The 72,089-nt window shown below is 38.5% G+C and overlaps 1 protein-coding gene across 1 annotated transcript; it reads right to left on the bottom strand.

The window, feature by feature from the left end:
* Positions 1 to 42,992: 42,992 nt before the first annotated feature.
* ANXA1 (annexin A1) lies at positions 42,993 to 63,263 on the bottom strand. The gene is made up of 13 exons (XM_049647399.1): positions 63,071 to 63,263; positions 56,188 to 56,267; positions 55,986 to 56,094; positions 55,364 to 55,458; positions 54,172 to 54,285; positions 53,627 to 53,717; positions 51,660 to 51,739; positions 51,145 to 51,201; positions 49,485 to 49,578; positions 48,524 to 48,619; positions 47,386 to 47,444; positions 45,854 to 45,976; positions 42,993 to 44,944 (listed from the first exon to the last, which is right to left on the bottom strand). Exons 2-13 carry the CDS (start codon positions 56,251 to 56,253, stop codon positions 44,891 to 44,893), a joined length of 1,038 nt encoding a protein of 345 aa, XP_049503356.1. The 5' UTR covers positions 56,254 to 56,267; positions 63,071 to 63,263; the 3' UTR covers positions 42,993 to 44,890.
* Positions 63,264 to 72,089: the final 8,826 nt, after the last annotated feature.

The raw sequence follows: 72,089 nt of genomic DNA, 5'->3' as shown, positions 1-72,089 counted from the left end.
AACGATGCATTTATTCTATGTAATGACTTGGGTTGTTTTGTTTTGTTTTCGTCTTTGTTTTTGCTTTGGTATATGAGAGGCGTCATAATGATCTTTGGAGGCAACACAACTCTTCCTGTTTGAAATTCAAAATAAGAAGTGGTCTTCCGTTATAGCCGTGTCATGACACTTTCTGAGTGACACCATGCATGTTCTCCAGGCAATAGGACCTTGGTGTCTTGCTTAATATAGCATAGGTAATGTGTGTGAAGGTATAAAAGGTGAAGTCAATTCAATTCAGCAAATACATGTTGAACGTTTAGTAGAAGCCACGCTTATGTAAGCCGGTTTCTCAACATCAAAATAATTCATAAACTCGTCCACCAAGGACTCATCTCCATGATGACTCAGGCTATAGGAAAATTCTGAAAACAGTATTTTCAACATAAGAGTTACAACCATCCTCCCACACATGTTCTAAGAGAAGAGAGAGAGGCACATTGCTCTTCTGATAATAATTTTACCTCTTCAAATGTTACACTTTGCATAGTCAGAACAAATAAAATCTAATCAACATTTTGTATCTTTACTGAGTTACCTTCACTATTGAGTAGCATGATACTTCACTGCTCTCTGCCAAAAGGGACTACGTAAGTGGTTCTCAGCTGATGTTCAAAAGGGGAGAGTTACCAGTGGCCAGTAAGGGGACTCATTAGGGCCGAGTCTTTTACAAGGGCAGAATGAAGGGGAGAAATCATGCCTTTTGTTTTGCCTCAGTGCTCCCTCAACCTAAGAACACACTATGCACTGATGCCATGAAAGCGGTAGGGGTATAGATGGCAACAAAGGGCCAGATCAAGGCGTATCTGCCTCTCTTGGGCCAGCGCCATACATGTGAGATGGAATCTGGGCAGTTCCTGGCTCCTTTTATAACCCAGTAGTGTAGTGCCCAATCTAAATACTCAAGAAAATAGGAATTAAATATGCTTGAAATTGTCCAACTCTATGACAGATGGATTTCTAAATTCACAGAGACAATGGAATTGTTACATTTTAATATACCTTCCATTTGAACATTGACTATGGTATTCTTTTCTGGTCCTATATTATGCATTGTTTCTTTAAAATTGGTTATTTTTAATGTGCGACATTATGCACATGGATGTTAATTAATTAATTTGTTAAAAAAGTTCTGCTTCTAGCCTGGAACTTCTTCCTTCATATTTCCCCAAATCAGAATGGCAGATACTTCCTATGTATGCTGATTATCTGCCTTCCCAAACCATGGCAGGTATGACAAGTTAATTTTTGCATACATTTCTGTTGAGTCTCAGAATCTTTCTCCACACAGCTCCACTCCAGCACCACGATCAATCAGAGTTGTCCTGGGAAATTAAACAACTGTCCTTGACATAGATAGTTGCAGAAACTGTAATTTGAAGTTCATCCCTTACATTCTTGTTGGTGTTGTGTACTCAGGGGCTTGTGGCTGGATCTGTGTGAAATAGTTTCTTCTTTAATGATGCTCTTTTGCCTTTGACCTTATGTCTTTTGTTGTTTTTCTTTATATTTTTTGTTTTGTTCTGCTTTAACCAGAGTATGAGTCAAATGTATCTCAGTATTCATAACTTCCCATTGCTCTGCCCTCATTCATTTCAGAATAAGTCTTTACCTCTGCTACTACGATACCAAGAATCAGTCACTTCAATTTTCATTGTGTAGAGTATGGGGCCTGGAGCCAGACAGCCTGTTTTATATGGCCTTCCATTGTTTTTTGTATCTGAAAATGTGGATACTTAGAGTATTGGCCTCCTATAGCTGCTATGAGGATTCAGTGAGTTAACACAAGCAAAGCACTTAGAACAGTGCCTACCACATGGTACGTGTCTAATACATGTTAGTTGCGGGCAGTTCAGTATTACTGGCCATCACTGTCGATCCTGGCTAGATGGGTTTACTCTTTTTTGCCCGCACATTCTCAGTATATGAGATCTGATCTCTTATTTAATCGACTTTTACTCACAGAGGTTCACAGTTATATAAGAGGGGACACATTAACAACCATAACAGCAACAGCATCAAGTTCACTGTGTCTTTAACTCACCTGCTTCCTCGGAGCTTCTCTTTGAAGGTGCTCTCAAGTGGTCCTAGGAGTCTTCAAGGGGGATCTTTCCAGGCTTCCTTGCCACACTGTCATGTCCAGTCTCCCACCAAGCATTGCAGCCTTTGCTGTTGCTCTCTTCAGCCCTGCAGTCAAATTCTATTGCTGTCCAATCGATCTTTCTGTGATTTTAGGAATGTTCTATGTGTACGCTCCCCAGTACGGGAGCCACTAGCTGAAAGCGGCTACAGAGTACAAATGTGGCTAGTATGACTGAGGAGCTACATGTCTTATATTATTTACTTTTAATCACTTTAAATGTAAATAGCCACGTATTGCTAATGGTCACTGAATTGGACAGCAGGCGAGCCTGTACCCATCAGAGTCACGTCATGCCCTGCATGGATGGGAGGAGGACATCCATGTTCCTATATTGTGATCACGTAGTCACTTGGATGCTGAAACAATCCTGTGTGTGCTCCGTGCCTCTCAGAGCCTTATTTCAGAAGATCTTCAGTTCTGTCTGCCGCTCCTCATTCTCTAGGTCCTAGATACTAGCCAGGTTGGGGAAGGACACAAAGGAGACATTTAAATTATGTCTGTGGGTCCACCCGTCTACCTTCCCACCTCCAACCCAGTGTCCTCTTTCTAATTTCTTCTCTTCCACATTCCGTGATTCAAATCAATTTATGCACATTGACTTCCCCGAGAGTACACAACAATTTGATAGCTGTTGCACACATGAATTAATCCAGATATTATGCACATGGCATAACAAAAATTTAGTAAGTACTGCGTTCAAAGCTATTAGCATCAAGAAGTAGTGAAATAGAAACTTCTCTATTTGTTCTCCCCTCTTCTCTAATCTCATCTCCATTGTCTACCAATATCCAGGAAATTCTCCCAACATGTAAGGATTCCACAAGCCCATGATGCATTTCTTTTTTCTTTATGCTTCCAATCATCCTCAGTATCTGAATTACTTGAAAAGCACCAATTTATAACCCTGAAATTTTCTAGCTACACAGTTCCTCAGTGTTAACAAACTTCCTTCCGTTCCCCCTTTTTATACACCTCGGCGTGGCCGTATCCTGCCTCCTGCATATATGGGAGCTAATCCACCTACAAGCTCTCAAACCCAGAGACAGTCTTTCCTGAGCAGCTGTTAGCCTTCACCTCCCCTCACTTTGTTTTATGACATGAAAACCTGGATTGTAATTACTTGTATTTCTTGCTTCTCTGCTTTAATATATTGTAAATTTCTTGAGAGAAAAATAACCCATTTGTTTTCTATTTACCTTCAATGCCTTATGCATGCGAAGTGACATTTTACTGTGCATGGAATAAATCACTGTGTTGGATAAATGTATAAAGATATCTTCCCGTATTCTTTGGATGCTATCCTGGGGCTCATTTGCATGATTTGTCCCTAACAAAACATACTGCACCTAGTTTTCATAAAATAGATCTATGCCATTTGATCACAGACCTGCACTTTACCAGTGGTGGGTTTTTTTTTGTTTGTTTGTTTTGTTTTGTTTGCTAGGAAAGTTATTTAATCTCCTAGACCCTCATTTCTCATTTATATAGAAGATAGACTCTTTCCAGTATTGTTGTGAAGTGATAATAATGAAAAGCACCCAGTACAGAGGTACAGCTGTTATTCAACTTATCCCTCCTCAAAAATTTGAATACATTGAATACATTTTAATACACAAGAGAGTACTTTTCCCTTCACATATTGAGAAAGAGTAAACTTTTTTTTATAATGCCTAGTTTTTCTGAGAATGTAAGGAAATAGGCATGTTCTTATAAATGCTGGTATGAGTGTAAATTTGTGTCAATTTGGGGAAAAGTCATTTGGTAATAGAGAAAGGAAGAGAAGGAAGAGGGAAAGAGCAGAGCAGGGAGATGAGGAAGGAAAGGGTCAATCCCAGGGTGACAAGGAAGTGAGAAATGAAAAGAGATTAGTGGTGTGGGGGGAGGCAGGTAGACGGGAAGGAAAAGACGGGAAGGAAAAGACGTGTTGGGGCAGATAATAGGAGTAGCCAGAGGAAACAGAAGGGTGAAGGAGACTTAATGCCACACGTAAGCAGAACAATTCTGAATGCAGAAGTGAGGGAGCCTGGGAGGACTGAGCCCGTACCAGCTACCGGTCAACATGACTTCTCCCTTCCCCACCCTCCTGTGGGCTTTCTCTCGCTCTGCTCTGCTCTTTTCCCTGTGGTCACCATCTGGCCCTGATCCCGAAGAGGGGAGCACATGCAGCCACTCCAACAAAACCTCTTGGGCTTTGTTTTCCCTGGCCACACTGAATATTTCTCATATTCTTTTGATCGTTGCATGTGAATGTAGGATCAATAGGAATTTGATAGCCAACTTCACAAACATCAGGAAAAAAAAAAAAAACCCAGAAATAATGTATAGTATTTTCTCATCCATTCGACCTAGCAACTCCCAATGTCCGGGTGTGATGTGATTAAAAGAAATATGCATTTTGTCTTTGTCCCAGTTTCTGGCACAGCGCTCCTGAAACCCTAATTTCCTAAGTGATGGGGGAACAGGGGAGAAGGAATCTTTTGTTATTGTAACGAGGTGACTTTTGCAGCCCACCTAAGGATGGGGGCTGGTTGCCAGTGGAGCCAACCATAGGATTAGAGGGTCGGCTTTCAGTCCTACCCCCGACCTCCGGGCAGGGGCTAGGAGATGGAGGTTGAATCAGTGGCCAAAAGCCAGTGATTTAACCAGCCATGCCTATGCTACGAAGACCCCCCCAAAAAAACAAAAGGACAAGATTTTTAGGGCTTCCAAGTTGGTGAATGTGGAGCGATTTGGGGAGAATGGTATGCTCAGAGGGCACAGAAACTCGCCCCCCATTTCCCCATACCTCCTCTGTGCCTGTCTTCCATCTGGATATTCCTAAGTTAATATCTTTTTTCCTAAAAAAAATATCTGGTAATCTAATAAGGAAAATGTTTCTCTAAGTTCTGGGAGCTGCTCCAGCAAATTACTCAAACCCAAAGAGGAGGTCATGAGTTCTCATGACTTACAGTCAGTTGGTCAGAAGCCCAGGTGACCAGCTGGACTTGTGAATTGTGTCTGAAGTCCAAGGAGGGAGCTGTGGGAACTTCTAGTCCCAGCCAGTCAGTCAGGCAGAGGCACAGGTGGGCTCACACTGGCATCTGAAGGGTGTGCGGTGGGGGCAGTCTTACGGCATTGAACCGTTAACCTGTGGAACATGCAGCTATCTCCAGGTGGATAGTATCAGAATTGATTGAATTGTTGGAGACATCCTACTGTTGTCCAAGAATTGCTCATTGCTGGTGTGGAGAATCCCCCCTCCTTACACACACACACACACACGCATACACACACATCAGTATTGGTACCAGAACCTGTTTAATAGGAAATGCTGGCTGACGCCATTTCTGCCACTATCTAAATATGTCACTTCAGCTCACTTTGCCCTCTGTGCCTCAGTTTCCTTTCTTGTAGGTGAAGGAATCAGTAGTTTTAGTTTGATATCTGAGTTTCCCAGAACCTGGTGAGTTCTACGGCTCTTCAGTTAGAGACTGACATCAGTGTCTCTCACAGGTCAGGAAGCATCCAGTAGACAGGGCTCAGCACAGTGACTCTGCTTTTTTACATTCCACATATGACTTCCCCTGAAGAAGCATTTGCATTCTCTAAACCTCCGTATACTTAGTGGTCACATGACTCTGTCCTATCGGCCAGAGGACACACTCATAATCCTGCCCATCTCCTCTCACCAGCTATATATCTCTAGCCTATCCTTCACTGGCATCCAGAGTTTGCCCAGCTCTCCAGCTCATGGGCAGTAACAGGTTCACATTGACTAAACAATTCTAAGCCTCACTGGTGGATGAACTTACCCCCTTAAGGACATCCTCCAGCCCCTACATTTCCCCCTTCCCAGCCTTGTTCTTTGCATTCTCACTAATTAAGCGCTGGGGGTGGGGGGAGGGGTTGCCCAGGCTGCTCAGCTCCTTCTTCATCAGTTGTTTCTATGGCCATCTGAGGTCATCCTTCAGACCTGCCTTCGAGAATGTGGCACTCTCAGTGCTTGAGAAGCTAACCCTGGAGGAACCAAAGTGGAATCATATCCCCCACAAAACTGAGCGCGTAGAGTCCTAAGACATTTCTTGCAGAAGAGAAGTTATTACTCTGTCCCATCCTGTGATACCTTTTGTCCTCTGTAACTAAAACTGTATTTCTTGTAATTCCCAGGCCTTTCCTTCCTAGGATTACTATGTTCATTCTATTTCTGCCTTTGTCCCCTTCTCTTCAGACTCAGACACAAATTATATGACGGTGATGGCATGTTACCAACTTCTGACTAAGTGCTGATTTTCCCACTCACTCCATCTTTCATCAGGAGGGCAGTGCAGACCTTTGCTGCATAACCCTTTCTTCCCAGGGGATTCATCATGTGAGAAGAGTGGCCTTGGACATCAGACTTTTCAAATATTTCCAAGCTCACATGAATACCAGAAATGCCTAAATCTAATTATATCCTGGGGATGAGCTCACAGACTCCCATTCCTTCGAGATCATGCTCTTTATAAGTTGGCAAAGGGTGAGTTTGACAGTGAGTTTAAGATATGACTCAATACATAAACTTTAAAACTTAATTTATTATGTTTTTTTGAGAGAGAGAGAGAGAGAGAGAGAGAGAAAGCATGAGCAGGGGAGAGAGACATTCTTAACCAGGCTCCACGCTTAGCACAGAGCCCGACGCAGGGCTCAATCCCACAACCCTGGGATCATGACCTGAGCTGAAACCAAGAGTTGGACATTCAGCCAACTGAGCCACCCAGGCACCCCAAAATGTAAAATTTTTATAGAAGAAATAGACAAAGTGAATATAGGTTGGTGAAGTAGGCAAAGGATGGAGGAGTTTGGGAGAGTATGTATGTGTATATCCATATATATTATATATATCTATATCTATACATATATATATATATATATACAGAATATATAAAATCCTGTGTGTGTGTGTGTATGTGTGTGTGTATAAAGTCAGTGACCTATGTCCTGTGTGAATATTTCTTCTTACTGATCCACCAAGGAGATGAATTTAGAGCACCAAAATAAGAAAGTATAAGAAAGCAAGAGCTTACTATAACAGGAAAGTTAGAGTCTGAACCAAGGCCCCCAAAGAATCATAAGAAAGAAAAACAAGCAAGTTAATCATGTCCCTAGCTTCCCATTGGCTATTAAAAAGGCTTTAGACACACTTTTGTTGTTTCCCTGAAGCAAACATACTGATGTACACTTTGTGCATATTAAACCATTTCCTGGGTTTATTGTTTCTCCCAGGATGATCTCATTTTTAATATTGCATGTGTTTTTGAAAACTGAATTAATTATGTTAATTTGTTAAATTGTATTGTGAAATACATAAGAAACATGGATACATACATATACACACAATTTATGTGTGTGTAAGTATGTGCAGATCAACACTCTGAAAGTATTTTTAGGATTGGGTAAACAAAGCATGTTAACTTAGCAGAGGAATATATATCAAAACCAAAATAACTTTTACTGAATGCTTACCGATATCATCAAAACTGCCTAGGTGCTTAGAATTGTGCTCTGCAAAACAACAAAAATGATTTGACATCGTCTAAAAATAAAAAGTATATTTTCAGGAATGAAGTGCATATGAGAAGGTATGAGAATGGAAAAACAAAACATGAAAGGAAGGAGGTACATTTCTTGAAACACTGATGCTTACCACATCCACATGTAAATTTATTATAATATTTTAAAAACGCAAGCATAAGGAGAACCCAAAGAATTCCAGCTTCTGTCCTCCAGGTACCATTGGTCAAACACAGCTTTCTGGGATGTTCTAGAAGGCAGTCGGGTAAGCATGTCTACATCAACGTTTTGGGAAATAGGAGGCAAGACTCTCACTGAGTCATGAAATCAATGCAGTATATTAGAAGCATTTTTTCATGGAACAGAACAAAGCAAAATAGAAAAGAATAGAAACATGAAAGAGAAAAGGTAATGTCAGTGTATTATCCAAGACAAGCCCGCTATTTCAGGAAACTTTGTTTTCGATATGTACACGCATGGAGATGGATAGAAGATGCATTTTTTTACTGTGGCTACCTGCCAAATGTTCTGGTAGCTCCCACCTTTCACAGTATTAGTGAAAAGCCATTTGCATGACACCAATAAGGGGATGTTCTACTTTGGAAGCGCTGCAAATGGTGACCTTTCTGCCAGTACAAATGACAAAGCACTCCACAAATAAAACCCTGCGGTCGCGATAATCAACATGAAGTGATGATGTGGGAGAAGAAAAGGAGGGGAGGCAAGAGCCGTGGGGGGTGGTTGGCCGTGATAAAGAGCCTCTTCAATCTATTGAAGAAAAAAAAATGTAGCTATCCGATTAGCTCCTGCCCACAACCAGTGGTTTATTCTCCATTTCCGCACCCCATACAACCCCCCCCCTCCTTTTTGTTCAAATATGTGAGTTCTTGGACAATACGGATTTTGACATTTCTCATAATATAGAATGGCTCAAAAATCATCATTACAATCAATGGGGTGAAATGGCTGGAAGATGTTTAAATGCCTTTAGCGCCAGCTTCTCACTCACTGAAGCAGACCTCAGACCATCTCTCATCACTGATTAGGCCATCACTTAATGCACTGCTAGCAATGCAGCTGGGCCTCTGATTTCCCAGGAAAAGGGGGAAAAGGGTGGGGGGTGGAGGAAAAAGTTCAATGTTTTCATAGGGGCTGAGAGGTGTCCCTCCATCTTTCTCTAGTCTGTACCATCAGTATTTCCCTTCTAATTATGCTGACAAGAAATTATTTTGGATGCTACTTTAGGGTGAGTTTCTTTTGACTTGTGTTTGGCTTCCCAGTCACAAGGGAGCATTAAGTGCGAGGTTTCCCACACATTGTAGTATTTAGACCCCTTATTGTGGCAATGAGCTGTATGCTCATCTCAAAGAAGGTCAGGAGAGACCATGCCATATAATGGAGGGAATCCTAAACTGTGAGTCAGTTCACAGGAGATTCTCCCCCAGTCACTAAATGGCAAAATACAATAGAAACATTCCTGTACCTCTCTGGATTTAGTTCTCTTGTCAATAAAAGAAGTAAGTACTTAGACTAAATGTTATCAGAGCTTCTTTACAGCATAAAATTCTTATAATTTCTCCCCAAAGCCATGGAACAAATGCAAAACTGCTCACCAAACAATCCATTTCTCCAAATTTCCCAGCCTCCTTTGGGTTTGGTTTGGGATCACATATCAGTTCTAGCCAATGTGTTGTGAGCAGAAAATAGGTATGTCACCTTTAGGCTTAGTTACTTAAAAAACAGGTTTGATTTAATATTGCCATATTTAAGGAGGTTCCTGGGTGGTTCAATCAGTCAAGCGTCCAATTCTTGATCTCGGCTCAGGTCATGATCTCACGGTTCATGAGTTCGAGACCCCCATCCAGCTCTGCCTGACAGTGTAGAGCCTATTTAAGATTCTTTCTCCCTCTCTCTCTGCCCCTCCCCTGCTTGCACTCTCTTTCTCTCTCTCAAAAAAAATAAACTTAAAAAAAAGATTGCCAGATTTAGCAAATAAAAATACAAGACACCCAGTTAAATCTGAATTTTTGGTAAACGAAAACATTTTTTGGTAAGTATGTGCCATACATTATTTGGGACAAACTGATACTGAAAAAGTTATTCATTGGTAATCTGAAATTGAGAATTAACTGGGTGCCCTATTTTGTCTGATAATTCTAGTTTAACTTTTAAGAATCTCTCATTGTCTACTGAAACTGTACTACCCTTGTTGGCCTAGAAGCATCACTAATTGTAGGAATATGGGATTCCTGAAAAGCTAGGTGGAAGTTAATTGCCTTGGAGAGTCCTACAGAAGCATCAGAATTTGCAGGAAAGAAAAAGACTTTTTTGGGTTCACTAAGTCCTTGCAATTTCAAGATGTATTTCTTTACAGCTTTATTGACATTTAATTGACATATAGCATTGTATCAGTTTTATGCATACAACATGTTGATCTGAGAAACTTACATATTAGACAATGATTACCACCATAGCATTAGCTAACAGTTCCACCACATCACATAATATCATTTTTTTTTTGGTGAAAATATTTAAGATCTACTCTTTTAGAAACTTTCAAGTTTGTAATATAGTATGATTATTATTATTGAGAGAGTGCAAGTAGGGGAGGAGCAGAGAGAGAGAGAGACTATTTTTTAATTTATTTGAGAAAGAGAGAGCATGAACTGGAGAGAAGGTGGGGGGGGGGGAGAGAGAGAGAGAGAGAGAGAGAAGCTCGAGCAGGCTCCACACTTGGCACAGAGCCTGATGGAGGACTTCTTCATCTCATGACTGGGAGATCAGGACCTGAGCCGAAATCAAGGGTCAGATGCTTAACTGACTGAGCCACCCAGGCGCCCCTGTAATATAGTATTATTAAGTATAATCACCAAGCTGTACATTAGATCCCAAGAACTTGTCTTATAACTGGAGGTTTATACTCTTCCACCAACATCTCCCCATTTCCTTCACCCTCCAATCCCTGGTAACACTATTCTACTCTTTGTTTCTATGAGTTCAGTCTTTTTAGATTCCACATGTACGTGATGTCATATAGTATTTCTCTATCTCTGTCTGGCTTATCTCAGTTAGTATAATACCCTTGAGGTCCATGTTCTTACAAATGGCAGGATTTCCTTCTTTCTCATGACTGACGAATATTCCTTTGTATACGTAGGCTTTATCCATTCATGGACAATTAGGTTGTTTCCCTATCGTGGCTATTGTGAATAATGCTAAAACAAACATGGAAATGCAGATATATTTTCAAGATCCTGGTATCGTTTTCTTTGAGTATACAGCCAGAAGTGGATCATACAGTACTTCTATTTTTAATTTCTTGAGGAACCTCCATACTATTTTCTACAGTTGCTACACCAATTTGCACTCCCACCAACAGAGGTCCCTTTTTCTGAACAACCTCACCAATAGCTGTTATGCTGTGTTTTTTTGATAGTAGCCATTCTAACAGGTGTGATGTGATATCTCATTGTAGTGTTGACACTACAGGAGGTTATTTTCCCCCTAGATAATTTTCTGTTCCAATGAAGGGTCTGACATTCCAAACAATCCAAATCGACTTGCCACAGGATGTTCCTATGAATGTTCAAACCATAGAATGTTCCAGTTTATTATGTGAGAGATTCATATTTTAATTTTCTCTGTCTATCTAGAATAGAGTTGGAAAACTCAAATGTCTTTAGGAGAGAATATGTGAATGAGTAAAGCATTCCAGGAGTTAGAGGCAGTAGGAAGAGCTGGACTGGACGGGACATGCTCAGAACAAAGGACAGGCATGTGCTTCTTTTACAATTAAGTAGCCAGTGGGAACATAAGCCCAGTGTTGCAAAAGATTCCTGTTATTCAATGGAAGCCAGAAATTCAAGGGTAATAGTGTGTAAAATCAGCTATATCATATATTGAGAATATATTTGTTTAAGCACTGAGCCGTGATACTAAATAAAATATGCCAATAAACTAATAGTTGCAACCTCTTGTTAGTTGTTAAAAAAATAGAATAATTCTAGGAAAACCATATGATTCAAGAGAGGGGGGAAAATTAAAACAAAACAAAACTATTTAAGATACTGCCAAGGAAGGAATCTCCCAAGACATGGTTTTAAGAAGAAGTAATGATAGTGACAAACTATGTTCGATTTCTCCTTTGGCTGGAGATAATCAACAATGCATTACTTCAACAGTCTGCCCACCCTAATTCTACTTGAAAAAATGACTGAGGAAGCTTGTTGGGTGTCAGTGGGGGTGGGGAGGACAACACCTGATCCTAATGAAGTTAGGTAATCAAGCTCGATTTATAACCTGTCCACATAAGACCAGCAGTGTTCATCTTCTTTACTTTCACCTTCTCCCGTCCCTCACCTCTGTTCCAGATAAACTGACCTGTTTGGTATCTCTTAGACATAGGAAGCCAGGCTCCCATTCAGGGCCTTTCCTCTTGCCTGGAATTGCCTTCCCCAGATATATACATGGTCTTCCTCTATTCCCTCATATTTTTACCTGAAAGCCACCCTGTCAACAGGGTCTCCCCTGGCTACATTATCCACATTTTCAGCTGGCCCCTCTACCTTCAAAGGTCCCCAGCCCTGTCACATGTTCCTTTAACACTCAATTGTAGAGTAATTTAGTAGTCATTAGAGTCACAATAATACAAGTTTCTTATCTCTTCTCCCCTTTCCATCTCTTTTCCCTTTTAGCTAGAGATACAAGTTTCTAACTAGTATCCTCAACTTATTTTCTACCCCTTCTGTTCATTTTTCTTCTCTGCTATTACACCTTTTTAGAATTCCAAGTGTATACTTATTGACTTTAAATATTGCTTTTCTTTTTTTTTAATTTGTTGTTGTTGTTTGTTTATTTATTTATTTATTTATTTAGAGAGAGCGAGCAGGGTAGGGGCAGAGAGAGAGGGGGAGAGAAAATCCCAAGCAGGCTCCACACTGTTAGCACAGAGCCCGATGCAGGGCTCAGTCTCATGAACCACAAGATTATGATCTGAGCCAAAACCAAGAGTCTGAGCCACCCAGGCACCCCTTTCTACTCATATTTAAATGAGGCTCAGGGAAGCGTGATTGGATTCTCTGGTTTTTCAGATTTGACTTGTCACCTTGTGGGCATCATTGCATGGGGGTTTCATTCTAGGCAGCTCATTTGTTGGGATAGTCCATTTCCCACAAAGAAATCTTCCAGTCCCCTGCCTGGGAGGTATAAGCCAAGTCTCCAGGTTCTGAGTCATCCGTGGAAAGGCAGGTGTCTGATGTCTCACCATTTAGTAGGTAGCTCTTCCTTTCATCCTCTGGTTTCAGTTTTGCTTCCTTGGGATTCTTCTGGAATTGGGGTTAGATGTTGCCCAACTCTAGAAAAAGGAGGCAGAGATGTAGGAGTCTCATCCTACATGCATCATCCTAAGTACTGCCTGCTTAGACTCTCATCCAATCCAGTGTTCTAGATCCACCTTTACCAGAACTCTCAATTCCTGAGCCATGCAAATCAGCTTGATTCTCAGCTTCCTTTCTGGCTACCTTATATCTCCATTCATTTGGTGCATTCTACCAGACCATTTTCCACTCACCCCTCTGCCTCACAGCCTTTCTTCCACATCAGTCTTTTGTTTTTATGGGCTTATTTGGTTATTTTAATGACTTTCCTCTTTCTCACTGAAATTTTGAGAAACTGAGATTTGACCCTGAACCTGTAAAACTTATTCACCTATATACTCTACCATGAGAAACTGTTGCCCAGCACAGATTTTAGTGGCAAAAATGAGACCTGTGAAATACATAAGGCTCACCATTATTTTGTTGGGAGCCTTATGCCCACGCATTTCCCAGTAAGTTAAAATTATGTGGCAAATGACATTAAGTGGTACCGAGTCGAATGCTGTTTTGTTTTAATAGCAATATATTTGATGTCATAACTTACATATAAAAACTTATAGATTTTTTTAAAAAAATGTTTACCCATTTATTTGGAAAGAGAAAGAGGGCACATGTGAGCAGGGGGAGGGGCAGAGAGAGAGAGAGAATCCCAAGCAGGCTCTGCACTGCCAGCACAGAGGGACTCAATCCCACGAACTGTGAGATCATGATCACAGATCTTGAGCTGAAATCAAGAGTCAGATACTTAACCAACAGAGCTACCCAAGGACCCCTACAAACTTATAGATTTTAAAGATATTTTTCCTTAGAAGGTTGAAGGAAAATAAACACTTATTTTTTTTTAAGTTTATTTCTTTATTTTGAAAGAGACAGAGACAGCATGAGCCGGGGAGTGGCAGAGAGAAAGGGAGGGAGAGAATCCCAAGCAGGCTCCACACTGCCAGCTGTAGAGCCTGAGGCAGGGCTTGAACTCATGAACCATGAGATCATGACATAAGCTGAAACCAAGAGTTGGACGCTTAACCAATTGAGCCACCCGAAAATAACCAATTAATTTTTTAAAATACAGTAAACTCTGGGCACCTGGCTGGCTCTGCCCATGGAACATGCAACTCTTGATCCTGGGATTGTGAGTTTGAGCCCCATGTACGGCACAGAGATTACTTAGAAATAAAATCTTCAAAAAATAATAATAAATAAATAAGTAGAGTAAATAACAATCTTTGTGGCATACAGATCTGGTAAATATCTTAAAGGTAACTAACCCATGAACAGGCAGTGTGGGAAACACTTGACTTGCTAACTTCCTGTCTCTGCCTGTATGTTTGGATTTCATGCACGGCTTTATTTCTACTTTTCTTTGGAGGGCCTTGTGAGAAGACACATTTTTAAAGTTAAAGAATCAATTCAAAATGCTAACCTCAACTTCTCGTTTGTTTTAAGGGAGATTTTTTCCCCCTCCTTGGACAAGGAAAAGCAAGGCTATGTGCAGTTCATTAAGACCAGGGATCTTAGCATAAATGGTTTCCTGGAGGCACTGTTGAAACAGATTGGTTATAGCACCCATGTCTAATAATACCAAGGAAAGCAAAAATATGACAGGCGTCCAACTTGGCAATACTTTCCCCAATAAGACCATTTAGTTTTTGGCAACCAAAAAATAAAAGCTTCATCAGATATACTTAAGAAATGATTCATAGCATTCAAACTCCAGATCTTAGTCTCTTTCCGAGGGATGGAAGAAAGCCAGTGCTCTTACCTATAGTGATGGCATCACAGAAAGATGTTTTCAAGGCACTCTTCCTGGTGAATGACGCCTATGGATTGAAGTTTTCCTGTTTCCTCCATGATAACAAATAACAGCATTAAGATAGATGTTCTCCTAACTGAATTAGGTAGAGATCAATCAATCATTTGACCCTTAAGTGATTTTAGGTGAAAAATGTAAACTCTTAGGCACACCACTATTATAGCGATTAATCAGTGTGGTACTGCTATGGAAATTACTGCAGATACTATGTTCTTTCTTTTTTTTTTTTTTTTTTTCATTGAAAAATGGCCAATGGCCAATTCATTGAAAAATGGCCAATCTTGAAAGGGACATTAAGTTGCCTCAGAACACTGATTTGGGGGTTGTTTCTAACCTCCAGCCAGTTAGCTGTTTGGCCCTAGGACTGGTACTAAACTTCTCTAGGCTTAAGTTTACCTATCTTCAAAATGAAATAATAAGAAAATCCAACTAAAACAGTATGTGTAACTGTTACATAATATATTAAGTGCCTTGAAAAAGCAATTGGCATATATAAGATTAAAGGCATTATTTTTACATTGATCTAAACAAACGTGCTGCAAGGTCAGTTTGGTACTGTAGTTAAGATCTGGAAATGTCAGATTTTTCCACATAACAATACTTTTATTAATGTCATTCATTAAATTTCCACCTTTTTTTCCTGTTTTGCTCTATTTCATTCCCTATTATTGTCTCTCAAAACCCTGTAGTTGCCTGCATTGTCTCCCTGTATAGTGGAAGGTGTTGGTGGCCTGGGTTTTTTGCTGTATTTTATTTTCAAAGATGTGTTCTCAGACCTTTAAAGGTGGCTCTGCATCTCTTTTCTGTATTGTCAACTTTTTAAAAAGCTTGATTCATTTAGCGGTGCGCGGGCATGTTGTTAGAATGAGGCTCTCACAATCCACTTGGGAGAGCCTCTGCTGATGCATAATCAATAAGGACCTGGCTGCTAGAGATTTTACTTATCTTATAGCTACCTCTGCAGCATAAATGGAGATTAGAACACTCAAGGATTCTGGGGATATTCATAAACTTTGCTAAAGGATTTTGGTTTCAGACTTAATGAACCCACCTTGAATGCTTTTATCATTTTTCATCCACGGGAGATAAATTATCATTCTAAATTCCCTCAAGACATCCGATTTTAGCACCCCGATTTATTCTTAAATTAGTGGCTTCAAATCCTTATCTCATGCCTGTTTCCTAGCATTGCTTCTGAGAGGATGTAAAAGCATGGACGTATCCTGATCTGACAGTAGTGAAGGGAACCACAAGCTTCTCACTATATTATTTTGTCTCTTTCATTTAAGAGAATAGATGGCTCAAATAGTAACTGGATTACTTTCTTAGAGCTGCCATAATGAAGTGCCACAAACTAAGTGACTTAAACAGCAAAAAATTATTGTCCTGTAGTTCTGAAGGCAGAAGTCCAAGATCAATGTGTTCACGGGGCCATGCTCTCCAAAGCCTCCAGGGAAGGATCTGTTCCGGGCCTCTCTTCCAGCTTCTGAGAGTTCCTCGTCTTGTGGCGACTGACTCTGACCTTCACTTGGCTTGCTTCCTCTTTGAATCTCTGTCTCTGTGTCCAAACTTCCTCTTTATGCGGATGCCAATCATTTTGGATTAGGGGCCCACCCTACTCTGATATGAGCTCATCTGAACTAATTACATCCGCAAAGACCCTATTTCCAAATAAGTCACACTCTGAGATACTGGAGATTATGATTTCAGCATGTCAAATTAAGGGACGGGGGGGTGGGGTGGGGGCACAATTCAACCCATAACACAATTGAATGCATAGCTTCATCTATGAATCGATTACTTTATTCAAAACCCTAGTCCATAATAAGAGCTTATTCTTTAGATCAGTCCCTAGTAGATGAATTTTTAGCATAGGACTCCCAGAGATTTCACTCAGGGTGCTGAGTCACAGAAACAGCTAGAAGGACACAGAGATGATATCTGTTCACTGTGAGCTGACTATACGTGGAAATATCTTTTCTATCTTTTCAGTGTTGTGGCTGAGGTTTACAGTACGTAATGTTTCAGCAAATCTAAAACATGCACGAGCAAAGCATCTAAGATTCAGGCATACAGCACTGATTCCCAAAACAATAACACCTCTGAGTCTGTTTAAAAAGTCAGGCTAGGCCATTTCATGAACGAAGGCTTACATTGAGGTATACAACTGTGAATATATTGACGACGCTAATTCAGAGAAATTAATCATCAATTGTTAAATCTTCTGATTCATATTTCACGAATGATGGAACTTGATATATATTTCCATCTCTCATCCAGCCACTCTAAATTCTATAAACTCCCATGGGTGGGTGGGTCCTCACCACTCACACTGGCATGCAGAATTTAGTGAAAAGTCTGGGGTATGCTTTTTTGGTATGCATTTTACCTATAGTAACAACTTTATTTGGGAGACAGTCGCTTAAAAAATTCCTTTTAAGGACTATGGTTTGCAGAAAATCACAGTTCTGCCAAACAGAGTGCTTAGCACACCGTCGTTGCTGGGAAAAAAAATCTGTTGAATGAATAAAAGTGATTTACCAAGACATTGGCGTTTCTCTTATTTAAATTTTTTTCCATAAGCATTCATTCACTATGGACAAAATTTGAACTGGAGACTAAGGAAAAAGAATAAGGGACAGAAGGGTGGGGAAAATGACAAAGAAAAGGAGAGAGGAAGAGAGAGAAGGGCATGGAGGGATTAAGAAGAGATTACAATTGCTCAATTGTGTGTGTTATGCCATACTGCTCTTTGAGAAGTCATTCTTATTAGAGTACACTCTTACCCTCAAACAGAACTTGGAATTTGAAATGCATTTAAAAATTCAACGTATCCATTTAATGTAAAATAAATGATTTGTCAAAAGGCAAAAAACAATCCAGGAGGCTGAGTCATGGCAAGAAGTCTTAAATCTGATTGGCTTATTTTGATTGCATTTGCAAGTACCTGATGAAAATGTGCAAATCAGCCCGTCTCAGCATTTCAGGCTTCCTGTTGATTGTGTGACAGAGTTGCCAGGCACATAACACATTTGTTTTACAGCACTGCATGATGAACTCACAGTGTTTTACCTCTAGGACTGAAAGTCCTTAATTTGTTCTTTGAGGAACAGTCTGTTTTCATCAGGAGACACGCTTTCGTTGATCAAGAATTCTACAGAGAGTGACATTAAAGAAAAAGAATCTGGGGATAAGGGTGAGCAAGGAAGTATCTGCCCAGTGCCCATGAAAACAGAGCAGCTCTTATTTTCCAATTAAACACATTTATTAATTTTTAAATGAAGTTTTCAGAATGTGCCTACATCCAGCACAACAGCAATCTCCAGGGCAAAGAAAATATGAAACAAAAGCAAAAAAAAAAAAAAAAAAAAAATCAGTGAATCTGTAGTGAGTGCTGTGTTGAAGGGACATAATATAAATGTCAAGGAGTATAAAACGTGTTTAAAATATTGTTTTGGTAAAACATTACTGTCTGCTTCAGAATCTATTATCATTTTGCCAAATCTAGTTTGAATAAGTCGTGGGGTGAAAAAAATAGATGTGTAATAGGTATTGCTTTTCTGCTTGGTATTAGAATTCCTCTTGGGGAATACATTGATGTATTTATTCAAAGTATGTATTTATTATTTATGTCCTACATGTTAGCTCCCCCACCCCAACTCTACCTTCTTCAGACAGGAGTTGCAGGGGTCAAAGGTCAGACACTCTCCCTCCCCACGTGGAGCCAAGCATACATTCTAGTCTGAGCTCATCTTAACAGTCCACTGGGGGTGAAGGCGAGGTTCTGGGGGCTTGGGTGAGGAAAAAACAAAGGAGATTCATATTGTGCTCACGGTAGGAAAAGAGCAGTAATTTAGGGATAAGGGCAAACACAAAATCAAGTAGAAGGTAAGTGTTTCAAGAGACAAGAGAAGACGAAGAATAAGGAAAAAAGCTTACACCTGAGGTAGGAAAATGATTGGAAAACACTGAAAAAGCAGATTGTCTAATATCCAATTGAAAAATATCTGCTGAGCGGTACTGTGTGTCAGGATTGTCGTCATTATCTGTGAATACTCAGAATAATCCACTATGCTCCCAGAGCTATCCGCACACAAGGAGTGCTGGCACCCAGAAGAAGCTGGGAACTGGAGACTAGATGTCTAGTATAAACAGTTGGTCAGGATTGAAGAGGAAAACCTGGGCAATTCTTTTTTTTTTAATTTTTAATTTTTTTTAATTTATTTTCTGAGAGAGAGAGAGAGAGAGCAGGGGAGGGGCAGAGAGAGAGAGAGGGAGACACAGAATCTGAAACAGCTTCCATGGCATGGAGCCTGATGTGGGGCTCGAACTCAGGAGCTATGAGATCATGACCTGAGCTATAGTCAGACATTTAACTGATTGAGCCACCCAGGCACCCCAAACCTGGGCAGATTCTTAAAGGACCTAGTGAGGCTCCAAATGAAATCCACTCTAGAAATCTCTCTGTCTCTGTCTCTCTTCATGTGTGCCTGCACAAGCTCATGCGTGTATGTATTTATTTATCACATATGAATATTTAAATTTAACTAAGAATTTAAGTTTGAATCTCGAATTCAGTAGCCAGCTATCTCTGTTTGGTTTCTTAAGATGTAAAATTGATCCTGCTGGCTGTAAAATTGGTCCTCATTTCACAGAGCCTCAGTGTTCTCATCTGTGGAATAGGAGGTTTCTCTTTATATTCTGCAGGACATCTCCAAAAACCAAACTCAAGAATACACATTAAAGCAATTTGTAGATCCTCGCCTGCCAAACAAGTAATGATAGCAACGATTTTGTATTTGCACAGCTCTGAACTCTTTCTAAAGCTTTTTACCATGGATTGTCTGCTTTTCTATTCACAATCACCCTGCAAGCTACGTCTTCTTAATCCTACTGAAAGACAATAAACGTGGTTCTGAGAGGCTAACTGAGAATCTCAAAGTCACATGGCAAGTAAATGGCAGAGAGGACCCTTTCTACTTCAAGAGCAGTCCTTTTCCATAACCTCCATTTCTTTTAGCTGTTTAATGAGACATCAGATCATCGGCAGTAGCCTCAGTTTCACCTACCGCATCTTGCCTTCTGGTCACAGTGAGCCAGCCCTGTACAAATGACCCACTGGCAGAAATCCTGGACTATCCAATTTTTCTCTTCAGTTAAAAACAAACATCCAGAGGTAGGGAGAAGGTAGACTAAAAAGAAGGAAAGTGGAGAAGACATTGAGTTTTAAAACAGAGCTCTTATCGTGCTGGGTAATTGCTTTTCATAGTTTTTTTTTTTTAAGCAGAAATTATAGATCCATAATATGCTAATGAACATTCACACTCACAGCATGCGCTGTAATGACTCTGGTGGAGAAGCGGGAAGCTTCCATTCGGCTCTGAACAGGCTGCCAAATGAGATCATACCTAGTTTCCAGCAATCATAGATTAAACAATATCTGTAGCTTACTTTAAAATACACACACGCACGCACACACACGTGTGTGCACACACCACGACCATCACTACAAAAGAGAAATATAATCAGAGAGGGAAAGGAATCTTCAGAGAAAATAGTGAAGGCAACCCAAAAAATTAAACATTTTTAAAGGTTAAACAAAACACAATAAATTAGGGATCTGATGGAGACTTCGTTCTCATATGAACTTACTGCCAATCACAATTCTTAGAAATGCCAGAATGTAAGAGACGTAACATCAATGAAGAAAAGCTGTAGAGTCATTAAACCCAGGGCGATCACCTTAACGGTTTGGCTAGATATATACAGCTTCTCTCTTCAGTATGGACGGGCTGGAATGTGGGAATGTTTTACATACGTGTGAGTAGACCACTCAGTACAGCCCCTGCCACCCATGCCTCCATCATAACATAGTTGCCAACATTTGAGATCTGAGCACATCAGACTTCAATGATTTACTAATTGTCTCCCCACATCATTTTGCCAACTGATGGGAGAAAACCCAGTGCCAGGAAGTAGCCAGTTATTTTTACCATGCCTCTGTCTCTGGTGAGTGACTGCATATGACACAGCCATGATCTTTGAAAAGCTGTCACCTTCCTTCCTCCGTTTTCTCTAAGAACTAAAGTAGATTTAGCTCCTTGTCATAATTTGAGTCTATATTGTTAGTGCTTCCTCAAGAAGAAGTCTGTTCTATTCTCCTCTTCCTTCTGAGGACCTCCATGCAATGTTGAGACAATACTGTCTCAGTCCCAAATATATACATCTTGTTTGTTTCCCCGATTTAAGGCAATTTTATGTCTAAGTATGTATGGCTATACAAGTGAATGTGCAGATGTGTCTTCATTTGGGTTCTTCCAGAAGCCAACCTGAAATAAGTATTTGAGAGTAATTAGGCTATTTGGAACATCATCCTAAGAAACAGTGGGGGGGGGGCAGTGATAAGTTGTGTTAATTCTCCTGTACTTTCATACTGCTCTACAAGAAGGTAGACCTAGCTCCAGGTATCATTAAAGCCATTGGGCAAGGACAAGCAGAGTGTGGCATTTAGAAGTCAGAGCTCCATGCATCACATGGTAAAACCCTAGGGAATATAATGGGACACCAGCATCATTTGCAAGAGGATTGATACAACCCAAATGCGTTAATAGTGGAATCCACATTATCAGGATGCTGGTAGAATGAAATGTATATGTATACGTAAACCACGTAGGGTCTATGCATGATAAGTATTCAATAGGCATTATTATGTTATACCCATAATTAATAAGATGATTGTGATATGTATTTTTTTGTCATATATACATTTTTGTTCCCTTAGTAATCACTCACTTACGAGATTTTTTAATGTATTCCTTGTCTGTTCCAGAAGTTATTTTAAATTCTTACAATAATATATAAAATGGAAAAAGTTAAAATTTAGAAAACGGACATTCGGAATTATAGAAGGGATCAATGAAGACTTAAAACAACTATCACAATTACCTGCACATTTTTGTGACTGGCTAGACATTTGTTTATATGCTGTTTAAAAGACAACATAAAAACAGCAACACTGAAAGCCAAAACAGGCCAAGGGGCCTGGGTATTTGAAGGTCCAAGGACAACATAAGGAAAATCTGGGCTGCGTTTTCCATAAAACTTCTTTTCTGTTACCAGGAATATAGAACCCTTAAACATATTATATGTTTGCCATTTATACAGACATGTAGTATATACATATGGGAGATTACTCCTGCTTCCAAAATCCTAAATAACTTCAGTCTGCAGAAGGTAGACCTGTTCTTGCAGACTCCTACAGCCCATATTCTCAGACTTTCTGGGTTCATGACACCCTCACTATTTAGTAATACTTCTGTGGGCACCAAAGCCAGAATTAATACCTCACAATTCCATTTATTACGTGGTTAGATCCAAGAATTTGGAAAAGTAGTTATGCTCTAGCAATATAGTAACCATTGAAAATACAGTTGACCCTTCAACAACACAGGAGTTGGGGGCACTGACCCCCTCACAATCGAAACTCTGTGTATAACTTTTGACTCCCCCAAAACCTAACTACTAGTAGCCTGCTATTGACCATAAGCCTTACCAATAACATAAACAGTCTATTAACATGTATTTTGCATTGTATATGTATAATATACTGTATTTTTTATAATACAGTAAGCTAGATAAAAGAAAATGTTACCAAGAAAATCATAAGGAAGGAAAAATACATTTTTAGTAGTGGGCTGTCTTCATGGAAAAAAAATCTAGGCATAAGTGGGCCTGCACAGTTAAAACTGTGTTGCTTGAGTTAAGGGTCAACTGTAATAATAATAATAATAATAATACAAATTTAAAGAAGAAATCATAGTTCATTTATTTCTTAAGCAATACTGATAATGGGGTATGTTTTCTGTTGGGCGCTGCCTGCTAACCCTTCTTCCAACTTCCAACACTTGGCGTTCCTTCAACTGAAAATAATCTCTGGCCTCAGAGTACATGTTTCTCACGTGCAATGGCAGGTGAGACGTGTGAGGGAATGAACAGCTCCCAAGAGCACTCCCAACCAAGCAGCAAGAGTCACTACAAAAATATTCCCGATTGCCTTGGCCATTAGGGGCACAGCTCTGAGGCGTCTGTGTTAGCTTATCTCCCAGAGCTCCTCACTGGGATTAAGCTCCAGTTACCTACAGTGGGAGTTTGCTTGATGATGTTCCCTTTGATTGGCTGCCTTCCCTTCTCTAACTTTCCTACTTCCTCCTTCTAATGTTGCCTGGGATAGCCTCCTGAGCAATACACTAGTGTACTTGAACCCTTATCTCTAGGTCTTCTCCTTGAGAAAACTCAAGCTAAGACAGGTGAATTGATGATCCATCAGCCTTACACCATGTACTAACTATTCTTTCCTTGTAAAGTTTCTTGCTTCTGTCCTTTGTTCTTTATCCCAGATGCTAACTTGGAGTGATATTTATGATAGGCACAGAGCTAATTGGTATATTCTTATGGTGCCTAATCACATTACAATTCATTCAGTGGAAATGCATCAAGCCTCTAGGTTTTACACACCGTGTTTAGTGCTGGAAATACCAATATAAATCAATATAAATAAGACATACAATTTTTGCTTTCAAAAGTTCAGTCTCAAGAGTAGAAAGACTTATGAACTGGGACTATTAACATATGGTAAATGCTTGAAAGCCCTCAATAAATAGTTCCCATATACCTGAATGTAAAGGCACCTTTCTTGCCTCCATAACCTTCTTTATTTTTTTCATTGTGTTCTTTATCTCTTTATTACAATATTGTCAGAAAAGAGCAAGAACAGTGGGTGTAGGTCATAAGTCACATGTTAGGACAACTCCCCTTTGTCGTCTCTGCAGTAAAAGTAGGAACTATTTGGTCCATTTGTTTAGAATAATGCATTGTAAGACCAAGATTATGAGTCTGACCTTGAGCAGACATATGGGAAGGCATGAAAGAATTAACACAAATCCATCACCACCGCTAAGGAAACAGCTTAAAATTATTACTTATGGCAGGATAATAGCATCATGTTTATTAGTAAAAGAGACTGATGAAAAGAATCATGTGGAAATCTTCCCCTTTACCCAACTCATCAATAATAAAGGTCCCTTGGGAAAGTCCTCTTCAGCAATCAAGGATCAGGAAAGTGCTACCTAGGTCCGTATGTATTAAACTGAGTAGTCCCTTCCCAGATTAGCCATGACTTCATATGGAACGAAGTGAAATAACTAGATGGATAGATAGATGGGTAGACACACATAGAGGTATATATTGAAGGATATAATGAGTTCATAATTCCTTGCCTACCATCAACAACAGTAAAAAACATGAATAAAATTACTTGAAAATAATTAGGCATTGTTTCCAATTTAACTATATTTTCATCAAAGGTTTAGAGTCAGTATCATTAGGAGAGTAGAAAGAAAATAATTCTACTGTCACACATGATGTCATAAAGTGATGTATAATGCGACCATTGATCACTGCCAGCGGTCACAATTTGAACACCTCAAGTCTCAGGAGCTAGGTGAAAGCCAGCAGTCACAGTGGCTGCGCCAGTATGATGGCTTGAAGAGAATGCTGTATTTCCCTTGAACAATTTACTACTCTGTTGGTCAGATATAGCCCGCAATTTGTGCCCCTGGAATTAAGCGTTGAAGGAAAGGAGATTTAAAATTCACCTGACAGCTTCCTCAAATGAACCACTGATAAGGAGATATTGTGTTTATATGGTTATGATTGCCATGTTGCTATGAGAGACCTCTCTCAATGAGTGACATGAAAAACAGAAACTTCTTCATTGCCCTCCCATTTCATTCACCTTTGCACAGCAAGAAAGTTGAGTTACATACACACACGTGTGTGCATATCATGCACATGCGCACGCGTGCGCACACACACACACACACACACGCACAAACAGGCAAGAATATTATAAACCCCTGTACAAATTCAGCCACAGTAACTACCTCCCTGAAAACTTTCAAAGTCAGCCGCTGGTTAAACACAGGGAATTAATAAGTTACAATGAAATTTGTAGTACAATATATTCAACTCCTATGCGTCATTGCCACGGACAAAAGAGCAGGAATCATCTCAGAAAAGTACACTTTACTTTTGTTCATTATTATTTCTAATGACCTTTTGGAAAACAGTGACAAAGTAACTGTCCCTGTCACCCCTTTGTTAGACTCAATGTACAGAACTCAAACACTACATATTTTCCATTTTGTGGTATTTTCTGGTTGTATTTCTAAATGGAAAGAAACTTAGTGTTTTGTATGTTTGTATAATTTAAGGGATTTTAAATGTGTTTGGGAAGCAGAGGGAAATAAATAATCGGTTTAGCAAAACTCCCCTATTTTGAACTAACTAAAAGGGAAGCCGCCTGAATTAATGACTATGTTGAAGTCAATGCCATCTTTTTCCCTCATGAGTATGTTCAGTACCTCACACTAGGCTAATAAAATGTTGCCTAGAAGCAGTCATTAGAGAAACCACTTTACTAAATAAGAATGTAAATAAGAATGAGTCACAATTTGTAGTGTATCAATTGTTTTAAGGGAATATTCCAAAGAACGATTTACATAAACCAATTAAAGCCAGCCCCAACAAACTTGTTTACATGATAAAATCAAGCCAAGGGCCCCTAGAACTAGAGAGCTAATAGTCCAAAAGGTTGCAGTCATTTACATAGCAAGCCTGATACAAATGTTTCATGACACTGCACATCCACAATTCTGATACATGCCCATTTTAGTTACTTGGACAAAGAAGAGAAGTGCTGGTAATTCTCCATTCACAGATACATACACACCCATCCTTTGTTGATGGTTAGCACAGAAGAAATAAGAACCTCATGCACATTTTGCTCATGCTATCTGGGGCCTGCAAAAATACCATAAAGGGTGAAAAGTAGAACGTCTTAAAAAAAAAAAAGAAAAAAAAAAGAAAAGAAAAGAAAAGAAAAAAACGAAATCAACATACTGATGACAAATAAATGGCCCCTCTAGAACAAAACAAAGCAAAATGTAAACAACAAAAATAGTCTTTTTATCTCTCAGGGAATCATTTTAAATACATATTTGTTTTTAAGATGCAAAACTCATGCTATCAGAGACCAAACAAACAAAAAACTGTTGCAGTGATGGTTATGGTCAAACGCTGATAAATCGATTCAAGGTAGAGTAGAAATGAAAAGAGAATTAAGACAGCACCTTTAAAAACATGATTCTCTTAATCAAACTAGGAGACCAGACAGCAGGCAAATGCCAAGGAATAAGGGTCTGATGTCTGCCCTTTCCAGGACATTTGCGTTAAAGAGCAATGTAATTTTTAACATGTGGGAGATAACAGTGCCTCGCCAAAGAAAACAGTGCATTTAAAGTAGGTAATGAAGAATTTTCCTTGACAGGCAGAGAGGGCAAACACTGTTACTGGACTGACTCAGGATAATTTGCCACCAATTCTCTAAAAGATAATTTTTTAAAAATCATACAAAAAATAATCGTTTTTCGTTTTAGTTTCAGTCAGTCTCTATTCACAGTTATCAATAAGGAAAAGACATGACTTATTTTTGTTGTCGAAAGAAACACTTAAATTTCCTCTGCTGGCCTCTTCATCATTTTAATTTGAATTTCAGAGGATCTTATACAGCATCCAAGCCAACATTAAAGATGCAAGAGGTGAAATGATTTGCTCAGCCTTCTAAATATTTGGAGACCAGACTTCAACTAGAACGGGCCCTCCTGATTGTATCTCTAAGAGATCTGAGCGTAGTGAGTGTTTCTTGGTGCAGAGACAGAGTAACAGCCAACAAAGACATAGCAGCTCACATTTCCATTTTTTTTTTCTCTCATCAGTGTCACAGAATCATCAACGATTAAGTGTCCTGGTACAAACTGCATTATGATAATCAGCCACCCAACACAATGGGTCTTTTACTAAGATGGGGAGAGTCTCAAGAAAGTGGATTCAAAAACTTTCAGTATAGTTAGTCCTTGGCTTCTCTGCTAGGATAGTAAAGGGAAGTCAGGCTTTATTAATGTCAACTCTGATAAAATTGCTGGGGACATGGGGACTTCAGTTGTGGAGAGGTGGACTGAGTCTACCAATTCTTTTTAAACCAACGTTTAACAAAGCTTTCTGAAAATATTACATATGGCGTGTATCAACTTATGACATGTGGCCAATAACAACAGATGTAAATTTAGCTTGGGAAATTCGATATGAAAGGCATACTAACTCATTAATAATTTGTATTACTGAACTCTAGAGACAGTACACAGTAATTAGGCATGACATAATCAGTGGACAGTTTTGACCACCAGTGCTGTCACGATCGGGGGTACATTGTAGGAATTTACAGGAGCAGGGGAGATGAAACTTGGTATTGAAAAGAGCCTTCTTGTATACACGTCAACGTTACATAGGAATAAAGACAATGGCAGCCAGGAAGAGCTGCAATACGGGTGAGAGATATATTTTCATTGGAGAGGCATGTCAACAGTGGATAAATAACATTGTTTAAGGAGTGATAATGTCATCTATTAGAATTGGTTATCGTAAGTGGGCAACAGCCCAGCAGTGGATAACACGAAGGAGGTGATAGAAGTAACAATTATAGTCCTTTCATCAAGAAACTTACATTCGACCTGAGACATCTTCAAACAGGAGTCCATAAGAATATACACAGATACAGTTAACAAAAATAATGTCCTGAAGATCATTGTCATTATCGTTTTAAAAAGAAATTGATCAGTAATAAGAGAGGAGTCAAGAAAGGCTATAAGAGGAATTACAATAAGAGCTTGGTCGATTGAATTTCACAGTGCAAAAGGACAGGAGTGCATCTAAGTCGTGAGGTAAAAGAAGGAGTAGGTAGGAATGATCACTCTTTCAGAGGCATTTTGAATAATTAGATTGGACCGAAGCACTGGGTGCTGGACTGTGAACTTCTTGATGGCCACACTGAAAATGACATTATACATTAGAACAGGGTTGCCCAACAGATCTTTCTGTGATGAGGGAACTGCCTTATGTTTGTGCTGTCCAATATTGTAGGCACGTGTGGCTATGGGGCATTTGAAATGTGGCTAGTGCAACTGAGAAACTGAATTTTAATTTTATTTAATTCTAATTAATTAAAATTTAAATTTAAGTAGCCACATGAGGCTAGTGGTGTCAGTGTTAAACAGCACAGCTCTGGGGAGTAGGGAATCACTGTAGGTTTTAAGCAGGGAATGACAAGATAAAAACCATATTTTAGGCAAGTTAATTTGGCAGCAGTTTTTAGGAGAGTTAGGTGCAAAACAAGTAGTTCTCTTGAGATTGTACTGAATTTGTAAATCGATCTAGAAGAATTGACATCTTTAAAAATATGAGTCTTCTAATCATGAACATGCTGTATTGCTAGCTTTATTTAGCTTCTCCCATTTTTAAACACATCTGAACAGGTTTTATAAGCTTATAGCAACATAGTTCATAAAAACAAAATTACGGAAACAACATTAGGAGGCTAATGTTCATCAACAATATAATGTGTAAGTAACATCGATGGCGTATTCTATTACAAGGAAAAGGAAAGAGCTATTGCTATATGAGACATAATGAATATATTAGGTAAATGAAGTAAGACACAAAATGATACACTTAGTATGACTCCATTCAGAAAAGGTACTATAATAGGCAAAACACAATTGTATTATTTCTGTGAAGAGTAAATCATACAGAAAAACAAAGAAAAGATTCATTATGAAAGGCAGGATAATGATTTCTTCTACATGGACGAGATGTAGAAGCCACATGGGCTGTTACTAGGACTATTATCAACCGAGTTACTACTCAGTCTTGGGTGGTTTGTGTTGAAAGGCAGTTTCATTGCATATATTCAGAGATGACTAAAAGCGTAGTAGCCGTACAGGTAAAATTATGATTTAAAACAAAAACAAGCATTGCTCAAAAGCCTTGCTGGTACTGTCCACAAAACCTCTACGCTATAGACGCCCATCAGTTGTCTTTAACATTATTTCCTGCAGTGGTGTCAAAGGTCATGCATGTTCTGTTTATCATAGGGTTGAAGAAAACTTGCTACTTACTGGTTGTAATTTGTCCTGCTTGACAGTCTTTCATTATCTTATTTCACACTTGTGTAATTTCATATTGATGACAAATCTACTCTTATTGGCTAGTACTAAAATTTCCAATATTGATAAGAGTCTGAAATTAGGTGAGCTTGCTAAGGCAAACATAATGATCATCGCAGAACACCAGGCTACTGATTAATAAAAGGGACTTCTCACCTCTCTGTTCCAAAAATAATAATAATGACAATAAGACTTCAAAATAAGCATACATATTTAACAAAAATAAAAAACAAAAAAAGAATGGGAAGGCGAGTCAGTGTCCAGTATTTTATAAATTTATAAAGAACGTCATCCATGTGAAACTAACATTGGCATATGCCAGCTGGATGGTTTAGGAAATAGTATAGCAAATAAAAGAAGAAGATTTTCAAGTTATAAAATTTGATACGGTAATCCCAGGGGCAGATAGAAGATTTAAAAGAGAAATCTTGCCTCCATTCTCTGAAGTTTTCCTACACTTCTTATTTAGTTACTCCCTGATTCCTTGAAGTGCTTTTCAATGTAAGAGGGGTGTGGAGAATTTGGAGGGTGGGGGGAAGTGACAGGATAGGGAGGGGACAAGCAGAGCATCTTGGGAGAGAGGAGAGGATCCTGACGAAATGGAAAGAGAGTTATTAGACCCAACTATGGAAAGAAAATTAAAATATTTTGAAATTCAGAGACCTCAGCAAAGGAAACCATGGGGGGCTTCTCAGGACCTGAAAAGGGAATGTCACTCGTAGCAAAACTGCAATGAGAGCCCACAAAATAATTCCTCCTAAATGCTGACAAATAGGTACACCAGTAGTACGTGGCTTTGCTTTGTTCTAGATTCTGAATCTGAGTTCATGGTCAACAGAAGTGTCTTTCTCTTCTGTCAGTAACAGCACACATCTACAACATCTAACTCCTTTCTGTTGATACGGCTATGAATGTGTTACACACATCTTTGTACAGTTAAAAATAAACCCCAAAACCAAAAAACCTTACCTTTATTTCAAATGATGTTTTCACAAGAATCCACATTGTCTCATGATTAACTTCTCTACCACCATTAAGAAAGTGAAGGTATACCTATAAGGACTTCATTGTGTAAAGTTTAGGCGCTAGTGTGGTATGGATACAACCCTTTTGAAAGCTTCTCCTTTTTTCTCCCCTCCTCTGCTAATGGATTTAACATCCTTAAATTGCAAAAGGCAGGACAGAAAGGTGATGTTTTGACAAAATGAGCTTTGTTGTTTGGAAGCAGCCCCCAAGGCAGAAGCTCTGAATTGGGGCCTGATGTGGGTTTCTCCATAATGCAGATAAAACTTCATGATATATTTAAATCCTTTTCCGCAAACATTTCCCTGATTTGTTGCCAAGCTGTCACTGAATTTAGTAATCCAGACAGATTACCATAGGGGTTCTATTTTTAGGGTCCTTCTGTTACTGTGGAGTTGCAGCTGATCGGATTACAGCTATATCCTACCCATGTAAAATGCATTGATGCTTCAGGAGGAACCTGCACTTCACTCCCATAATTACAATGTCAGACTCATCACTGGGTATTTCTCTCTGAGTTTATTTCGTAGCTCCGTTGTGGCCAATCCATTATTAACTCATGAGATGGCATGTTGTCTCTTAGTTTTGCTCTGTGTCTTTCAATAGTAGCCCAGGTGCGTGTGTGTGTGTGTGTGTGTGTGTGTGTCTGTTTTTGGAGGGAAAGTGGGTGATGGAAAATGCATGCTGTGGGTCACAGAAGACATATATAATTTCTGATTCTGAAGGCAGAAAAATAGCAACCCACACATTACTCTCCTATAAATGACAATATCTCCATCTAGTGTTGAAAATGAGCATAAAAATCATATTATCTTCACTGCCAGATGAGGGAAGAGGCATTTGCAAATTTGTCTCAAAACATAATTTGCATTTTACCTACAGAATATAAACATTTTCCTCAGAAGAATACATGTTCACATAACCAAATTGGACCCTTTTCCTGCAGCCTCTGCAAGGGAAAAATAATCCCTCTACTTCAGAGAAAGTTTGGACTTCCGAAAAGACTGTCCCTCAAAGTTCAGTTGTGCAAGATTTGTCAATAAACTCTTTCATGTTTTTTTTTATGAGGCGTTGGAAGGGTGACAGCTATAAAGTGTAGTGAAATAACAAGTTGAATTAATTTCATTTGGATTTTTGTATTTGGTCTAAGAAGTAAATTTCCCAACACATTTCTCTTCTCCCACAAAACTACCTTTCATTAATTTCATAGTAGTTACACCCCAGTGAACTAGTATATATTATACCCATATAAGCAGGTAAATTGCATGTTTTACTTGAAGGAATGAAAGCTAAAGAAGAATGTTAAGGTTTTCCTATTTCATAAATTATTGCAATCTTGATCAAAGAGTTCTTGCAATATAAAGCCAATAATTGAAGGCCACCTTTTACAAATGCCACTGATTACATTATTGTTATTTGTTAATGAAAACTCAAGGTTGTTTTTAATTCATCGTCCAACTCATATCAAGTTATTTAACTTGTAGTAAATTTATGTACATAAATATAAAATATAGATCATCAAGCAGAGAACCATGATGGCGATGAAGACAGACACTGAACTTGCATCAAAGCCCCACCAGGTGGCAGCACTCATGTGGGCATGTTCTAAATCCTGGCCCTAGGACTTAAGAGCACTCAAATTTCCACTTTTTTGGTGTGCTACAAGAATTTAGTCTCTTCAGAAGGACTGAGTCCGGTAACCCACTGCAAGAGAGTCGGACCTTCCAAGTCAGAATCCCAATTGATTAACGTAAAATTGATGAAGTTCCTTTCCTCAGACTGTAATGTCGGAATATACAGAGGGAGATCAGAGAGAGGTATGGAAATAAATACAGATGTGTGGGCATATACACATATCTATTTCCTAGTTCTGTATACTGAGCAGCCCTAAGTGCAATCACACTACAGTAGCTATGCACACCTAGTGACCAGATCCTGGTTCCTAAAATTATTTTGCCTTAAAGGAGCTAGGGCTCTTTGGAGACATGAATGATTCCAAGGCTTATATAGGGAAGTAATAGGACTAGAAAATATGGAGGTTCTCAGAGAAAAGTGGGGACACGTCACAGTGACATAAAGGCCAGCCCAAAGAGGCTCCCACCATTTAACTTCAAATGATATGCACATGAAAATAAATTATGATATCAATGAATTATAAGATGTCAAAGTTGGAAATACCAAAGATACACTGGGGAACTACTCCAGAATAAGGAAGATTAAAGAGACATGACAACTAAATACATGTGGTCCTGGATTAAGCCTTGGACCACATATTTTTGGGGGGTGGTCGTGGTGGCAGGTAGCCCTAAAAGACATTATTGGGACAATTGCAAAACATAAAGTAGGTCTACAGATTAGATAGGAAAATTGTATTGATGTTCATTTGCTGATTTTGAGAATCACATTCCGATTTTGTAACAAACTATTTTTTTTCCAAGAAACAACTGCTAATATGTTTAGTGGTAAAGGCTGAAAGTTACTTTCAAATCCATTAGAAAAAAAGTGTGTGTGTGTGTGTGTGTGTGTGTGTGTGTGTTTGTGTTTAGAAAAAAAGACAGGACAGAAAAAAGGTACAGTGTTAAAACTGAGGAATCTGAGTGAAGGGAATATGAAAATTCTTTGTACTATTTTTACAAATTTTCTATAAGTCTGAACTTTTTCAAAATAAAAAAAATTAGAACTTTAGTGTCTAGAAAATAATATTATCGCCATTCCTGGCACATATAATTTTAATAAATGTCAAGCTTAGACTTCATAATTTTCACAGAACATTGTGAATTGCTCACTGGGTGTGAAGTAATATGTCTATGTCATTCATCATTTAATAACTCACAAGATAAGAAATAAAATATCTGTATGTTATGTTTAGGTGAAAGAACACACTTTGAAATGACACTTGCAAACTTTTAGTTCAAAAATGCTGAAATGAGCACAGCATTTTTCCTTTCTTTCTTTTTTTAAGTTTATGTACTTATTTTGAGGGGGGAGGAGCAGAGAGAGAGAGGGGGAGGGAGGGAGAAAAATCCTAACCTGGCTCCGAGCTGTCAGTGCAGAGCCTGATGGGGCCTTGAATTCAGAAACTGTGAGATCATGACCTGAGGGGGAATCAACAGTCGGATGCTTAACTGACAGAGCCACCCAGGTGCCCCTTCCTTCATTTTTAGAATCTCCCTGAAATTACAGGAAATATACACAAGAAGAATAAATTACTTACAGTGCTAAAAGCAAGAAAACATGCCATCAACCAGCCACATAAACCTACATTTTTGTAATATAGAAAGCTGGTAAAATCCTACTGATGGATAAATTAGAGAAAATGACTCAAAACGTGTGCAGCAGAAGGCTGAAAAACAGACGGGGGCAATTTCTGTCTGTGGAATCACAGAGTGGCCAAGCTGAACGTTGACAAAGATGGTGACAGTGAGGGGTCCGAGGCTGTCCTCAGAGTAATTAGTAAAAGGCTGAATATAGAATGGCTGAGCTTTTGTGTTTACAGATGGCTGGGCTATCTACCCCCAAGTAATGCCACAAAAAGAGAAGGCAATCATGTGGATACACCCTTCTCCAGCTCCCTCTTGGGGTGCAAATGGGTGAGGGTCTCAGCTAGAGAGAAGACTAAGAGATTGCAGGGCTGTGGTCCAGCTGGCTTCTTGGCCAACCCCAGAGCCTTGCGCCTCTAGACCTCCTGTTAGGAGCAGGAAATAAATCCTGATTTGTTTAAGCCATAATTCATCACGTTTTCTTTTATCTGGAGCCAAAATCATTCCAAAACCAATTCTACATTTAAATGCACAAATGGCAATCATCAGAAAAACTAAAAAATAATGATGAAATTAACGAATATTTGTAGAAGCAGGTGGGACTGGGGAGGGTAAGAAAGGTATCTTCATCTTTTGCAGGAGAAATGTTAATACTTTCCAAAATTCACAAGTTAAGAAATAGATGTATGGGTTTACAATAAGAATATTTGAGTTAAAACATCAGAAGAAGTACAAATACATTTTCAAGTGGATTTATCCATTTTCTCAGACAATACAAGAACATATTAGGAAAAATGACTTAAATGCCATCATTTTAAATAAAAAAATATATAAAACCACGTATGTTGGCAATCTGAAATATAATATATAACATATCATTTTCTTAATAACATGTGAATACTTACTTGTAAAAATAAAAAACACATTAAGAAGTACATACAAAGATTCGAGGTATTTCCAAAGTCTCTGTTTTGTGGTTTGTTCTTAAGAAAGGACAAAAGAAAGCCAAAATATTTTTCTTTTTTTTCTTCTATTCAACCGAGAAAGAATAAAATACTCACAGGATCAAGAAACTTGACTTAGTCCTTTGGAACAGAGTTTAAAGATCTGGAAAAAAGTAATTATATAATAATCTGATTTCATATGTTGACAATGGGTGCTTTTTTCCCTCCCTTGCATTTCCATTTTCACTACTCTCTTTTCATTTCTTCTCAGTGTGTGTTGGGTACATACCCTCAGTTTGATACTCGTGGTCTTAACCATTTGAAAATTCGCCTTTAGAGTGTGACCCAACTTTGAGCAATCTGCAGCAAGTTCAGGGGTCCATTGGCACAGCACCAAGGACAAGAAGCAAAGAGTATTCACAAGCAAGAATCCTTCATCTGAGGACAAGGATGCTTTCCGCCAGACTTCTGTTTTCAAATCACTGAGTTCTAAATGGAGTTGTCCACTCTTGTGAATAGTTTGCAATCTTCATGATCGGCAAAGTGCTACTGTCTAGTTAACCTAACTGGGATTTGTTGTTCATTTGTTTCTACCCCAGTGATAAGCATTGGCAGCGGTCAGTGCCCTCACCACATTTCTGTTTGGTACCAGCACAGTGATGACGATTCTGTAAAAGGTTGCTGTGCCTTATCCTGTCTCTCTTTTTCAATAGGACTAAAGTTCACGTTCATAGGTTGAAGTGCAGACACGGTGAGCTTCGGTTCCCGGGTGACATCCAAGTGTTCAGAAAGTCACTAGACGTGCCAGGCTAAAACGCTGGGGAAACAGTGCTTACACATTAGATTTGAAGGTTATCAGCATGTGCATGGAAGAGGGCGACAGGGTGGCTCAGTCAGTTGAGCATCCGACTTGGGGTCAGGTCATGATCTTGCGGTTCCTGAGTTTGAGCCCCACATTGGGCTCACCGCTGTCAGCACAGAGCCCTCTTCGCTTCAGATCCTCTGTCCCCCTCCCCCTTTCATGCTCTTCCTCTCAAAAAATAAACAAAACATTTTTTAAAATGTGGATGGAAGATAAAAACATACATGTCAAGGATATCACCTGACCATTGGTGAGCCAAGCATACCACCTTGGGTCATACTGGTGTCACAGACTGAAAGTGTACCCCCAGATTCACATACTGAAATCTAATCCCCAAGTTGGAGATGGGCCTTTGGAATGTGCTTAGGTTTTAAGGACAGAACGCTCACGAATGAGATTTAGTGCTCTTATGGAAGAGGCCACAGAGAGACCCTTTGTCCCCCTGCCACATAAGGTGACAGGGAAAAGACAGCCAGACGTCTATGAACCAGGAAGTGGGCTCTCACCAGACACTGAATCTAGACTTCCCTGCCTCAGAACTGCGAGAAACAAATCTCTGTTTTATAGGAGCCATCCAGTCTGTGGCATTTGGTTACAGTGGCCAGAACAGACCGAGACAACCAATAACATCCCAAGAGGAGGCCAAGGAAAAGGAACCCGTAAAAGACAAGGCATGGAGAAACCAGAGGACGGGAGTCACGGGAGGAGGGGACAACAGAAAATAGCACATCAAACGCAGCAAAGGAGCCCAGGAAAATAACTACAAGTGGCTATTGCATTGATAAAGTCACTGCGGGTTGGCCAGGGTCATTTCAGCAGAGTAGCCAGGAATAAAGGGAGCGAGGAAGCAGAACATGTCACTGAGGTGAAGTCTCTTAGGAAGTGTGGGCTTAGAGGAGAGCAAGAATGCTTGGTGTGATTCCTAAAAATCCACATTCCATTGATCAAATGCAATGTACGACTAAACTACAGAAAATGGATGAGTTGGCTTTCTAATGCCTCATTTCAACTAGAAATAATAAATAGGAAACACAATCATAGTAAATATAAAACATAAAACCATGCCTCTGTGTCCATAGGACACATACAGCTTTTCCCTGTGGGGATCATTTTTATTCCTTTATAGTCTTTTAAAAATGTTATTTTCTTTTTACATTCTCCGAAACCTGTCTTTGTATACGCTTAGGAAGAAGTTTTTTAAGTTTATCACTAGGTGGCGGTAAAGGTCAAAAGTTGAATGAAACCAGGCCTGAACACTTCCACGAGTAATAATTTTGAAATACATCATGAATCTGCACATTTTGGGGGCGCCTGGGTATCTCAGTAGGTTGAGCGTCCAGTAGGTGGAGTAGGCTCAGGTCATGATCTCACAGTTCGTGGGTTCGAGCCCCACATCAGACTGTGTGCTGACAGCTCAGAGCCTGGAGCCTGCTTCAGGTTCTGTGTCTCCCTCTCTCTGCGGCTCCCCGCCCCTCTCAAAAACAAATAAACATTAAAAAATTTGAGTTTGCATGTTTGGAATCGATATAGAAGTTATATTGTCAAGTCCTATAGCTAATACATACCTGAAAAAAGTATTGATGCTCTGTTAGCACTTAAAAAGCAGATTCTCTTAGGAAAACCATGGAAATGTTGAAGCCAAGTTGTTAAAAACACAACCTAGTGATGTGCCTATTTGCATGACAACTACACCCTCCACAACACCTAGAGACTCACTTACAAGCTTTTTAGACAATATGAGGATCAGGCCTAAAAGATTTAACTAAGTCCAGTGTTGTGCCTTCTGTCAGAAAACATGCACCTCCCCAACAAGTAGACAATTTCTTCATTTAGTCTTTTAGCATTCTTCATTCTAGCATTCTCTTCATTTTTGAGGATAATTGGCTAATGCAAAAAAAAAAAAAAATACCTAAAGGAACATTAGGACAGTGCATAACAATTCTTACTATATTTAATGGCATTTGTTTTTCATTTAAAATAATTTTGCAGTTTCTACTGTTTTGCCAGCATTTTAATTTAGAAAAGTTGTGGGATTCTTTGCTATCTTTGAGCGTATTTGTCATTGGCTTCCCCGCATAATGTGAGGAGTTATGACAAAACGGCTTAGTTATACAGCCTTTGCACTCCAAATAGCACTGGTTGTGACCTTTGATCGGAGATGAAGGGGACGTCTAACTCCTCTGTGGATAGACCTCTGAGAAAGAATCACAAAACCAGGATGGTTTGGGAAAGAGCCTGGTGGATCAGAAGTTCCTCCCCTCAGTCCGTCTTGATGTAATTTTTCGCTAAACAGACCCTGTGAGGATTAGCCCATGAATTAATTAAAGTGTTTAGCTTCTGTTTACAATGACGCCAGACGCCAGGGGCATATCCTGAACCAGACACTATTTTTTGTGTTTATTTTGTTCTGTATTTGGAAGTGGAAAATTCTTGAATCTTTTACATGAAGCTGGGAAAGAACCAGTAAAGGGAGAGATTTAAAATAACAAGCAATAATGAGTCTCATGAGGTATAAATGTTTCCCTATGAGATGCATTTATTTATGTGTTCCACAGAATTCATAAAAACACAGAGGAACAAGGAGACAAAATGGACCGACAGTGTCCATTGGAAAAAAAAAACCCGCTTCATTCAACAAGTAATTTTACTGCAGTGCCCCTGTGAATAAGAAGTAAGATCTGTGATTTTATATGAAAGTGGAGATTTTTTGATATTTTGCTTTAAGAAAAAGATATAAAACTCACCCCAAACAAAATATCAATATTTACTTGTAAATTTGTTTTAATCTTAGAAAAACTATCATACATGACTAGGTCCTAAAGTCATGTGAATCACAGCTTAGATGTAGAGTAAATGTACAAGTACTTATTTTGGCTTTGGTTAACCTGTTCTTTCCCCCAGGTTCCCAAACCCTGGAAGAAACAATTATCTTTGAATTCCATCTTGTTTAAAATCTGGTAAGCCCAGTGCCTCTGGGAACAAATGGCCAGTCTCTCATACCCCACGTTCACCTCCAATGTCAAGAGATGTTAGCCAGCAAACAGAAGGGCCAGGGGACGCTGAGCCAAACACCTCAGCCTTTCCCTCTGCAATGACACCCTTCTGCCAAGCACACTCCAAAACATCTTGGAGAGTAGCCAGTGGAATAAATGGAAGCAAAACAGAACGTAAGCCCTTTTTTTTTTTTTTCTGGACAAGTAGGGGAGTATCTAAAAGATGATCAAATCAGACTAAAATTCACACCAGATGGTACTAAAAGTTCATGTATCCCCTCCTTCACCTGAGTATGAGGGCTTATACCCTCACAGATTGTTTTTAGACAGCATAAAAGGGTTACATTCAGGTCAGCTTGACGGGCACACAGCTGTGCCGTTGCCTCGGTTTAGAAGTTGCCCATTCAGAGGAGCCCACGTTCGGTTTAAGGGTCTGCTTCCGCCATCTTGAAATTCTTAACTTTTGGACAAGGACCCTCACATTTTTATTTTGCCATGCCACCACGCTTGGCTGTGTTTTCTCTGCTTCATATTATGCTGCTTCATATTATGTTGTTTGTTTTTTTTTATCGCATTAGACATAAACTATTCAGGTATTTTCCTTCTTTTCCTTTTGAAAAGTATTACAGCAGTTGGTGTTTCTAGGCCTATCTGGAGAAGTTCTGTGTGTGCTTCTCTGATATTTTACATCTGTGGTAATAGATTCAGAAGGACTAAAGTAGAGGACTGAATGTGGAGGATTTAAAAAGCAAATGCACAGTCTAAGGCTAGGTAAAATACAAAAGTCGAGTCATTTGAAATGAATAATTGGTTTGCATTCTGACACACAAACTTGCCAGCGGCTGCAATCATGAAAATGGAATGACAATAACTGTTTCCAGTTAGAAGCAAGAGACCATTTCCATTCGACAGGCCAAAACAAAACAGCCTTCTTTCCAGATGGGTTGTGTGGTAGATGATTCAGCCTAAATTTGACTAAAATTGAATTTCTGTGGATTCCTGTGGTAGGACCACACACACACACACACACACACACACAGTGAAATTCTTGATGTGCAGATATACCCAAGTCACGTTCACTTCCTTTTCTTTCAGATCTATTTTTGGCATCCTACTCTGTTCCTTTTCACAGATAACTTCCTACTTTTGCCTTGGATCCATTTGTGTTTCCATATTCACAGAAACAGATAGTCAGTAAGTAAACCCTCCATACTTAAAAGGCTGACACCACTGAATGTCATAATCTATGCTGAGACAAGAATATAAAGAATATAATCCACAACTTAGTTTACTACATGCAAGAAATCTCATTCCATTTATCTTTGCAGTAGCTAGGAGTGGCCTGATATTTCTGATAGTATAGGGCATATTATAACACACACCCATAATGATGGAAGGTTTTATTGGCAACAATAAATTTCTAGCCCATCATAGAAGCAGAAGGGAGTATATATTAATATTTCCTGAGGTTGTTTTTATTGGTGCTAGAAGCTGATGATTTCATTTAATTTCCATCACAACCGTTAATACCCTCATTTTATAGATGAGTAAACTGAGGCACAGAGAAAGGAAGAAACTTGGCCGAGCCCCACAGTCAGTGAGTGGTAGGGCTGGGGTTTCCGTCAAGCAGCCTGACTAATTGTTAATTATGGTTGTAAAGACGCTGACTTTTGAGTCAAAAAGTAAACAGAGGTGATAATTGCAAGAGAACAAACACATCGTTTACTCAACGCTAAAGAAAGGATTTGGAAGGGAGGTCACTTTGGTTGCTGAGTCAATATCCAAGTTTCTACTGGTAAAGTTAAGGAAAGTGTCATTTCCACATGACTGCATTTTAGGTTTCCAGACACGAGCAAGCTCTTTCTTTTCCTGTATTTCTGGCTCAGCCTGAAGGAGATACACAAACTCCAGTACAAGGATTTTCTTTTCAGACCGTTCAATTTTTTTTTAAAGTTGTTTCAGTTTGGAGCTAAGAATGACTTTCGTCCAATTTAATCACCACAAGATTCATATCCTAGCAAGAGAAGGATGGAAAATAAAAATCCATTCAATTATATTGACTATTTGGCCTATCGTTACTAATCCTCTTAGCGTTTGGAGGCACCGATTTTTTTTTTCACGTTCTCTCGGGTGGTTTAATGTTATATCTTACTGATGAAAAACTATCACTTAGGAAAGGTAATTATCAGAGTGTCTGGGTGTCTCAGTCAGTGAAGTGCCCAACTCTTGACTTCAGCTCAGGTCACGATTTCACGGCTTTGTGGGTCTGAGCCCCACATCGGGCTCTGTGCTGTCAGAATTCCTGCTTGGGATTCTCTCTCCTCTCTCTGCCCCTCTCCCACTTGTTCTCTCTCTCTCTCTCTCTCTCTCTCTCTTTCTTTCAAAAATAAATAAATAAACTTAAAAATAAAGTATTTTCCCGAGAGTCAATTAATGAGTGGTAAAGGTTTGGTGAGAACTCCAATCGCCCTGGCTCCCAAGTCACTGCCCTCTGCACCACTCTGCTCCCAGGTGATGATTAGTCCTTTGCAAATATCCACAGATGTCTTTTCGTCTCCATTTTTCTCTGCTAGCAACATTCTATGATTTTCACAAAGAAAAAAAAACATAATGTATCCCAACCCTTGTTTACTACGTGTGGTCTTTTGAACTTTAAAGTAGTTATGCCAGTAAATTGAACATAACTTGTCGGCACCCCCACGAAAATGCTTCCCGAGATGGCAATCTAATTCCTGTATCACAATAGCCGGTATAGGAAACTCATGACTTTTTCAAAGCAATGCCAGCATGTGAACTTGCGTAGCCACTCCGTGGAAGATATCGTAGGCAATGGTACACGGAATGTAATGACAGGCTATTGTCCTACACATGGCATATCATCGCTTTACAAAAATGGCTGTCACAGAATCTGCCCTTCTTCCTCAAATCATCTAGGACCCTGCTACTCTCCCTTTAAGAGATGAAATGTAGCTGCCCTCCTCCCCTTGAATGTGAGCAGGCTTGTGACTTACTCAACAACAAAAATGTGTGACTTCTGAGGCCAGGATGTAGGAAGCGGATGTAGGAGCCCTGAATTGCTGTGTCAGCGGGCTGACTTCCCTAAGGCCACCATGCTGTAAGGAAGCTCAATCTAGTCTACTTGGAGAGATGCTAGGATTATCATCTAAAGAGAGGGATGCCTGGCCAGCCCTTATTTGTCTAGCGCCAGTGAACGACCATTGTAGGAGGTTCCTCTAACCAGAACTGCCAAGTCAGGAAGAGAGAGGACTGGCAGTGATTCCCTGCAGAGGTCTTGGTGACAGCAAAACCAGGAGGGTGCAGAAGCAATAAGAAGATTGTCTTACTTTCCTTCTCCTGTTTCTCATCCCTTCAAAGCTCCCAAGGTTCTTGCCTAATTCTAAAGCTGGACTCCCAATCTTCTACCCATTCTCAGTCCCTTACTCCAACACACTCTTGTCTGTTTGTAAATCCCTCTTTTGTGAGTTAGCCAGTCAGTTTCTCTTGCTTGCAACCAAAGACCTGACATTTAAACTTAGAGATGACATTTAAATTCTCCTGACATTTAAACTTAGAGATGCCTATTGCTTCATATAAGCACAAACATAAATAATCATCCAGCTTCATTTTTTAAGGAAAAGGATTTTTAGGGAATGTGAGTAGTTCCCAACATGATGAACCCAGAGACGTTGTCTGGAGCTCTGGCAGCCACTTTGAAGCCATGAGATAATCAATATAAGGGAAATGCCAAATGATCACATTTCTGAAATCATTTAGCTTCATTGCAAGCAGTGGTCTTCCCCGGGGTTTCTTGCAGAAAAAAAAAATTCTATTTAGCCATTGTTACTCATCTTTTTCTGTTAATTACAGAGGACCACAAAATTAATTGATATATACATAGAAACTATCCCTGTGCATTCCATGTGAGGCCTGTAAGAACAAGAACAAAAGAGGAAGAAAGAAAGTCAAAAAGGAGTCATGCTCAAATCACTTGACCTCAGCATTCTGGTGACAGAGGTGTCCGTTGAGGTGCCACACAGGACACAGAGAGCAGAGGTGAGTCACTGCAATGGGTATTCTTATTTAATGATAAAGAAAAAATGCAGGTAAATAAAACTAATATAGAAGCAGCTACCTTAGCAGACATTTAGCCACAGATGAAGTATGTAGAGCATATGTGTGTTGAGCCTCGATGGATTTGTTAAATATTCTCCCTTTTGTATTGTTCCTGTGTTTATGCATGTTGTTGAAACTATTATCACTATTTTGTTTGAGAAATTTATCGTTGGTAATTTATAGTTTCTACTCCTCCATGCCCAAATCAATGAGAATTCTGTGTATGTCTGTGTGTGTTAACAAAATCACCATGGGCGTACAAAAATTCATGCATCAGCCAAAAGGAGGAATAGACAGTTTTTTGGCAAATGCAAAATGCTGGCTACGTGTTTTATGTGTTTGTTTACTTATTTGCACATTTAAAAATGTAAGTGTATTTTATCTTCTAGGGACTAGGTAGGGTACTGGAAACACAGAAGGGAATAAAACAAACATAGCCTGTATCCTTACAAAACCTAGAGAAGAGAAAACAACTGAACAGGCAATTGTGATACAGTATTCAGGGAACACTGAGGTGGGGGCCCTGACCAAGATTTTGAGTGTCCAGGAAGATGGAAGAACTGTTGTCTTGACACAGAGCTAAAACCTTAGTGTGAGTTAGAAAGGCAAATGGAGGGAATGGGGATTTTTCCTAGAATTTAACCATTTTATGGATAATATTGTCCAAGGCTTACCCTATACCACAGTTTACCAAGAAGAATATCTCATCCACATGGAAAAACTAATTTTTTTTAAAATCTCTTTAAACATTTATTTATGCTTGATACAAAGAGAGACAGAGCAAGGGAAGGGAGGGACATAGAGAGAGAGGGAGACACAGCTTCTGAAGCAGGCTCTAGGCTCTGACTTGTCAGCACAGAGCCTGACGTGGGGCTTGAACTCACAGACTGTGAGATCATGACATGAGCCAAAGTCGGATGCTCAACCAACTGAGTCACCCAAAGGGCCCTGGAAAAACTAATTTCTTAGCATCGTGTTTAATTTCAGTAGCTGGTCATGGAGCAGGAGACTATAGTCCTTTTCCACCTCTAATTTCCCACTCAGGTACTTGTCCTTCCCAAAGAAACACACCAGGGTGGTATCTTATATAATAGCAAAAGAACTAAAAAATCCAGAGACTGTAATAGGCATTTCTGCCAGCCTCCTTTGGCTGATATATCAGGACCCAAGTCATCATGACTGTTCCATAGGATGCATGGGACCAGATATACGTGGAAGAAAGTGAAGGGCAGAGGTCAAGGCAAATAAAGCTGCAATCAGGTGAATGCAGCTAGAATGGTCAGAAACTAAAACACCCAACTTGATTCTTTTGGTGGTGATAAATTAAATTAAATTAGATAGATTAGTTTAGATTAGATTGCCACCTATGTGGTATGAATACTTTCAGAGGAAAATAACTGATTTCTTTTACAAAAGTGCAAAAACAATTCAATAGACGAAAGATAGCCTTTCCAACAAATGGGGTGGGGGGAGCCATTGGATATCCACAAGCAAAAAAAAAAAAAAAAAGCAAACAAAAAAAGAGAGAAAGAGCTTTGACCTAAGTTTCACACTTTACACAAAAATTTGTTCAAAACAGATCACAAAATTTAGATGTTAAATGGAAAACTATAAAACTTCCTTTAGGAAACAACAGAAGAGGAATTTTCAGGAACTCAGGTTAGTAAAAAAGTCTGTAGATGTGATACCAAAAGCACAATCGATAAAAGAAAAAACTGAAACATGGAACCACATTAAAATTTAAAGTGTTTGTTCTGAGAGAGACCTGGTAAGAGGATAAAAATACAAGCTGCAGACTGAGAGGAAGTATTTGCAAACTGCGGATTGGACAAAGGACTACTATCTAGAGCATATAAAGACTTCTCAAACTCAACAATAAAAAACAAACTGTCCAAATACAAAATAGTGACAGTAACAAATGCTGGCAAGGTGGTGGAGAAAGTAGATGGTCATACGCTCATTATGGAAAAGTAAAATGGCACGGCCACTCTGGAAACAGTTTGACAGTTACTTTGAAAACTCAACATGCAACATGCATTTTAATAGACACATTTTAATTGCTGCTCCTGGTTCTTCTTCACACTGGTTCGTGAAACACAGCAGAATGTTCAATTGTTACAATACCGATGCAATAAATCCATTATTATACAGACATGCTCTCCATTTTCTGTACCCAGATGATAAAATGTAAGGAGTCCATTTTCCAACTCTGACTATTTTCTTAAGTTTGATGTGCAAAATCTATTTCATTAAATGATTATAATTTAGGATTCAAGCTCCTTTCCCTTGGTACCAAATAAAACCACTGCATTACACACACACACACACACACACACACACACACACACACACACAGAATCAGAATAGAAGAACCAATGACTTCTAGAAGTCCCTAGAAGAATCATTTTATTTTCTGCTGCACAAACATCTTTCTCAGGTAATGTTACCAGAACAACCTGTTTATGAGGTTTTATAGTTTGGGATAAGTATAGTTTAAAAAAGCTACTCTCTATCATATGGAGTTGTGATATAAAAATGATTTTTAGGCTATATTTTTCAAAAAGCATTTAGCTAGACTATAATCCTGCTGAGAAAACTTTACTATTTAAGTGTATGATATGGAATGAAAATATATGATTAAAAAGTCTTCTGATCAAGAAGCTTGTGGTCATCAAAGGAATGTTAGTCTCCGCAGAGAGCCACCAGGATTTTTTCATAATCTCCCTTGGTTTCATCCTGTTGATGAAGAAATAGAGTATACTTAATGCTACCTGAAACCACAATCAATGTAAAATATTTTTAATCATAGAAGAATTATATATTTGTAGATTAACAATTATAGAACGTATATCATAGTATGTGAACTCTAGGATCTTTGCTAAGACTATCATTTACTTAAGTCATATAATTAATATAGCAGATAACTGATATTTGTTAATCAATTATTGTATAAAAAGAAATAGCTTTAAAGATTCAGATTATATTGACTATGTTATATATTAGAGCCATTATTTCCCAAGAATGAAATACCACACAGAACTGGGTAACTTAACACAATATAATTTCGTATCACAGTAAAGAAGGACTATGTGACTCACTCACCAGAGAGAAAGTGATAAACCTGTGATTTTCTCACTTTTTCTTGGTAGATTTAGTTATCCAGTGTAAGTGACAACTTAACTTTAAACTGTCAACTATCTTTCAATCTTTCAATCTTTCAAGAAGTTTAAAACCTTTGACTTGTGTTTCTTTTTTACTTTTAACACTATAATGAAAATTTAAACTTGCTTGTTATACATTTTATATTAACAAAATTAAGTAAAAACTTACAATAGTAAGTTTCTAATCTCTAATCAATAGTCATTGCAAAATACATCATTATATCTCTCTACTAAAATGTTTTGTTTGCTAAATTTATACATGGGAAACTAAATGTTTCCATGACTGCTGGAAATTGTGTGTGGTTTTTCAGTATAGAATTCACAAGTCCAGGAAAGTTCAATAAATTAAGTATCCTAAAATAACAAATTAATCTTACGCATACAATCTACAAATATGTAAGTCAGCTTTTCTCTTTGAAGAAGTTGCAAAAAGGACTGCCGTTTGCGGGGGTGGGCAGGGAGCATTATGAAAACCACAACATACCAGGATGGCTTGGCAGAGGGAGACACCGTACAACTTCTGATAGCATGCTTTGATATCATTCATGTCGATTTCAGAACGGGAGACCATAATTCTGATCAGTGCCTTATGACGAGTCCCAGCACCCTGTTTAAAACAAATGATGGTAAATGTCATAGTCAGAGCATACTCTTAGTAAAGCAGGATATGGGTTTGAACGTGAAGCTCTTTTGTTCACTCATTAAAACACACATCCAAACACACACACACACACACACACACACACACACACACCCATGCACTTGACACAGGTAGAAATAAAATGACAGGGATCCAACTGTTGCATCAGCAGGTGTAAGCTTTTACCACCGCTTGATTGGTCCTCCATCATCAGTCTTTCTTTTGTCCAAACGCTCCAAAAATTACAAATAACACGAACCTTCTAATTTGCGAATCTGATGGTCAAATTTATCTATTTAAAACCCTCAGTGGTCTTTGGGTTGCGTTTAGGATGAAAACCAAACATTTTGTCTGGGTTCACAATGTCTGCCTAGTCCCACAACCTCTTCTTCCACTATGTACTCTCACGCTCGTTGTATTTATCATCTTCAAAGTGTCATCCAGAGTCCTCCTCCTGGACCAACCTTGCTTCATCCCTCCATTCCTTCCACCACTACTGTCCTCTGGCTAATCCCTATTCAAATATCAGGTCTTAGTTTATCAGACGGCAAGTCTACACTGATTTCTCCTGCTCTTATTCAGTGCTAGGCATTCATCCTCACCCAGCTAGATAACCATCCCCTTAGATGGCAGCAGGCACGAGGTCTGGGACTGTATTGCGAACCACATAGTGGACAATGTGTATCATTTCAGAGGGACTCTTTCCTATGAATTGAATAGTTAGATCTCTCTCTCTCTCTCTCTCTCTCTCTCTGAGGACTTCTCTATTTTGGAGTTGCAAAGGAAAAAAGAAGGACGGCTTTTCACAATACATGTATACAGGTGGCATCCTGTACAAGACGATGCATGCTAGAGAATGAAGTTCAAGTGAAGTGGCTGAAGTGGTATTTATTGCAAATGTATCTTAATAACACCTTCCACTTGTGTCATTTTAAAATGACGTTTTAAAGTCTTAGAATGAAATATGAATCCAGGGCATGGATGCCAGAATAACAATAAAAACAAAAAGGAAAGTGAAACATAGAAAGGAGGAAATTGTAAAACCCACAACCTCAGCGGAAGTAGGTTCCTAAAATCACATCTTAAAAGAAAAAGTAACCTTTCTCCGCTGACTCAGGTTTTGTACAAATCATGAGTAAGCCACCAATTACCGACAAGCTCACCTTACTACCTCACCCGTAAAAAAATACAACAAATCTGACCGAATTTTATGCTAATAAGGAAGGGTATTGCCTTTTGCACTAGATGGAACAATGATTCTTTTTAGGAGGGAGATATTGAAATAAGCATGGCTTGCAAACGATATGAAGTTTTCTGTTGTTCTCCCCACAAACAATAATTTTACCCGTAAGCAAAGCACATACACACAACGTTACCTTCATGGCATGATGAAGCTTCTCAGCAAAGAACATCGGTTTGCTTGTGGCACACTTCACTGCAAGACAGGCACACTTAAGTTGACATATTTAGCACATGACAAGAAAGACACGTATGAAGGAAACATAAGGAATACAGTTTCACCAGCAAGATTCTATTCTACACTTCTGTTCCTCATCCCCCCACCTCACAACGGATATTTGGCCTATAAGAAACTGTTCCCTAGATGGCGTTCTGAGTAATCTTTTCCCCCACAATGTCGCCTATCTCCTCCTGTATCTTAAATACATCCAGTACCAACTCCGGTTCATGCTATCCGGAGTATATTCTTCTTGGAAATGGGGAAACCAGTAGGTGTTAAAGGCCATGTGGGCACACGGTCAATACTTTTCTCATGTCATAATAAGAATTTTTTTCAAGTGAAATGGGGCTTGCTTGCAACATGAGGCAACTGCCTGATAAAACACTAACACATGCGTCCATTAGTGATATTCTCTACCTTGCTACTCAACGTGGAATCTATCGACCAAAGGTATTGGCATCACCTGGGAGCTTGTTAGAAATGCAGAATCCCAGGGCCCCACTACAGACCTACTGAATCAGAATCTGCACAAGATTTTCGGGGGATTCATGAGTGCGTCAAGGTTTGAGAAGCACTGCTTTAGAACATACGTTCCCAGGTAATCAGGATAGCCCAGGAGACCTTTAAAGCCTTTTTCTTCTGAAGGCGTTTTCAGAAGTCTCTGCAGACCTACTGAATTAATCCCTCTGGCTATGACTAAGATGAGTCAATCAGCAAGTGGCAGACCAGGATTTGAATCTGCATTTATCTAAACCCAATCTCATGCTCTTAATGACTGACCACTCTGACTTTCCTCAGAGGTGTGCCCTGCCTGGTGCTTCACTAAACGCTCAGAAAGTTATTTCCCGCCTGCCCATCTTTTTGATAAAAGGAATAATATCTTTTATTATTAAGAAGGCCATTATATGCCTTTAGCTAAACATTCATTGCCATTATCTTACATGTTGCCTCTATATGAAATATAAGTTTATTATATCAGCTATTTTTTAAAAAAATTATGGGACAGCATTGACCATTTCAGGTTAGAAAACTCTCCCCGCTGCAGGACCACATACCAATAGCTGTGAGGCATTTCTCGATGTCCCCTTTCATTTCCAGGTCCAGAACTTTGTTCATGTCGTGCTTACTGTACTTGGCGTACTTCTGAAACACTGAATATGAAGTTTAAACTAAGAGATGTACAAGGCATCCTATTTTGGGGAAACTAGAAAAGCAGGGCGACTCAAAGCATTCCTTGACTGGATTTCAAAACACACATTTTAAAGCTAATTATTCAACTGAGCATATTTTGGATACTTCATCTTCTCCTAGGAATGTAGCTCTCATGGCTATTTTGGTGCTCCTGTATATTTTTGGGAAATCTCTGCAAGTGTTGACATTTATTAGAGCTGGCGTGTGATTGACAACCGTGATACTTACTACATCAGAGCCAAGTGCCATACCAAATGGATCTCCCCTTCTATAGAGATCTGTGTACTAAATGTCTCTTATTTTTATCATTAGAAATCAGTGTGCTATTATAAGATAATGAACTTTCGATCATCATTAGGACTTCCCCTTTGCGTTGGCTGCGAAAAGGTGCAGAGTCAAATCTTGTGCTCAAAGGCCAACTCTTGTTGCTTTGTGGTGTGTGTGTGGGGGGATGGGGGGACCGCTGTGCCCTTTTCTTCACTTAGTCCTGGGTTTTTAATAGTTTTCTTCATTGTAATTTCACTTATCGTATGTGTGTATTTTGTCACACCCATTCCAAATACTTTGAGAGAGTAGAAATAGTTAAGATAATGAAATAATGTTCTACCTGCCAAAATCACAAAGTGTGTTTCAAGTACTATACAATGGTGGCCGTTCAACTTTGGGCAAATGTACAAATGGCAATAAGGGGTCAGGAGCACCACATCCACTTGGGATGGGAAGGACACTAATTAAGGCTTCTATCTTTCCGTTCTTTTATTTGTCCTCAAAAAACCCTGAATCTTCCATAAGTAATTTTCAGGAACCTTTTTTCTCCCCATTTACCTTGGCGAAGATGGGGATACGCTCTGGTGGTGAGAATGGTAATGAACACATTCACATCTGTCCCTTTTCTCCTTTCTCCTGCTTCATATAAAGCCTATCAAGAAACACAAACATAAGCATTTGACTATCTGCTGACTTGATACCCGCACAAGAATGTTAGATCTCTTCAAAGATTTTCTAGGCAGCTGCTTTGTGTCCAATTCAATCACAGTAAGCAACGCTAAGAGTGCAAGTTCCGTAAAGATAGGGACCGTATTTGGTCAAGTATCTTCCACGGTATGTTTGTGCCTTGCAAACAGTAGAGACTGAAGATGTGTTTGCAGAATAAGTATTTGCTGAATTAAATTGCTTTCAGGTTATGCTCTATATCAAGACAACTCCAAGGGACTGTCTAAACATAGGGTGTTTTTTTTTACTCTTGATCGTTCAGAGTAACTACCAGCAAATGGTACTAATAAATCAATAATTCAAACATAACCTAGACTTGAATTTTGATATTAAGATTTCTGGATTCAAATTCTGACTCTGGAACTTAGTTGCCCTGTAATCTTAGATAAACAATTTAACCTTAGTGAAGTACAGATTTTCCTCTTTTGTAACTGGAAAAGATAATCTTTGTCGTACGGTCACAAGCATGCTCTGCTAACTTTGAAATGTTAATTGCCATCATCCTCCTGGGCCACTATTAATCCAGGTAGCTGCCATAAATATACATCCAAGAGCCCTGATAGTCTTAAAATGGAAAGCAAATTCAGAAATGTCACAAGCAAATAAGAATCATGTTTTATTATAGGCAGTTATTCAAATGCTAACTTTTGTTCTTTGATACGCTTGCGTGATTTCTATTAAAATGGTCGAACTTCTGGTGGACGTAAGTTATTTTGGACTTTTCAAACAAACATCTGGTATGTATGCATTTATTCAACTTTTATGTGCAAGATTATGTACCAGTATTATGAAGGGAGTGAGTATGGACAGATAAGTTTCTATCTTATTAACTCACCATAATGAATTTACAGACATAATATTATCCCATAGGGAAAGCATATGCAAATAATAGTTGTCTTTTTTTTTCTGTATTTAACAGAAATTCCAGGCCCTAAAATGGCACAGTTTCTCTAGTGTTGCCAATGGATTGGTGTATAAATAACCAGCAATCTCACTGAAATTATATATGTCAATATACTTGAATGTATATAAATGTTATAATTTTTATAACTATAATCATTACTATAATGGTTTTACAACATAAACATACATCTATATGTATGAACTCATTGCACTGTTCACTGTTAAAAGACGGTTCAATGTGCTTACCCTTTCCACTTAAAAATTATTTTTCCCTTTCTTAGACATGATAAGAAAAAATTCAGGGTTTTCTCAACAAAAAAATTCTTAAGAATGACAAATCAATTTCTTTCAATCCCCTCCCACTTCGTGAGAAATGAAATCTATTAAGAACATAAAGATCACGTGTTTCACTCTGTTCAAGTACAAATGGGTGTGCATCACTCAGGGAATGAACATTAGGGGTGACTGGCCTCTGGGAGGATCTAAAGTTTGCTTTCACGTAGAGGCCTCAGGTGGTAACCCCACCTAATGCAAGACCTATCTGACATAGGAAGGTCGACTCCAGAAGTATTTGTGAGCACTTGCTTACCCTGGCGTCCGTATCAGCCAAGTCGTCATTCAAGCCAAAATCCTCAGATCGGTCACCCTGAAAAAAATCCCCATTCTCTGGTAAGTTGTTTTATTTTATTTCTTTTTTTAACTTTTTTAAATGTTTATTATTTTTGAGAGAGAGAGAGAGAGAGAGAGAGAGAGAGAGAGAAAGCAGGGGAAGGGCAGAGAGTGAGGGAGACACAGAATGGGAAGCAAGCTCTAGGCTCCAAGCTGTCAGCACAGAGCCCGATGTGGGACTCGAACTCACACCGACCGCGAGACCATGACCTGAGCTGAAGCCAGCCACCCAACTGACTGAGCCACCCGGGTGCCCTCTGGTAAGTTGTTTTCTAGCATGTAATCTCATGGTTTACTTAATTCTCTTAACATCAGGTACATAACACTTTTTGAGAAATAGAGAGTCAATTGCTTATTTCAAGAGAGAGAGAGAGGAAATCTAAGACTTGACTCCTCATAAAGGAGGAGGTATTTTCTGAACTAGTTGAAGTATACCTTAGCGAGAGAAAGCAAAGCATTCCGATAATCTCCAGATGTGTCTGAGGTGATATCTTTAGCCAGATCTCTCTTCAGTTCTGAGAAATAAGAAAACTGTATTTTGCAGTAAACTAGTGACAAATAATCGTGGTAGTAATATCTGACGTCTCTATGCTGGCTTACAATTTGCAGTGTCAAATGTTCAATGACTTATGGAACGTATCTCAAATATTATCATTTTTTAAATAAAAACAGAGTAATCAGAGCGAGTAAAATCTTAGATCATCAAAGCTATTTCCATAGGGCAATGAAAGCAATTTAGATAATACTGTGAATGAAACCCTACGGTCATAAAACTTTTGCTAGCAAGAATAAATTGCATAGGTATACATGATTAAAAACCAATTTTGAAACAAAATATGCCAAAATTTAAGCAATGGGATGAATTAGAATATGTATTTAAAACCATAAGCTAGAGGTACTTCCTTGAACACAGATTATGTATTTACTTTAAAATGTTATAAATATCTTATATGTGATATAGTTTTGCATACATGTGTAAATATATATATAGATAGATTGATTATATATATAGATATAGATTTAAAATGTTGTAGAAAATCCCTTAACTAACTAGGCAAAAATAATGCTCTAGTACACAAAAATTAACTGAATTTATAATTGAGTAGAGGACAGGGCAGTTAAATAAGCCATCATTACACTATATTTGGTATATAATAGAGAAATATGGATATATACCTTTGTAAACTATGTTTTATCAAGCAAAAATGAACTAATAATAATGCCTTTCTTGATTATCATTACTGATAAATGAATCTAAGAGAAATACTGATAATGAGATAAGAATCGCAGAAAATGAGGTTAAAACCTTCCTTATTGTGATACCTTTATTAAATTGCCATGTGCAAGGGCTATTGTATTCCCTGTGCTTGGTATGAAAACCAAGCAGAAAGATCCTGTATGGTGCCGCATATTAGGATGGGAAAACAAACGTTGAAGGCTTGGGAAACTAGAAATAGAAATTAATAAAATTCCCAACACTGACCAGGACCCGGTGATAGCAACCTTGTTTACAGTGTTGAGCGTATCTTTTAAATGAGATGTGTCACTGAATAGATAAAATGATCCATGGCTGGTCATTCATCCCCATGGTTATAACTAGAGATAAAGAGTAAGTTACAAAAAAACATAAAGAGTAAGTGAGTCATTTATGTTCATAATGACTAGAGTTCATAATGGTAAAGGTAAAGTTTCCATCAGAGGATTGTAAGTACTAGACTCTACATTTTCTTTTTTTTTTTTAATTTTTTTAATGTTTATTTTATTTTTGAGAGAGACAGACACAGAATGTGAGTGGGTTGGGGCAGAGAGAGAGGGAGGCACAGAATCTGAAACAGGCTCCAGGCTCCGAGCTGTCAGCACAGAGCCCCACGTGGGGCTCGAACCCACAAGCTGTGAGGTCATGACCTGAGCTGAAGTTGGACGCTCAACCGACTGAGCCACCCAGGCGTCCCTGGACTCTACATTTTCAAGGGCAAATGGAGAATATTTTGTTTGGAAATTTCTGTTCTTGTTATCTTTTCAAAATAAAAAACAATGGGACATTTTTTGGACATAAATCTCAGAAAAATAGGAATGTTTTTAGGAAATTCTTTAAATTCAGCGCTAATGAACTGAGTTTTCCATTACAGTAACACGTGGCCATTTGTGCTAGAAGGACATTTTCTATTAAAGTGCAACGTTGATGAGGGGTGAGAGACTGTCTCCCTCATCAGCACCCTGGCAACTCGAGTGCTGTCTGGTAACAATGTGTGCATGCACTGACACATGCCGAACAATGGAGAAAAATTATAATATGTAGAATTTCCAAAGCCCCATTATTAATATCCACATTCAGCTTTGAGAAACACATACCACATTTAGTTTCCGAGAGGCGATTTGGACTGTTGGGCATTAAAACATACCTTCTCTATAGACTCTGTTAATCTCTCTGATTTCTTTGTTAGTTCTTGATACCAAAATTTCATCCAGAGTATCTTCATCAGTCCCAAGGCCCTGGATTAAAGAAGAAATGTAGGAAAATCTTATTCAAGAGCATCTGCTAGCTTTTGTGTCCCAAAATTCATTTGAATCTGGCAGTTAGTAACTTTCCCACGGTATGTAGTAAATATCCACAATATTTAACGATTACAACAAACGCTATTATATTGCTCTAAAAACAAAATGGATTTAAAGCCAGTATTTTGCACAAAGATGTGAAAAGTGAGGCGTATGATTCATTGCAGTGACATCATGAAAAGACTGGACGTAATACAGCTGCTAAGTCCAACATTCATTCATTTGTTTATTTACTTATTTACTTATGTATTTATTTATTTACTCATTCATTCATTTTATTCTCACTGATGGGCATGCCCTGTACTGGATGTTGAGGATATAAGAAGACATGTAAGTGGACTTGGTCTATACAATCTCTTGAAAGGAGTTTTGGTTAAATAAGGCCATTTACCTTCATGGCAGCACGAAGCTCTTCAGCATCAAACTGGGCTGGAGTTTTTAACAGAGCCAAAACAACTTCCTCGAGGTGACCAGAAAGGGCTTTCTTCAGAGCTTCATCCAAGGGCTATAACCAAGAGATTAGAATCAGGGCCTCTAATAAGTAAATGCTGATGCTGGGTAATATCACATTGTGGGGTGACCTGACTGTTAGGTAATCTTACTACCGATTGCTAAATCCAGCCGCCTTTTAGAGTTCCTTTCATTCAGGTACAAAATATGACATTTAGAATGTTACCTTCATTTTTTAGATCTAGAGTGATTACAATGAAATTCGCTGAATTCATTGATAACTTTCTTTTTCTTTTAGAGACAGTGCAATCAGGGGAGGAAGACAGAGAGAGAGAGAGAGAGAGAGAGAGAGAGAGAGAATTTCAAGCAGGCTACACACTCAGCATGGAGCCCCCTGCAGGACTCAGTCTCACAATAGTGAGATCATGACCTGAGCCGAAATCAAGAGTTAGATGCACAACTGACTGAGCCACCCAGGTGCCCTACACTGAGAACTCATAAAGGACTTCTTTAAGTATTCTCTTGATGTTTTACACAGGAAGAAAATCACAAGGCTCAAACATAGGAGTTTGTATTTTAACAGAAATAGTAGTGAGAATACTTCAAAAATAATGTACTAATAATTTTCCAGCCTTTGAGGTTTTCACTGCTCAAATAAGCATTACATTCAAGCACTGGTATTATATCATTTTCTAACTGGACTCCTTAAAAATATTACCCATTATTGGTATAGAGAATACAAAGCTTACTTTTAAAGTAGAATTATATGTATAAACTTTACATTCAGACATTTAATCACTCAATTTAAAATTTAACAGAAGACACATATCAATCAGAACATATTCCTTACTGCCAAGAGTACTCTCGATATTCGTTATATTCAAATTAAAGACTGGTCTTCAATATAAAAGTCATCTGCAAAGCACCAAGACGACTCATGTCTGAAACCAGAAAATTTGCTAGAATTGATTACACTGCAACCAAGCAAGCAAATACTGTCATCCTCGTCTTAGTTGTGAGGGGAAAATAGTGTTGGAGACTGAAAAAAAAAAATAGGTGAATTGTGCTTCAAAATCCATGTTTATACATAAACGTAAGTGAAATTAAAAACCTAAATGTACCACTCGACCTACCTTTCCTTTCTCCTGGAGATACGCTGCTTTGATCTGCTGACGTTGCGCATTGTTTCTCTTAGTCAGAATGTCAATGATGGTTGCTTCATCCACACCTGGAAATAAAAGACCACTAGGCTTTTAAAATAAATTTTCTTCATCATCAATAACTGACATAAAATAATTAGTTACCAAGATGGCCCAAATGAAGTTCTAGAAAACTAAGAAATGGAAATTATACCAGCCTAAGATATAAAGGCAGCATTAAAGGGAAGCGTTTCAGATGTCACTCCCTCCATCTGAAGGAGAAAGAAAGAGAAACTGTTCCCGGCCCTCATAGCTGCAGTGCTTGGTCCTGATTTAAACCCTAGATGTGAGGAGAGGTGTTGATTCCAGCATTGAGTTTCTGCTGGAAATGAGCTGGTAAAAATATCAGTCGTAGCAACAGAGATTCTACTGATTTGACCCAAATTTCCCAAGTGCTGAAAATTCCTAAGTTCTTTTGACGAAGAAATCTTTTTTTTTTTTTTTTATCTTCAAAATGAAACAGACCTTTCCCACTGCACATGGCCGGTTTTCAATAGCCATTCTAGTGGCCATTCTGAAATGTCCAGGAGGGGCGGTTATGGGGAGACACGATTACCTTTGACTGTTATCGCTTTATGCAAGGCGGCAACATCCGAGGATGGATTGAAGCTAGGATAGGGGCTCACTGCTGACCCAGGACCGCCTTTGGAGCTTTTCACAGTTTTCTGTGGATGAGACAGACATAGAATAACGTCCACTCCTTCATACTAGCTTCTCTTCTAATCTTAACTAAGGTATTTTATTGTCACTTGACTTACAACGTATTCCTGCTCTTCATTTTCAATAAACCAGGCCTGTTTGAGGAATTCTGATACCATTGCCATTTTCAAAGAAGTATCTGGAAAGAAAACAGGTAGATGCTTTCACCAAACAAAAACCTACAGCACATATATGCCATTCTACTCTCTTACATACATAAGACATAGAGTAGTCTTGACCTTACTTAAGGATTACATTTAGGAGCATAATAAAATGCTAGATGTAAGCTCTTTAAAAGGAGAGTCTGACCCTTGAACAGAAACACCGAGCCTCACCCACCATTCAGAAACCTGGTTCTTTCTTAGCATATTCAGTCCTAACCTTTAGGGGCCAGATGATTCTACAAGTGGGGTTGATGATTTACTTCATTGCTCTAAATGTATAGACCATCTACCATATGCCAAGCACTGAAGGTCCAGAAAATATTCAAACATCATGCTTTCCTCAGAGAGCTTCAAGCTAGTGCATGCTTCCTGTGGGAAAACACAAAAGCTAAATGTTGGCTGATCTGAGCCTCTCTTGGAATGCGTCAAGGTTAACCTGACAGAAAAGTTAAAGAGAACACAACAGAGAGAAGGCTGTCATATTTGGGACGCTACTAAAGCAAGAAATGTTGGCAGAAGCCCAATCCAAAGAGGTTTAAATTATCTCCCAACGCTTTGGGAAAAGATGAATGGATTTCTAGAAAGAGCAGTATGATTCCATTTATATTTCAGAAAGATCACTCATCCTAGATCATAGAGAATGGCTAAGAGACGGGCAAGATGAAAGATTGGAGACCGTTTAATAGGCCTTTAGAGAATCTGGGTAGGATCGGTGAGGGCCTAAAGAAAAGTAATGGCTGCAGAAAGAGCATAATGTTCCATTTACATTTATAAGGTAAAACAATCTGTGACAATCTGCCGGAGTGGATTCAGGCTCAAAACGCTAAAGGAGCTTGATAAAGAGATAGTCAGGTGGCACTTCCCCCTCAAATAATTGTTTCCTTTTCCATTCCTTGGTATAAAATTATTTCAGCATTTGAAGCAATTGCTACCCTCACATTTCTTCCTAGCTGAGCTGTCCTAAATATTAGTCCTTTCATGGTTTTCCATCCAACACACAAAAAACCCAGATTTTATAAGAGGTTCTTTGTTCTCATAGGAAGCATCAGGGTGATACTGCAACATGGATGTCCCCTTTTCACAAACTCTGTCTTGAAATTTTGTTAATTGCTATCATGGTTCTGCAGTATTTTTATTTAATCAACCACGTATATCTTTAAAACCTGAAGCATGTTGAAAAACTAGTGTGTTCCCTGTTTTGTCCACCAAAGAAGCTCTCAGTGATCCTTTCGGGCTGGGGATGTGTTTTGAGGGGCTCGTTCGTGAGCAAGGTTGACATATGTCTCCACACCGCTTTGTTTATCCCTCTGGAGACTACGCCCATGAATACATCTGAAGGAGTTTGGAAGGGAAATCTCAGTAGTTTTAAATTCTTCATTAGAAGCTAAATGAATCGTGAGAAGTAAAACCCATAACCTGACTCCTTAACAGCATGTTCAGACGAAATCTTTCATCCATACCTGCTGAAAAATAACCTCAGTTTCAAGTAATGAGATTAAATACGTGAGAGAAACCATATCCAAAGCAGAAACTATCTCCACTTAATTATCATGGGGATTGTTCACATTACTATTCTGTCATCAGTGAGAAGAACCAATATTTTGTGCATCCGTTTAAAATAACCTCTTCCCCCTCCAGCAACTGATAGATTTAAAGTTATTTCCTGAGGTAAAGTCATGATGTACAATTTTGCACAAGGTTTTACTTCCTGTTACAGTCATAATCTGAGGCCATTGCTGTCGGCACAAGCAGATTCATTTTCCAATTATTTCATTGGCACATCCAGAACTTCTAGTAATTTCTGGCAAGGTTTCAGGTATTTGAAATTTCCATTTTTATAATCTCAGCCATGCCCTTCGTAAAGTAGAATCCTCAAAATGAGTGATATGATTGGTCACTTAGCACAGTACTGTTCCATCAGTGAAATATGTATTCCAGTATTTCCACTCTTTTCAATTGGAAAAAAACCCTCAAAATAGAACAGAGGCTATGGATATTGTCAAACATAATTTTAAAAATGAACCCCAGAACTTCAACACAAATTTTATGAAAACTTCACTGTGCTTCATTTTTTTTTCACTTCTCAAAAAATGCTCACATAATGCATTGATTTCTTCACATAACACCAAACAACACAAATAAGGGGGCTGAATAATTTATTTGACACAACAGAGTTTATAGAGGAGACACCTTTGTAACATATCTTCTGAGTTCCTAGATCTTATAATCTGAAATAATTTGGATGGTCTTGGGGCACCTGGCTGGCTCAGTTGTTTAAGCCTCTGACTTCGGCTCGGGTCATGATCTCATGGTTCGTGGGTTTGAGCCCCGTGTCGAGCTCTGCGCTGACAGCTCAGAGCCTAGAGCCTGCTTTGGAGTCCGTGTCTCCCTCTCTCTCTTTGCCCCTCCGCCGCTCTCACTCTGTCTCTCTCTCTTAAAAATAAACAATGTTTTTAAAAAATAATTTAAAAAAATGAAATAATTTGGATGGTCTAAAAGCACGGTCTGGAAAAGAAAAGCAGTCTGAATAGACTGTCTCAGAAAAGCAATTTGAGGAAAATGGAATCTCAATCCAGCCAAATAATATCGACTAGCTCTTAGCTTGAGGACACAGGGATACTGGCAGGATGTAAGAAATTGCCCTAAAAGAAAAATATTTTATCATGTACCAGTAGTTAAGTGCTCAATGTCAACTGCAAGTATTAGCAGAAATTTTTAACAGTTGCAACATACTTTACAGATACCACAGCAAAAACATTTTGGCCAAACTGAATTGCTAAACCATTCTTTCTCTTCTGTAACTACCCTCTGCATGAAAATGGCATTTTGTACCTTGATAAAACATATTCAATAATTTGAAGGTAACACTTGCTTTACTTTAAATAATGCATACAAGGATCTTTTATAGACTGTTACTTGTTATATAGATATCAGATATTATTACTATACAGAGAAAAAATTTGGTCTAGAAAATAGAATTGTAGAGTTAAAAAAAATAAATTACCCTATGAATCTGCAAAAGATTTTCTTTATTCTTTTTTTTTTTAGTTGCAACGTTTGTAGGGTATGTATTATTTTATTAACATACCTTGGTGCTCTCTCTCTCTTTCTCTCTCCCCCCGGCCTCCCTCCCTCTCTCTCTCTCTTTCTCTCTCTCTCTCTCTCTATATATATATATATATATATATATATAATCTGGGTACTAATGAACTCTGAAACCAGCATTATCCAAGATTATCCAAGATTCACATTATCCAAGATTATCTCAGTCTTTAACATCATCTAATTTGAAGATGAAATTGGCCATTTCTACATAGGTTGACCTATATGGAAATTAACAGTATTTCAGAGTTCTTCTAGTGAATGATCTGTTTGTGAACATGCACTGCCTACCAATCTCATTTATCTGTGCATAAATGTGTAACTTTCTAGAGATGAGCATTTTTGTGTATATTTATGTGTCATAAGAGAGCTCTCTTCATCTCATTCAGCAAGGAATTACAGAGGGTAAACACACATAAAAAGTATGCCCAAGATGTTAGGCAGAATACAGGATCCATGCTTACAGCACTATAAGATAAACTTATTCCAGAAATGGTACGTTAGTAATTGGGCCAGCTCAAAATTTGAAAACACTAAGGCTTGTATCAAAGTTAATTTCCTGATTTCTCAAAAACTGCACGACAGTTATGTCCTTGTTTTTTTAATATAGAGAGACAGAAGTAATTTAGAGGCATAGGGCCATTGTATCTGTAGTGTTGTCTCAAATGTTACAGAAAAAAACACAGAGAGGGTGGAATGAGGAAGAGGATAAAGCGAATGTGACATACTAACAATTGTGGGATCCGCGTACAATGGTAATTCTGTGCGATATTCTTGAAACTTTTCTGAAGGTTTGAAATTATTACAAAAGTTTTTTGTTTGTTTGTGTTTCTTTCATGTTTTAAATCGCAAGTTCTATCTCGGTCGGCCTCATGAAAGGCTACTTCCAAGATCTGTAAACAGAAGAAGCCGATTTTTATGGTCTCTCATGCATCCTGGTGACAATCTAGAATGATCAGAGTTATCCAGAGATACCAGCAGCAACTAAGTCTTGCATAGGACAGCATCTTCATTCCTATTTTCTACCTGGGAAAAACAGTGTAATTTTCTGGCAGTTTTCTAGACAGAAGCTGTCAAGCATCAAGTCATACATAAATCTATGCCTTCTGATTCCAAAGTATTGCAAATTGTTTTACACTTACAACCAAAAAGACAGTGAGTGACAGGAATGTTATTTTTAAGAGCTCACACTCGAGAATCAGCTTCATGACCAGTGAACCCATGGAGACTGTGGCAAGGTTTACCCTAGCACTTGGGGGTTTATTCTTCAATGCTTTGGCTTGTGCTCAGTTTTTCCCTTGAATATATATATTCACGGGACCTTCCCTTACCTGCTGGTGTGCAGGAACCAATTAGACTATACAAAGGCATGACTCATTCATGAAGAACCATTTTATGAAAGGTACTCTCACGAATGTTTTGCCTCTAGGCCTTTGGATAGGGTGTTTCCTTTGCTTGGAATGCTGTTTCTTCCTCTGTATTCGCTTCCCTTGCCAGACTGTTGCTTCTAAAAGGACTCAGCATAGACCTCTTCACATCCTCCAGAAAATTTTCAAGCATTCAACACTCAACTGGGTGAAGTTCTGTGCCTCTTCCAAGATGTCCTCCTGTCCTCCTACACTCGCCCCTACCATTCTGTATTATCACTTTCTATTTACCCGTCTATATGCCCCAGCAGCATTCCATGAGGGCAGTGCTAATCTACTATTCATCATGCACCTCCAATCTCTGGTATTTAGTATATTAATAAGTATTATTGAATGAATAAAATAGTGGATCAGTGCTAATTATTTAGGAAACATATCTATACATTTCACAAACGTTTCTTCATAGCTATAGGATATAAAATAAGAACTGAAGAGTTCTGAGCCCTATTTGGATTCCCTTTAACTGACTATATGGCCTCAAGAAAACATTTAGCTTCTCCAGGGGTCTTCATTTATAAAAATATGAGTGTTGGAATAAATAGTGTCTGCAATGCATAATAGCTCTGAGGTGCCTATCTTAAATTTCATCTCAAGTGGATGGAGGTGGGGAAAATTAGCATAATTAAGGAACGTATTATATAAATTATATCTGTTCTGATCTTTCTGATAAAAATTTATCCTGTTTTAAAGAAAGATGAACTCATCTACTCCAAAAACTGTTTTGGGTTGATCGTTGAAAAATACAAGGTCCACTGTTTTAGCTGCTTAGCTCTGATTTTAAATACAGCTCCAGGGTTTAGAGAAGATTAAGAACAACCAATTCAGCAAACTAACATCATAAACAAAACTCAACTTTTGCAGCTCTTTGGGTGGAGGAAGCATTTAATAAGCACGAAATGCTGCATAATGTTATTATTAGCTATTTTGTCAACATCCATCAAAGGTTGGCTATCTGCCTTGTGTGGTTGAGCCTGGGGGCCAGGGTGTTGACAGAACTTCTGGGGAGGAGGCCATTTCTGAATTAGGGAACCAGTGCTTTACCGCATTTGAATCATTTTCAAATGTGCCTTCCCTTCTAGCTATCAAAATACATTTCTGCGGGCAGAGGGGAATATTATTTTTTCAAAGTCCATGCAGAATTTTAAATATAAACAGGGCAAGAAAGAGCACTTCCTTCTTAATCAAGCTAGCATTAAAAGTTAGATGTCAGGGCATTTAATTTAACATTCAAAATGGACTAAGAAAAATTCTCAAAGGAGCACTTGTAATAAACGATAGCTGGATATATGATGATTCGAATTCTCTCACTTTTGCAAATATATCCAACGCCAGTAAAAAGTCTACCTTGGATTTGTTTGGTGCTTTTGCTACTAAGGAAAAAAATTTTTAGAGGAACCAGCTGGCATTTACAGGAATAACTTATCTGACACCACCCAGAAAATACTTTCCTTCCCCTTAGGTTTTCACATCCACACTTGAAAAACCTGTCTATGACACAGAGACTCCAGGAATAAGAATGTGGCCACACCCTCTTTAAATGAAATGATTAATCAGCGGATCCTCTTACTTATTTACACTGCATAAATAAACATAACGTAATTTCAATGTAAATTACAAAGGGCATAATTATCACTATGAGGTCTGAATCTATTTAATTCTTAGAAAGAAAGAAAGAAAGAGAAGAAAAGAAAGAAAGAAAGAAAGAGAGAGGAGAAAGAGAGAAAGAGAGAAAGAAAGAAGAAAGAAAGAAAGAGAGAGAGAGAGAGAGAGAGAGAGAGAGAGGAGAGGAGAGGAAAGGAAATAATCCTGCCATTTTGAAACAGTTTCCTGAAACTCCCCTCCAGCACTTCTGTTCTGTACTGGTTGCCTACAAGTATCCACCCTCCATCATGATTTCCATGTAACACACACACACACACACACACACACACACACACCTCTTGAAAATGTGTAACTCATAGGAGGAAAACACATTCTTGCCTTTTTCTTCTATGGTAATTCACCAACAGTGCAATAAGCCAGTATTAAGCAAACTGCCCATATTTGTAAATCTCTTAACTATATAAAAGAAAACATTACAATTTGTGATTTCCGACATATAAATACCCAATGTGATTTTACAGAAAGATTTATCAAAACATACTAAATGCAGCTAGCCATAAATCCTGGAGAAGCAGTAACAATTAACATCACGATGGGACAAGTTTTCAGAACAATCAAAGCTAACTAAAAAGAAAACTAAGACTTACCCTTTTTCTTCACCTTCTTCCAAAGCACTGGAGAGAGATTCTCCTCTGAAGGTTTCACACTAGAAGTGAAGCCTAGTGCTTCTGATTTTATAGAATTTGAAAGGAGACCACACCTAGCAACCAGAGGTTAGTAATTGGTTGCCCTTTGTTTGAAGTACGTGGCTCAGCCTCGGCCGAGAAACAAAGTGAAACAAGTCTTGCAAAACTACTAGCTGAACCAACTCCTAGCTGACTGCACAGAGGAAAAAAAACACATAGAAAGACAGACTTTTTTTTTTCCTCTTTAGCTTGCACTGCTTTTTCCAGAGAAAGTAGACTGCAGTCGATTTCCAAGGATGCAGTACTGTCTACTCCAATCCTGATACTAATTATTGGCATCCTTTTTTTAAACAGGCTGTGAAAGGAAAATGTATACACTTCAAAACAAAATAAACCTAAGAAAACCCTTTTAGTTTGAATCCTAGCTCCATCACTAGTTACTATGTGACCTTGGGGATATATTTAATTTCCCTGAACTTGTCTGCTTTTTTTTTTTAAGTTTATTTATTTACTTACTGTGTGTGCAAGCACACACACACATACAAGTGGGGGGGGGCAGAGAGGGAGGGAGGAAGACCGAGAATCCCAAGCAGCCTCTGCACTGTGAGTATAGAGCCCGACACGGGGCTCTATCCTGCAAACTGTGAGATCATGACCTGAACCGAAATCAAGAGTCAGATGCTCAACTGACTGAGCCACCCAGGTGCCCCTGAACTTGTCTACTTTTGTAAATTAGGGATAATATTATCTAAGCTGCCTACCCACTAGAATTCTTGTGACAATTGAGAAATTATATACATATATGTGTATATATATATATGTATATATATGTGTATATGTATATATATACACACATACATATATTGTAAATTTTAACACCATGCAGTGCTGAATAATTTTTATTTTTATATTTTACCAGCAATTTTCTTTCCTTAAAATAAAAGACTTCTTGTGTTTATATATGGCTGGTGGATATAAGTAAGAAATAGAAAAGAAATAAAGCTCCAGATTGTCCCAAAATTACAAACGAAGTTAATGCTAGAAATATGATCATTATGACATTCAAAAAAAGGTATTGGCATTCGAGGAAGGCCTATTTACGGCGTTTCTTTTATAGAGAATCAGTTGTACAGATAGATATGCATAGATCCCTGACATTCTAGAGTAGTTGAACACTAAAGGAAGGCACTCAAACTATGCAGTGAAAGGGTTACTAGAATAGCATCTAGTACAAAACAGGTGCCCCAAGACATTTCCTACTTGCCACAAGGAACAGAAACTGGTTCTGGTAGCCTCAATGGTGGTTCAGTTTTATTCTTCACAAAACTTTACAAAATTCTATGTGATATTTCCATTAAACTATGCAGAGGTGTAAACTCTGTCATGGTGTATGGTACAGTTTATGGGGCATTTTAGTGGTTTGTTTTTTTGCCTGTTTCCCTCAGAAATATTTCAGGTAATTATACATATCATTATATAAATATATATATATACACACACACACACACATATGTATATTATATGTATATGTGTATCATTATATATAATATGTGTATAATATATAATATGATATAATATAATGACATGTCATAATAATATATATACTATATAATATATACTATATAATAATAATAATATATACTATATATTATATATAATGACATATAATATATAATGACATATATATGCCAGCTTTACAAAAATCAGTGAAAATACTTTCTTAAGATTGTCAGATTTTATAACACATTCTGAATTCTCAATGCTAATTTCAGTGAAGTCAACATATTCTGATGTAGGATGATCAGCTAATCTAAATATTTGAGAAAATGCCAATCTATATATTTGGCACTTACTGTAAGTACGTGTTGAGCAAATTAATTAGCTGCTAACTAATTAATTGTTTACTGTTACTGCATTACATTTTGACAGATACAGACCAGCTTTCTAATATTACATTTATTTTGTCAGGTGTGAAGAGAAAAGATAATTAACAAAATTTGGTTTTATATTTGTGTTTGTATTACTAACTTTGGTAATGGAAATGATGGAACATTTCTGCACAGTGACACCCTTGTGAAATGAAGAAAAAAGCCCGTGTGCCTTTTATAACATATAACCACGTAAAAGAAACATATAGGTTCATTTTCTTTTGTTTTTTGTGGTTACCAGTAGCATAAATCCAGAGGAATTACTTTATATACTTGGATTTGTAAGGCACTGGCAAATCTATAATAGCAACAATATTCTTTCCAAATTCTTGTGGAAGAATTAAGAAAAAAAAGTTAAAAGAACAATTTTTTTTTCAAAATTCACTTTTAGCTGGAACCCTAAAAGCAAGCGAAACTCCCGAATATGAAAAGTAAAGAAAGTCACTAGTCATATAAGAACATTGATGCGAATGATCGGTTGGAAACCTTTCCCCCCTCGCAAATCAAGCGGATTTGTGGAAATGAAATAAAACATAACATATGTTACCATTTAACAGCTAAGGGATAATCAGGGGTTAAGTGTTTCCTGTTCTTGAAACCCCAGGACTGCAGCCCCTGAGACATGACTCACCCCTCTTGGTGCTTCAGGAAGATGATGAATCATCGGCTCCAGTTAGTTTACAGAGAGAGAACAGAAAATAAAGGAAGAGGAAAAAAAAGAGAGAGAGAGTGAGAGAAACGATAGTTAAAAGCAACCGCTGTGTGTTACATTTTCACAGCATCATTATTTCTGCTCCTTTAGTGTGGACCTGATAACCAAAAGGAAGCAAAGCAGTGAGACAACATAACAGAGCAGAAGTATGCACCTAAGACTCCAGCAAAAGATCTGATTTAGTAAGGGGTTTCCTGCCACCCCTTTCTGTTAGGCTCTGTCTTCAGCATTTTGTTTCGTATAGAGAAAGAGATATATTCAGAATCATCAAGAACAGCATTTCAGGGGCGCCTGGGTGGCTCAGCTGGCTAAACGTCCAACTTCAGCTCAGCTCATGAACTCAGCTTGTGGGTTCGAGCCCCATATCAGGCTCTGTGCTGACAGCCCAGAGCATGGAGCCTGCTTCAGATTCTGTGTCTCCCTCTCTCTCTGCCCCTTCCATGCTCATGTTCTCTCTCTCTCTCTCTCTCTGTCTCTCTCTGTCTCTCTCTCTCTCAAAAATAAATATTTAAAAAATTTTTAAAAAAGGAACAGCATTTCACTAAGATCCCCCAATTTCCACTCACCTTCCTCACATCCACTATCCACAACCCATGGGAAACATTCTTTAGTCAGTATTTAAAATGTGTTCACAGGTTAAAGCATTTTGAGAAATAGTGATCCAAATGGTTTTCCCTTTACCTCCAGATATGTCAATAGTCAAATAATTATCATGTGCGTGCATGCACACACACACACACACACACACACACACTAACTTACTGGGATGATGATTTTGAGAGACAGAGAGAGACAGAGCATGAGCAGGGGGGCAAAGAGAGAGGGAGGCATAGAATCCAAAGCAGGCTGCAGGCTCTGAGCTGTCGGTGCAGGGCTCAGTGTGGGGCTCGAACTCATGAATTGTCAGATCATGACCTGAGCTGAAGTCGGACACTTAACCCACTGAGCCACCCAGGAGCCCCGACAGTGTCTCCTGTATTTTTAAATCAGAAATAGTCCTCTGTGATAACGCAGGCAAAATAATAACCAAATAATTTCTTATTACACTTTCAGTTCTACTTTTTGTACAGGGCCTATTTTTGTAAAGCTAGAGTGTAAAATCAGTCAACTCTTCTATGTAGCCTGTATTTCCATCACCTCTAACATCTTAGAGTAAGGAGACAGAGTCTTGTAAGATGTTGGACTTCTTTCCAAAAATGCATCAGTTGCATTTTTGTGACATGTCTACTAAGAAAATATTGACTTCACCTGATACCTAATGATTTTGTGGTTTGTTTCTTGAACTTTCTTCCTCTACACTACGCAAGTTTAATATTTTCACTATTGATGGGTTAACATTTTGACAAGTTATCTTGCTTTCTTGATATGGATTCAATAAGAAAAAAAATGAAAAGAATCACCCTGTTCCCCCTAAAAAGTAAACCAGGTTTGGAATTCCTGAGATTGGAATTTCCTTATCCCCATGGACTTTGGAAAGAAAATAGAAGTTTCTCATGAAGTCAGGTCCCAGCAAGATAACATTGTGGGTTTTGAAAATCCAGTCACATATGTAGCAGTGTGTTTCAGTCTTTAGTAGAGTATGAAGTCAATGTACTATGTACTGACCAACATTTTTAAAAATTAGAAAAGAGAATAGAATGAAAAGGGAGATCATGGAAACTCTCCCAAGTGTTTCACATATTATGAAGTAACTATTTTATGAAATATTGGCTTATGTTGCTATATGTATATATATTTATAAGTACATGGTATAAATATATAAATTTATTCCAACTAAGTGTTGTGTTTTAAAAAGTTTGAAAATAGGGGTGCCTGGGTAGCTCAGTTGGTTGGCATTGGAATTTGGCTCAGTTCATGATCTTGGGGTTCATGAGTTCAAGCCCCATGTTGGGCTCTGTGTTGACAGCTCAGAGCCTGGAGCCTGCTTCAGATTCTGTGTCTCCCTCACTGTCTGCCTCTCCCCCCACCCACACACACACTCTGTCTCTCTGTCTCTCTCTCTCAATAATAAATAAACATTAAAAAATTAAAAAGTTTGAAAATAAAAAAGGGGGCGCCTGGGTGGCTCAGTCGGTTCATCATCAGACTTCTGCTCACGTCATGATCTTAGGGTTTGTGAGCTTGAGCCCCTTATGGGGCTCTCTGCTGTCAGTGCAGAGCCCATTTCAGATCCTGTGTCTCCCTCCCTCTCTGCCCTTCCCCTGCTCATGTGTGTGCATGTGCTCTCTCTTCCTCTCTCTCTGTCTCTCAAAAATAAATTTTAAAAGAAGTTTGAAAAATACTGAAGATGAGTGGTAAAGTAAATCCACCCAAGAAAAGTAGGAAATATTGTGGCTTTCCAGTTACATAATCTAGAGAATGCAATTATATCTTAAGGAGTCATGTGTATATATGGAGACTGAACTATTGCTTATATTATCAAAAAAAAAAAAGATGATCTAATTATCTATCAATGGAAACATGGATAAAAAAATGATATAGCATGAATGAACTAGACACATAAACTTGAATACATGCTGAGAACATGTTAATCAGAAAGAGCAGTGTGAAAGGATAAGTGTGATACCTCTTAAGAAAAAAATGTAAACATCAAAACAGTAGTATATATTTTAGAAATGCTTGTATATGAGCTATCACAACATCATGATTGTGAAGAATGCTTATAGACTTTGGATAAGGGTTAACCCTGAGGAGAAAGAAAGGTGAATGGCATCGAGTATGGACTTTTCACCATACCTCCATCTTTCAAGCATCCTAACATAAGTAACATTTGTTAAACTTAGATGTTGGATACAAAGATGGTTAGTATGACCTTCGTTGTTACTTTATATTTGTTTAAAAAATTTTTACATTGTATATTTAAAGGAATCAACGACTGTGTCTGAGTTTTTCATCCAATATCAGATTTATGAGATTCATCCATTATATTGCGTATATGACTATCCTTTCTTTCTGCCCATTGCCCTATGGTATTACATTGTATAACCTATCACATTTTTTTTTTTAATCCAGTTTTCTCTAGTCAAATATTGGAATGTTTCTGATTTGGGGCTGTTCCAAACCATGTGGCTGTAAGTACTTTATATGTATCTTCTCATACCTCTTGTAGTTTCATGGGCTGTGCCTACATTCAAGCTAAGTCAGTCCTGCCACATAATTTTCCAGAGTTGTGCCAAGTTACGCTCCGAGGCAGCAAAGGAGAAATCCGGTCATTCTTTAGCCTTGTCAATATTCAGTATTGCCTTTTATCATTTTAGCGATTCTGATGTTGTGAAGTAGCATTACCTTAGAGTTTTAATTTACTTTTCTCCAGTGACTGATGAAACTGAGCACCTTTTTTACATATATGTTGCTTATTGGCTATTCTCTTCTTCAGACTGCCAGGTCAGGTTTTTGACTCATTTTGTCCCATATCGCCGGGAAAAGGGAAAGGTAAGTTGGAGTGGTTTATTTACATTTTCTTCATTCTTTATCTGATGTTCATAAACAGACAAAACTTATCAATTTCAATTTTTTAATATTTTTTAAGTTTATGTATTTATTTTGAGAGAAAGAAAGAGAGAGAGAGAGAGAGAGAGAGAGAGAGAAGGGTAAGGGCAGAGAGAGAGAGAATCCCAAGCAGGCTCCACATTGTCAGCACAGAGCCCGATGCAGGGCTTGAACTCAGGAACCCTGAGATCATGACCTGAATCAAAACCAAGAGTCAGGTGCTTAACCGACTGAGCCACCCAAGTGCCCCAAACTTTTTAATACTGAATTTTAAATAAATTTACTTACACACACACACACACACACACACACACACAGACACACACACACACACACACACACATCATATGCACAAGATAATTGGTCTGATCTAAAGGAGTAATTGCAAAATTCTTAGTCATGAGAGAAACAAGGGCTTTGACTCTCTAAAGCATATAGTCAACTTGAATCTTCTCAAGTAGCCTTGTGTTTGAATGGCCACAGAAGGGGTTGACTTCATAAGACACGGAAGAAGTCAGCACCAGTTGCCGTGGTCTCGGGGCCTTAGGGCAGGTCCCCACTACTCAGTTGGTCATCAGCAGTTGAGATCATTAGGAAAAAGAACAAGGTGGTACCATTTCCCATTTCAGTAGATTTTCTGAAACTGTGTATTCTGGTATGACCTAAGGATTAAGAAGAAAAAAAAAAAGCACTGTGAACTCGTTTATATTGGACTCATCGCTATTCTCCCGGGATGAGTATAGAGATAAAGATTAATTTTATTTATAACTTAAACGAATGGTATATTTTTTTCCATTTTAGTGTTATAATTCCAAGGTCCACCAAACAAAACCAGCTAACATTCTTGAGCTAAGGTTCTATCTCTGTGCCTCTGTACATTTTCTTTTGCAGTTGAGAAATCTTAGAAAAGACAGAAACTCACATTTAGTGGCGGCTTAGTATCTATTACTGTGTGACTTGAGAAGAGTCAGTGAATGATTTGGTGAGTCAGTTCTGACAGTTCCACCAGCAGGATCATGCTAAAATCCGTGACTTAATGTTTCACAATTCTGTTTTCCCTTTGAATATGGTATCCCCATTCCTCTCTATGCTATCCTAAGGGAGAGACAGAGAGAGAGAATAACGTTGTCACATTGGTTATTGTAACTAATTTTATTCCAGGAAATGTTCAAGAACATTGGGGGAGGAAATTAAGATGTGTGTCAAGATTGAGAGGTCAATCTCTGTTTTCTAGGCTCAAGGAGAGCTATTTAAATCCAAAGTTGTGAAATTTCAAGTTTCCTAATGCCAGCGTAAGTACCACATTCTGTACACAAATTCTTCTACAACTGTCTGTAATTCAGGCCATCACAGTGGTTTCTCCTTCTATGTCAGCACACGTGGAGTGAAAGCTTTTGGTGGGACAATATACATAAATATATATGAACTCACTGCATAACAATATTTGTATGAGCAATTGATACTATTTATTCAAAAGCCAACCGACAAGAACACTCATTCATTGCTGGTTGGAATACAAAATGGAATAGCCCTTTAGGAGATAGCCTGTCAATTTCTTACAAAATTGAATAAAATCTTACGATATAACCCAGAAGTTGCACTCCTAGATATTTAGTCAAATGAGTTGGGAAACTTATGTCCAGACAGAAACCTGCATAACAAGAACAATGATTATAACAGTTTTGCTCACAACTGCCAAAAATTGGAAGCAACCTTCCAGAGGTGAAGGGATAAACAAACTGTTGTATGTCCACACAATGGAATTCTATTCAATGAGAAAAATAAATGAGTTCTTAAACATGGAGAAGACATAGAGAAATCTTAAATACCTATTGCTAACTGAAATAAGGGGTATGAGAAGGCTATCTACTGTATGATTCTGACTATATGACCTTCTGGGAAAGCAAACTCTGGAGACTGAAGGGAGATTAATGACTGCCAGGGGTAAGGAGGAGGAGAGAGGGAATGAGTAGGCGGAGCACAGGGTATTTTTAGGGCAAGGAAGTTCTTCTGTGTGATGCACAGGGTATTTTTAAGACAGGGGAGTTGTTCTGTGTGATACTATGATGTTATACACATGACATTATGCACTTGGCAAAATCTACAGAACTTTACAGCATGAAGAATGAACCCTGATGGCAAACTCTGGTATTGATACATTAATAATAACACATCCATATTGGCTCACCAGTTATAACAAATGTACCGTACCAATGATGCAAGATATTAATAATGGAGGAAACTGAGGCCAGTGGAAGAGGGAATCCTGGGGGATCTGTGTTTTTTCCTACTCAATTACCCTGTTAATCTTGAATTTCTCTAAAAACTACATTCTATGGATAAGAGTTTGGAAGCATAGTGGAGAGAAAGCGGTTTGAGGAGCGCATAGGAGTTGAGAATGGGGTAAAGCGTAGGCAACTGTTAGACACATATACTTACATAACCTAGGGGGAAAATGGAGAGCAATAAGAGATTAATTGTGATGTAGGATTAGAAAATCTAATATATTTTCAATTGAAAAATATGTAAAATCATTAAAGGAAGAGAGTTGAGGAGAGTTAATGGAACAAGCTTCCAGGAGATTTGGGAGAACAGAGATCTGGTATGGAACAAGAGTTACTGCCCTTTGGGTTGTGGGATATCCCTTCCACTGAGGAACTCCACATATCCTCCTTTTGTAGGTGGCAGTTTGATGGGAGAAAAAAGAGGAACACCTCATCCTTGGGTAGAACAAATGTAGTCCTGAGGGGCAGAGACAGAAAAGCAGTAGAAAGAACAAGAACAAAGAACCTATATTCATAGGGAAAACCAAGTGAAGACACATGGAGAAGGCAGCCATCTACAAAAAAGA

This window comes from Panthera uncia, chromosome D4 (assembly GCF_023721935.1).
Source record: "Panthera uncia isolate 11264 chromosome D4, Puncia_PCG_1.0, whole genome shotgun sequence".
In the NCBI taxonomy this organism is placed as follows: Eukaryota; Metazoa; Chordata; class Mammalia; order Carnivora; family Felidae; genus Panthera; species Panthera uncia.
The sequence above is the reverse complement of the archived record's forward strand: the minus strand, read 5'-3'. Positions and strand labels throughout refer to the sequence as shown.

What these genes read in the sequence shown, in the direction of transcription:
- ANXA1 (XM_049647399.1), bottom strand. Translation starts at nt 56,253, where the DNA reads ATGGCAATGGTATCAGAATTCCTCAAACAGGCCTGGTTTATTGAAAAT. An exon ending in ATCTCCAGGAGAAAGGAAAG is followed by an intron (nt 54,286 to 55,363) that starts GTAGGTCGAGTG and finishes TCTTGGTTATAG; the next exon opens with CCCTTGGATGAAGCTCTGAA. An exon ending in CCCTCTGCCAAGCCATCCTG is followed by an intron (nt 44,945 to 45,853) that starts GTATGTTGTGGT and finishes CTTCATCAACAG; the next exon opens with GATGAAACCAAGGGAGATTA.